The sequence below is a fragment of the Salvia splendens genome, chromosome 8 (assembly GCF_004379255.2).
Source record: "Salvia splendens isolate huo1 chromosome 8, SspV2, whole genome shotgun sequence".
Lineage (NCBI taxonomy): Eukaryota > Viridiplantae > Streptophyta > Magnoliopsida > Lamiales > Lamiaceae > Salvia > Salvia splendens.
In genome coordinates, this window is record NC_056039.1 from 26629588 (window position 1) to 26698400 (window position 68813).

Here is a 68813-nt window from a genome sequence, read left to right on the forward strand (position 1 = left end):
GCGAATCGTTATGTGTTTGCTTTGGTGACCTAATTTTGATTTGACCGAGTCAAATTCGTTGATTTTATGACGTGGCTTAAATTAATTGATGTGGAATGGAATATATTGCGGTAACTTATTTTTTTTAAGGGGAGTGAGATTTAATTAGGATCATAAATAATTACCTTGCCCTTTTGTGGAGAAAATTTCGACCACTATTGGTTATTGGAGAGGAATTCTTTTCTTGGATTTAATTATTTGTGTTGGGATAATTGTCCAAATTAAATCCAAAGCCTAATTATCTTATTTCTTCAAGATAAAAATCGGCCCTATTATTTTTCCTAAGGGAGATTTCGAAATTTCCTAATTTATGGGAGAAGAAAATTATTCATTATTTATTTTGATCCCTTAATTATTTCTTTCCATGATTAAATTGGAATATCCTAACAAATCTTGCCTTGTCTTATTTTGTTACAGATTTGGAAATTATTCCTTGTGGAAGGAGTTAAATCACACGCCTACTACCTTTTAATTTGGGGAGAATTTTTATTAATTTTCCTGCTCCGTATTATTTTATTATGCTCCCTGAAAATACCAAATTAAATCAAAGGCTAATTAATTAGCCATGATTTTCGAAAATCTCACCTTAATTCCTCCCTCAAATTCACTCCAATTCCTCCCCCAAATCTCCTCCAAATATCTTTTAATTAATCCTCCACATCTTCATGCAATTAAATGGGAGATTTTATTCTAACCTTATAAATATAACCAACCCCAAACCCTAGCCCCAAATCACACGCCCCCTCTCTCATTTCACACGCCCCCTCCCCTTGCTCCACTTCTCTCCCACTTGTTCTTCCACTCTACTCAAAGATCCTTTCGAATTTCCAAGAGATTGTTGAAGAAGCAAGACTTTTATTCGTTCATACCGTGTGTTTCGTCCAAAGAAGGTAAAATCAAACCTCCATTCTTCATCCTCTCCATCCCAACTCTTCTTTTGTTTCCCTCATGCATCTAGTGAGTGTAGGGATTTAAAATCTAAGGGATTTAACCAGTGGGAATTTGTGTTTGTATGTGTGTATGCGTTTTGAATGAAATCGTATGATGATCTAATGAATCTATGGTGAATGATATATGATGTTATGAAAACATGAGTGTGAGGACTCTTTTAAGCATGTATGTTTGTTAAAACCATGAAATGGTTGTGTTTGAATGAATGGGGATAAAACCAGGCCTGTCCCTTGGCCCGTGCGGCCTGTGCGACAGCACAGGGCCCCCAATTTTCAGGGGCCTCTGAAATATTTCAGCCCATATACATGTATTCCTATTTTTTCAGCCCAACAAATCTATTTCTCTTGTATAGCAACGCCCAGGCCTTTTTCTAGCACCGTGACTCCAATTCTGATTGGTTTCTTTTCCCGATCGTAGACCTGGGAGCCGCCTGTTCGTGTTCGGTGTTCCTCATCGACAAACGCCGCAACAGGGACCAGCTCACCAGAGCCATCGTTGATCGCTTCTGCAGCGCCTGCCATCGTCGGCCATTGCGATTGGGAGCAGCGCAAACGCATCAATTTGTCTTTTTTTCTATAGTATATTTCTTTAAAATGCATTGTCTTTTTTTCTTTAATTATCATATAGCTTTAAAATGCATTGTCTTTTTTCTATAGTGGTAGGCCTCATTTTAGATTTTTGCACAGGGCCTCTGATTTTGTCGGGACAGCCCTGGATAAAACCCTAATTCGAAATTTTGAAGCATTTAAAACTGTGAATTCGGACAGTAGGTTCCGATACGTATTTGACCGACCAAATGAACTCCAATTTGATCGATTCTTTTTTCTGAGTAAACTTCATGATGTCTTATGTGTTGTGTGTGAATTTAAACTCATTTGGATAAAAGATGGATTTTTGGTGAATATTTAAAGTTGACTGCGCATTTCTGGCAGAAAATGTTTTCTCGACCAGTAGGTTACGTTTTCTATTTGACCGACCTAAAAAGGTTATTTTGGCGTGATTTTTAAACTGGAAGTTATTTGATGAGTCTACTGATTTGTGGTAAAGTTTTAGCCCCAACCGAAGTCGGGTGAAGTTTTAATAATTTTTACAAAATGGTTGCGCAGTGCTGCCAGATTTCTATCTTGACAAAAACACTATGTTATTATAAGTGAATTACTTGATTGATATATGTGATGACATGATGCGCTGTTCAAAGGGGGGGGGGGGAAAGGGAAAACGATAGAGGCATGCATAATATTAAGTCGATGGTGGTGACTGATAAGATATATATATTATCTAAAGGTAATAACTCGTGCGCGAAGTGTGATAACAAAGGGAAAGCAGTAGTCGAAATCTGAACGGTCGAGGTGGGCTTCTTTTCTACCCTACATTTTTGTGGGTTTTCTTTTACTAAAATCTTTTATGTATGACTGTGGAGCTAGAAGGGTGGTTTAAAGCGATTATCATGTCGTGATTTGTTTTAACGTGCCTATCTGATGTGGCTGTTGCCACTGTTATATAAATCGAATTCGGGTCCTCGTAGGGCCGCAAACCCTACTTGGATTAGTGTACACCTATGGTAGACTGTGTGCTAGCGTACGGGCTGGCCGGTCTAGTGACCTGGTTTGCGGCCGCATTCCTTGTCATGTATTGGCAGATATGGTTGATGACGATGGGGAAAAATGACTGCGCAGTCGCTATTTTGAACAATGGAAAATATTTTGGTGCCTCGGGCCTTTTTAAAGCTCAAACCCCGATGGTTACCTACGTATGGCATGATAATATGTACTCTTATTTAAAATGTTTTCGGCATGAGCCACTGAGTATTTTCAAAAGTACTCAGCCCTGCATATGTTTTCTCTATGTGCAGGTTGAGCAGCAACGAGCGGTTGGTGGTGTTGAGCAGTAATTAATTATAAACTATGGTCGTTTTGAAACTCCGAGTGTCGTCGTTTCTTCACACATGACGTCACTCTTCTCTTGGATGCTTCCGCTGTGATATTTTCTTTACTTATATTTTTATTTAACTATGAAACTGTTTGGTTGAAAGTTGAAAACTCGCTACCTTTTAATAATGTCAAATCTTTGGCCTTTGCATTTATTTTCACATAAATATCTTTGGTCGTTTAATTATTAAACTTAAATTTTTGGTCAAACCTTTATTGAAACCCTAGTCTTCTATGCCCGTTCATTAAGCCCCTTTAAGTCGCGATCGCCCGCTTTTATTAACCCTAGGGGGCGGTCGTGACAACGGTAGCCGAAAGTCACCCCATATCCAAGTGCGCAACAAACTGAAATGTGATTATGAAGTGTGGAGCTAAGTGAGTGAGCAAGGAGCCTCCCTAAAAGTGATCTCAAGAGTGTCTCCCTTTCTTCCTCAATGTTGAGCTCTTTATATAGGTAAGACTTTGATCCCTAGGGCATCTTTTCTGTGAATTAACGCTTGTGCCCCTGAATAAGATCTTTTAAAGTATGGTCTTGCTCCATTATGCTCCTGTCGCCAACTTCCTGATTCTCCTAGGTTCGAGCGACGACTTATGATGTTTCACTCCAAAATTCATCATCTTTTGCATCTGCCCGGTCAATTAGCACAAACTCCTGGGTCCGGCAGATTTCTTAGGCACCTGAACTTAGAAACATACATTAGTGTTCTGAAAACACAAAATTTAACCCAAAACCAATGCATGAAACGAGCCTTATCATTGTTCGATGAGGAGGGGCGGGGGTAGCGGCGGCATACGCTTCATAGGCGGCACGATATTGTTCATAGTATTCTTGTTCTTCGCGCTCTGCTTCTGCAATGATATCGCTGAAATCCATTTTTGAAATTAGAGAGGGTATGAGTGAGAGAGGAAGATGTAGATGAGTTGTATGAAAAAATATGAATGAGAGATAATTTGATGTGAAAAATGGATGATGAATGTGTGTATTTATAGATGATTTGAGATTAAAAAAATTTAATTTTTTTAAAAAAATTTAAGAAAACGGTAATAAAACGACTATATTTTTGGGAATTCGAAAATATTTTTTTAAATTTTTTATATTATTTTCGATTTAAAAAAATAGAAATTGCAACGGCTAAGTCGTTGGCGAATGAGAACGCGCCACGTCGCCCTGCTCAGCGGCACAGACGCGCTCGATACATCGAGCAACGCCGTGCCGTCGGAGAGAGTGCAGCTGCGGACAGCAGCGTGCTGCACCTTCGGCACAGATGGCGTCCTTCCCCAAGAGCACTGTTGGAGATGCTTTTAGTTCGAAGCCTAGGCTAAGATATTTCTTCGCACAACTCAGAATTAGGTTAAATTTATAATTAGGCTTTTATTTAAGATTTAATATTTATATTTGTAATGTATTAATCGTCAGTTAAGTTTTTTTTTAAAATCCAACTATAATTAAATGATTAAGATTAAGATTTAATAAACTACAAATGATAATAATTTAATGTAAGTAGATTGAATTTTACAATGATGTTTCATAAAATTGTTATTTCTAAATAAATCCACCCCATTAGAATTATTCCAAAGATGCCCTAAAAAAGAATTAATATACAGAGATGCTGCAAATTAATTGAATTCCAGCCTTTGTCTGACTAAGAGTCACAGAATATCTGCAAAAATAAAAAAGGAAGTGGACGAGTAATTTATCGTATCGGAGGAAAAAAACAAAGGTAATCCAACAACCTAAGCTTGTACTAATATTCACATATTTGGATTATCATATTATTGTAAAAGATGCCTAAATCTTGATGGGGACGATTTTCAGTTAGGAAATGAATATAAAAAGGAAGGCCATTTGATCGATTGCCTAACCTTGGAATCTCCGTCGTTTATTTAATTCATAAGTAAGATTTATATATTTAATTCGCATAATTAATGATTATAATGAATGTTAAAATTCGGTAGTTCAGATATAAGTTGGGGATGATTGGTCAAAAATTGGTATTCCCATTCGCAATAGTACTGCTATAGTGCTAACTAACTTCCAATCAATTTAAAGTTGTAGCATAAAATAGTCCTTCAAATGGGAAAAATAGTTCGTTTTTCACATTGTGAATTAATTGTTTTGCCAATATGTAGACATCCAAAGCTGACTGCATTCGGTTAGTGAGTTGCAATAATTAATTAGATAAAATGTCTAATTGAAAACACTTGTCCATTATTACATAGTGAATACTACAAAAGATACAATTAAACGGTTAAACATGTGTTTCTCCTTTAAAGCGCAATTAGCAGTAGCAAGGTTGTCTATTGCACCAGATTAAAAGTTTGGTACTACTATTTAGTTTTATAGTAGTACTACTATTTATTAAATCCAATTAAAGTAAACTTTTAGTTATGTTTATTTTATCTTATAAAATCATTATAATTACAATACAATACCACTCTATAATATTACTATAGCTGAATGATATTTCAATAAGAGTTAATTCAACTTGTGCGGAAAATTATACTACTTCCTTCGTCCATAAAAAATAATCTCATTTTGCTATTTTTGAGTGTCCACGAAAAATAGTCTCATTTCAAAAATAGAAAATTTCTTTTATAATTTACCCACTTTTGAATATAGATTCGACGGTACTTAAAAACAAAACCGAATTTTCGAACTATTGCCCAAAAATAAGAAAATTTCAACTTTGTATGATTAATAAATATTGAACTTCCCCATCCTCGCAATGACGTGGTATGTGCAAAATAACAATATTTGAGTTTGAACGAGTTTAAGCATTGAGGTTTAAATAATAGTACCAAAATAAACTTGGGTGTGGGATTTCTGATTTAAACTACCATTGGGCCGATTATTTCCCAAAACGGCTCATCAGTCATTCGTATAGAGAATAGAGATTTATTATGAGTTGCAATAAAAATTGAAAAGTTTATTACTTCCTGAAAATTTATCATTTATCTTCATTTCTATCCGTTTCTAAAAAATTTCATTTTTTTTTATTATTTTTAGCAGTGGATCTTACGTTCCATTAACTCATTCTCACTCACATTTTGTTATAAAACTAATATATAAACGTAGGATCCACGTGCCACTAACTTAATCCGTGCTGAATCAAATGATGACAAATTATTCAGAATGGAGGGAGTACTTGAAAATTTGATATGCTTTGGCATTGAAGAGCGATTAATTTTCTTTTAAACTACTTTGGACTATGGAGTGTGGAGTGTCAAGTTTTCAAGGCCAAGGTATCGTCCACTATATAATGTAAAGAAAAGAATAAATTTGGGGATAGGAAATGCGGAATTGTGGAATTCAAACAAAACTAGTTCATAGAGTGGATGCTATAACAAGGACTTTTTTAGAAGCACTATGAAAGATAGTCATAACTCATAGTCAAGGGACTAAACAATGGTTATGGCCCTATTGGTTTGGCCTTATCAAGGCAAGAAGATTAGATTGCTCAACTTCTTTATCTCAATACAACTTATTACATCTCTGTTAATCTCTCCCATTTTCACAATAGAAAAAAAACTGTGATTCAACATCACCATTTTGGTGATATTAATTTAGTGTGTTTCTCCCTCCTTGCCTTGACTTCTTTTAAAAAAAACTAATAAAATAAAATTAACATTCAAAAATAGACTAATGCATATCATTTCCATCATCGTGGAAACAACCTTGTCCTCAAGGTAAGTAACAAAGTATTGCATGAATATGTCTAATGGTGATTTGTAGATAGTTTGTCGTTCATCGAGCTTTGCCTTGCCTCGATTGCTGCTAGGCGATTGACTTGTTCCTTCATCACTTTCTCTAACGCTTCTAGATGTGCATCACACCAATTCCTTAGATAAACACTGACATAACTAAAAATCTAATATTGGAAGACGAAGGGATCAATCTTGAGCTTTGGTGCATAGGTGTCACTGAGGTTTTTTTAGATTTATTGGGATGCATATAGTAGTTTTCATTAGATTGGATTTCTATTTGGATAATATTGTTTTGCCGAGTCTTGATTTTAAGTTGTGTTTCGGTTGATTTTGAGCCTTCGTTTGAATAAAAATCAGTATTACATCTAGTCCAATTAAATCTCTATTTTAATTATGTACGCAAATAAACCTAGTCATTTGTATTTACTTAAAGTATTAGTATTAGTATTAGTATTAGTATTAATTTCCATGTGTTAGGCCCTTTTTGTTGTGTTAAATGTATTGGGCATTTTTTCTTCAAGGGCTTCGTAGGTAATTGATACTTGACCCTGTGCATATATATCAATAATTCAATATGCATGGTTTATAAATATTATTCCGTCCATTTTATTCAAGATGACCATGCCCATATTTTACTTTTAAATTTTCTCAATGGGGATTTCACCTTTCTCTCTTCTTATACAAAATATTGAAAATTTACTATCTTTTTATATATAATTTAATTCAATATCTCCATCGAATATTTTGTGTTATTCACAAAGTGAGCATTTTAAATGAGTCGAATGGAGCATAAATTACTACATATGTTCATAATAAATAATTCGGGTGGTTAAAATGTTATTAGTGGAAAATAAGACTGGCCTTTTAGAAAAATAAACTTATCATAAATAGGTAGAGACTAATTTTAGTGGACAGACAAAACTAAAAAAATATGAATATTTTTTATGGACGGAGATATATAGAATTAGTTTATTAATTTTCCGTTACTACTTTGAGTATCTCGACTAAGTTCAGAGAAAATATTCAGTGATAAAAACATACCACTTGACAATATGATGTGGTATGTCTACTCAATAAATTTATGACAAGTGGAGAGCCATATATGGAAATTAACAAATGTAAATTTAAATCAACTCATAATTCTTAAATATTCTCTTAATATTGAAAATTTTCCAAAAATTTGTTAGCGTATAATTAGCGTATAATATTCTAAAGTATTCTATAATATCCTATTTGTAAATCTATGAATACGTAGAAGAAAGAAAAAATTAAATATGAAACTCTGTTTTTGTGATTCCCCCCTTTCCACTCTATTTGAGGGAACTCAGGTCTTCTTATTGAACAATGATTGTGTTGATGAGTAGTAGTAGTTGGTTTTTGGGACTAGAAAACTCTCTTCCTCGTTTTCATCATTGATGATTTAATCATCTTTCATCTTCATTGAGAGTAGTCGGAGTTGATATCTTAGGCCCGTCTGAATCAGGTATCGGAATGCTCCAAAGAAATACATATAAACAACATTCTCATCATCACTTGAATACTTCCACTCTCCTCCCATTGTTCAATATCCTCCATTATCTCTCAATTAATCCGGAGTATTAACTCTTTAATCCTTATCTTGAAATCTCTTGTAATATAATTGTATGGTTTGCCTGAGTATTAACTCTTTAATCCCTTATCTTGAAATCTCTTGAAATCTCTCCTAATGTAAATCTCTCCTAATGTAATTGTATTGTTTGCGAAGACAGGATTATGTGTTTATATAGAAACATAACATAACAATTTAGATGGGATTTGGATTCCTTATTCGTCTCGTATCACACAAACTCAAATTCAATTAAATCTCTAATTTACTACTTTTAATTATGTACACAAATAATACTAGTATTTTGATTTGCTCAAAGTATTAGTAGGAGTATTAATTTCCATGTTAATGTTGCATGAAAAGTCATGAACTTTACCGGACTGTACAAATTTCTCATCCGACCTGACCAATGACCTCGAACTTATCACAAACATACAAGTAGCACAAATGAAAACATACAAATCGAATTCCACAAGTCGAATTTAGCATACAAATCGACATAAACATACAAATTGAATTCCACAAATCGAATTGAGCATAAAAGTAGGATTAATTCTATAATTCGAATTGAACCCTAAATTTTTCATCCGGCATGTCACGCCTGCGGCGCAGACAATTGCCCATTAATAAATAAAAAAGTCCGGTCTATCATTCGTTTCTATCACTGTCATCCTTACAAAAGAAAATAGTATTTCATTTCAATTGGGCTTGCAATGAATAGGAACAAAAAAAAAATGGAGTAAGAATTATCGACATGAAAATAGTTGTTAAACCTCAACAGTCGTCTGATTAAGCGCAGAGTAACGCCACTTCTCCACGAAATCAGCATCCAAAAACCTCGCAACAAATGCCCACAATCTGTACACATCCTCGAAATTGGTCAACATCACCAGCGAAGCCGGCACCACTCCCAAACTCCCCTCAAAACACACGTTTTTCAACGTCCCAATGCCGACACATATGTTGTTTCGACAAGCCAACTTCTGCACCAAGAGCGGCTCCACTCTCTCCCCCTTCCAATCCCACACGATCTGATTCCACTATCTCTGAAAATAATTTGCGCTCTTCTGAGCTGGAAGAAGACGATTCGTTGGGTGGCACGAGGTTGATGATTCCCACGTTGGTCGAGGACTGAGTGAGAAGGGGGAGACTTTGGATTTCTTGACGAAGAGATGAGGAAATCGGGGTGGAAGAGGGAGAGGCCTAATGTCTCCATTTCCTTTGGTGCTAGAGCAGCACGTGCCAGGGTTGCCCTCGGCCGCGGCAGGAAGGGGATTGGCGCAGCAGGTGCGGAGGCATGCCTTTGAGGCCTCTTTAATGCAATTTGGATTGCCTTGTTTTCATCCTATCTCTCTCTTCACTCTAATCTCAATTTGCTGATAATGAATGGCCAGGTTGTCTCTTGATCATGAGAGCTATCTATGCTTGACCAACTCTTTCATCAATCACAATGTTTAGTTTCTAATATGTCAAATGGCACACATTTACTAGTATTCATAGCAACAACATGAAAGTTGTTACAAAGTAGTCTTTGACCAAAAAATTTCTTCATAGCCTTTTTTGAATTTGTCATAAAATAAAAATAAAACATTAATATGACCGATGACTTCGTATAGTCCACTAACAAATGGTGTTAAGCAAAAAGTTGATTGGCATTTAATGCTTTTGTGGGATGAAAAAAAGAGCTAAGAAACAAATAAACAGAAGACGAAATGGAAATTGTGATGTGGCCGGCGTTTATCTGTGGTGTGGTGTGGTGGCCAAGAAAGAGACCTTTTCCTTTTAAATTTTGTAGGTTAGCCGAATTTTAGATAGGGGACCTAGAAATTTCATAATGAAGATGCATAAGTCAATTATTTTTCAGTTTGTATCGTTTGTAATAAAGTCCCCACAAGATACACAGTTTCCTGGGTTGATATCTATAATTTTCACATACAGTTTAAAGTTCTCATTGATTGCATAAACCAAAGTAGGGGTTGGGCTTAGTTTCATTCTATTCTTACTTTCATTCTAAGGGGGCTTAACCGGTTTTCTGGTTCTCGGTTAACAGAAATCGGAACCGGTATCGACCGTTTAATTGAGGAATCGGTTCCAATTTTTTTGATAAAACCAGTTCTGGTTCCTAACCAGGGAAGCGGATTAAATTTTAATTTATATTTTATAATTTCATATTAATGTAACTTAATATACTAATACTATTATTCAAGTTTCTTACCCTATTTTATAATTTAGGTATTGACTTATCGAATATTTTTAGGTGTTGGACTTGTAGGTATTTAATTGTTTAAATATTTTGGTATTGGATGATGAATATTGTTGCTTTGTTAGTTTTTACTATTTGACTTATGTTTATTCGTACTTTTAGGTATTAAATTCATGAATTGTTATATTTTTAGATGTTGGATTATTAATTTTTTTGGGTATTAAATTATACTCTCTCCATCCCATAAATATATGGGCGGATGAAATGGCACGGGAATTAAGACAAACTTGGTAAAGTAAGAGAGAGATGAGGAGAATGGTATGATAAAGTAAGAGAGATGAGGAAATGGTAGTTAAAGTAGAGTTAGTGGATAGTGAGATCTACATTATTAAATTGATATAACTTTTCAAAAATGGAATGCACATATTTTTGTGAGACAGGTGAAAATGGAAAGTGCACATATTTTTATGAGACGGAGGGAGTATCAATTTTTATTCGAGTAAAAATTGATTAAAATTAGATGACAACCGGTTCTTCGGTTCCAAACCGGAACCGTTCCGATTCCGGTTCATTAGAAAATTTTGTAACCGGTTAACCGGTCAACTGATCCGATTCTAACCGGAACCGGCCGAATAAACACCCCTAGTTCATTCTATTCTATACACATTCCATTCTTCCATATAAAAAGGACCTAACATGTGTGTGTTAGTTGGCCGGGAGTGGTAATGCATGAGGCAAATATCTCAGGTTTGAATCGCAACCGTAAAATGAAACAAAAAAATCCTTTAAATTGAGAAATCCCTTAAATTAAGAAAATTGTAGTAGTATATAATACGGTAACTACCATGATTAAGAAGATCTAATTCCTTAATTAAAAATAAATAAAATGGTTTATATTTACAATTACTTAAATAACCTTTTAATAAAAAAATACTAGTATAAACATTTGTCACATGTCAACTAACTGCTACATAAAGAAATCAAAAGATGAATATTACTTCATTCTTATCTAAAATTTTTGTGTACGTTCATAGAGGCTCAACGCAAAGCAAAATCAACAAAAACAAAGCCTTCACCTGAATCAACTACAGTATAGCATTTAGATGAGATAAGATACTCACATTTGAAGGGAAATGAAGAATTTCCTCATAATTTACAACATCCATTCAAGCAATCAAAGATCCAAAAATTTGGATATACACACCATAACCAATAAAAAATGAATGAACTATAACTCAACTCGAAGGCATGGTCACGATACCCAAAATGAGTTTAGTAAAGAGAATTGTAGGTACAGCATGTAGCTACAATGGAACCTATGCAAATCACCAGAGAGGGAAAGAGAGTGAGATTTAAGAGGTTACTCTCCCCGAAATAACCACCTATGGTGATTGTTGCATCTGCAATCACACGAGCAAGCGTCCCAGCTTCTGTCGACAGAAGTCCACCATTGTATGTTCCACGAGAAAGCCTGGACGACATTACTCTGGAGAGCAGGGACAGATTGACGCCTGTAATGATCCCACAACATATCATCAACAACATTCTTGGATATATTTCGGTTATGCTATTTGTCATGTTTAATGAGATATTACCTTCAAGTACTTCAGCAGCTACAAACATGATGAGCCCTGAACAGACATATTGTGGCACAGAATATGGGACAATAAACTGGAAACTAAAAAGTATACCCAGAAAGACCACAATTTCAGATGCCAGTAATATTTGCCTGCCAAGAGATTGATCGGAATAAACATTAGCACGTTAGGATCAAGATCAAAAGTATTCGTTGATAAAAATGAGATTGTGCTGTCAAACAGGTATGTATTACGTAGTGCACACTTGCTTTAGATGTTTCGTTGATATTAGAGATTAGAAAATACCTGTCCTCATACATATTGCTTATGTAACTTCCAACAACAATGTTTATAGGAAGAACCGTAAGACCAAGGCTGGCAAGGAAGATAGACACTTTGCTAGTTGTCCAACCAAAATAGTATGATGAGATTACACTTGATTCTGAAAGGAGGATCTCCATTGCGTATTTGAGCATGAAGTATATCAGCAACTGAACCTGCAAATAGCATAGGGAATATAAACTTTTATCAGGTATATAAACAAGAGTTTACTATTCTAACATGGACAGCAAATAAAAGAGCTTTTGAAACATTAGAAGGACCAAAAATTGGTTATTGCATAAATGCATAAAGTTCCGAGTTATAGGATCACGAATCACTGAAATAATCTGAAACTTACAAATAATACTTTGGTAGTGTTTCAAAAATCGTAATATGTCCAGCTCACTAGTTTGCTCCATTTCTAGTACAACAATCATTGGGAACTATCAGAAGTCCTCATTGGACATATAAGGTCACACCAAAATTAATTGAGAAAAGCATCTTAGTCAAAGTTAGATTTCAATAGAGTAGTTTAATGTGGAATTTGAGCCAGAACTGGGGTGCAGCATTGGAGATGAAGAGGCATAAATTTTACCCTATAACTGCATCCTAATCAAATGAATTTGAATGGTATCAATGCAGTTTAATACAGTATTCCAGCAGCATTTTTTCATACATTACCTCAACAAAAAAAAATGACAAGAACTATTATGATGCCTATGAGATTGATTGATACCCCAATTAATCAACTTTGATGGTGTTTTGTGATGTGATTCATATATGATTGATGCACTAGTTAATATGACATAGATGCACTAGTTAAAAACAAAAGGGAACAACTTGCAGGTCTTTTTTCTGAGAATATATATGCAGAAATAGGTAAGTCTAACAGCTCAGACAAACATAAGTCCACGAGTGTTTGTCTAATTATTATTACCTTTACAGATGGTGTGAGTAGCCTATAGGCTGCTCCTAGAGAGTTGGCTGGTTGACGCGATTCCTCTGGAGCCTCTTCACTAGCATCACATTCTTGATCCCCATCATCATCTTGCTCATTTTCTGTTGACATAAGTAATGGTTGTGCAAGTCCCTTCTCTAGCTTATCATTTTGTGCTGTCACAAACAAATGAATTATCATGTTTTAAGTGTCTTTCCATATTTGCAGTGTGGGCTGCTTGTGAGCAGGCCTACACATGAAGCCAGGATAAACAACTAAATTAAGAATCACAAATGCTAGATGAAAATCTAAGGGCAGATCTTCAACTTAACAGAATTGCTTAGATCAGCCAAGATTTTGTTCTACAGGAGTCTACCTTTCCAAGTCTATTTCAATTAGGAGTCTTGTAAGTTGTATAAATACCCCCTTATGCATGCATAGGAGAGGCATGAATGGGATTAGTTTGTGGGGGAAGTCTTACAGAGGCCTCACAAGAGGAAGGCTTTCTTCTGTTTCTTTCATTGTTCTTTCAGTTATTTTATCAAGTAGGTTCACATTCATTAATGGTCTCTTCGTTATTTCATTAAACGTGCCATGTGTGAATCGACGCTTTTCTCCCCATATCAAAAGCACTAAATTGCAATGTACATACCAGCACTAGATTTCTCTGGGGCATCGTCGCCTTCAATCTCACGAGCAGGTTCTATAAATGAGAACGACAACAGTACTAAATAGCATGCCCACGCGATAGTCATTACCCAGCCAGGTAGAGTGACTTGATTAAATGTGATATTGAAGATCTTGAAATTAGTTTGAAGTAGCCCAGCAAATGCAGGGCCGCATGCCATTCCCAAAGCACTTGCACTAACAAAACCAGCGGAAGCCTGCATCCGGATTTTAAGTGGCACACAGTCGCTAATATAACGCCGATTAACTGCCCTTGCAGAACCCAGACTGCAATTATGCGAAAAACAAGGGGAACCATAAAATCATTAATCCCATCAAAGTCAATTACTTGGAGATCAAGTACACAGCATTCAGGATGCAAATGTAAGTTCCAGCTTTAAGACAGAAAATCTCATGTGTATTATCATTCAATGTTTATCAGATCTGCTGACCAAGTAGTAGGACAAACATTAGATTTTAAGCTAGGGAACACATCAATCAGTTTCCCACAAATTGTCCTTAGGTTGTTTCAGGTTGAAGGAGTTGATGATCCATTTCAAATCGACAGGTTATTTAATTCTTGATTTGAATGATCTATTGCCTATTGGGGGGGGGGGGGGGGGGGGTGGATTCCTTAGTTTTTCACACAGCAATATTGTCCCTCATCTGGAAAATCTATTCCTTAATCTACATGATTTTGGACTTTGACTAGGAATCAGTAGCATTTATATTATCAAGACATAGCAAAAGCACCTAAGGTGTAGACAATAAACATTCAGCAATTAACTCATTACAAAAATAAAAGGAAACAGATATTAAACAAACCACACAGGCATGCTAGCATGCAAATGCTATACACATAAACCATACAAGTATGCAAGGAGACCGATCAGTAAATAGTAAAATAGAATAGACACAGATATATAGGTATACCAATCAGTTACCTACCCGCAAAATACACGACCAAGCAAAAGTAGCGTTAATGACTTGGAGTCATAAGCCAAGGCATACATAGCATTTCCAATAAGGAGAACTATGCTGCTAAAGACCAAGGGTCTGAAGTATGACTTGTTAGACCAAGCACTGAAGTACACAGAAGAAAATATCTGTGCAACTGCCATTGCCCCAATTACGATACCACAGACTGTTGGAGCTGCACCAAGGCTCGTAGAGTAGTCATCTGCGGTGGGAACAATAATATATGTGTTGACCATATAAAGAAAGGTGTTTGCCAAGTTCAGAATTAGTGACATGAAATGGTATCTCTGATTGTCAATATGCTCTTCTACAACAGAAGGCAACTCGTCATGCATGATAAGTGCATGTTGGCCCAAAAATTCAAGGAAATTTGTTGAATGGGTTAATCTGTCAACAGCTGATTGTAGTGAGTCAACAACAGGCTCCTGCAGAACCATAAAAATCATAAAGAAAAAAATTCTGAAGCAGTAATTTATAAAAAAAACAAAGAATATAAGATAAGAACACATGTATACCTGGAGTGGGAGTGCGGGCTCATCATAAATCGATAAGTAGCTTCCCTGGCGGTCCTGAAGATCAGCAAGATTGCGAGATATAGCTCCAACCACAGCACCCAAACCCTACAGTCACCAGCAATGCTGATCATGCTATGTTTAAATTACATTTTTCTTAGTTTTGGCATCATTAGTAGGTCTCATTACTGATGATGTGATAGCTTCGGTAAAGCTGAGGAAAAAAATATTCTCAGATTATCTCTAGGTAAATTAGAAAAGGGCAAGAAAACAGAAGCAATGAGATCCATTTCCATTTAATCTTACCACATGCTTGAATACTTGCTGAAGCTGGGAATAAGGGTGGTTAGCACGAGTTTTGACGTAGTAATCTGTGAATTTGTACCCAAATCGCTTATCAAACTTCTTAAGGATCTTCCTCAGACCAATGGCATTCATTTCAACAAAAAGAAGGAGCTTTAGGAGATCCTTCCCAACTTCCCTGTAAGCTTCTCGTAGCTCAGATATTTTCGATATGTCAGGTTGTTCCAGAAGAGCCTCTTGTTGTTCATTCAGCTGGGCAATCCTGCTAGCGAGTAGGCCTTGTTGTTCCAGCATAAAGAGAACAATTTTTTCTATCTGCAGTGACAGAAAGGCAATATATAAACTACATTGCAAAAGAAGTTGTGCAAACAAATCTCTTAAGCTTACTGTGTTAAGCATGAAAATAACCATTCATAAGAATACAAATGTCTACAAACAAAATGTCAGAAGTCCTCTACTCCAGCATATCGGTTAAAAATTCTTTACTTGTTAGATATGAAGTTATTAGAGATCACAATAAACCTACAGCACAAACAAAGATGGCATTTGAGTGAGATAGATTACTCGTATTCAATATTTCAGAAAACACAAAAACTGTAGATTTTTATTTTGACCTTATCAGAAAAATTTGTATTTGCATTATGATCCAATACTTCTGTCTACAAATTGATATCATTTCAATTAACATAATCTAGCGCATACCAGTTAAAAATGTAAAGAGTTTCATGAACCTCAAATATTTACAATTTACCTGATGATCCAGCATTCTGGAGAAATCCTTGAGAACATGGCGCTGTTCCAGTGCCCCAGCTTCAATTTGATTTGAGTACTGCTTTACTTTTTTCTTCATTAATTTGTAGTTGATGTAATATCTAAATTCCACAAAAAGTAAATCCTTTAGTAGAAAAAAGTGAAGGCAGTGATAGGAATAATTATTAACTTTTGAGAGAACACTGAATCTGAATTGAATCATACACATACCCTCTCCATTCTTGAATTTGCCTTTCCTTCAGCTTCTTCCCAAATTCAACCATTTCCCTATGCAACATCGCAAAATTCATATATGCATTTGCAATACATTTATGCTAATTCTGGTTGGTAACTTTTTTAACATGAAAACATCATTAATTTCACATGATCTAAGCAATAAACATTAGAACTCACTTCAGAGAATGTCACAACGCAACTACGCCTTCTTCAATTTGTTCTCCTGAAATTGACACATGACAAATAGAGATGAACATTGAGCACCATCAAATTAAGGAAATCAAATTTTCATGTCACCACTACAAATGGAAAATGAACACTCACAAACGGAATCTGAGTTTGAAGCAGAACGAAACTACTTTTTCTCAGTTTCACTGCCGACTATGTGAATTATTATGCCCAACTAAATTACATGTATTTATATAAATATATATATGAATTCTGTTGACCTATTTAATTGGGAAAAGAATATTTACTGCAACTCCGCATTGGATTGCCACCGATTCACAGAGATGAAGAGGCAGCAAATATTGGATAAGAATAAAAAATGAAGACGAACTCCATAGTCCACGGCTGTGAGCTCTATATAAAAAGTTACATAACTAATTTCATTTTATTTTTTACTTAATTCAATCAATTCAGTGAAATTTTAAATTCAATAAATTTCTTAAAATTGTTATCTTTCTTAAAATTGTTATCTTCACGTTAAATTTATGTGAAATTTTAAATTCAATAAATTTTTTAAAATTGTTATCTTCACGTTAAATTTATATGCTGCTAGAGAATGAGAAGTTTTTAAAAAATGAAAAAAAAAGGCAAAATGATATTAATGGGCAGATTGATTTGTCATCTTAGAGTATCCATGATAGGGAGTCAAGCCGCGGCGCCCTATTGCAGCGGCCGAGAGCCGCGGCTCTACCCAACTTTTTTTTTAATTTTCTTATTTATTTCTTGTAAATATACTCATTCCTCTCATTTTTTTCACTTCATTCCAATCTCCACTCTTTTAAATTTATCTTTATTCTAATTAAATTAAAATATACCAACAATTGAAAAAATAATTAGATTGTGGCCATGTGCGCGCCACCTAGTAGGCGCGGACACGGCCCTTGGGCGCAGGCCGCGACGCCCTATTGCAGCGGCCGAGAGCCGTGGCCCTGCCCAACTTTTTTTTTCTTATTTATTTCCTATAAATATACTCATTCCTTTCATTTTTTTCACCCCATTCAAACTCCACTCTTTTAAATTTATCTTTATTCTAATTATATTAAAATATACCAACAATTGAAAAAATAATTAGATTTGTGATTATAGCTTGTCCACTATTAGTTTGGACAAGTTTTTTTGTGACTCTAGACAAGTTTTTGTGGCTTGAGCTTGGACATGGGCTAATTATTTTGGGCACTCTTAGGTCTAAGACTAAAAATTCCTCCGCCTACAATAGAATATATAGTTGTATGCATTAAATTCCTCTACCTACAATAGAATATATAGTTGTCCAGAGTCTTTGTCCTAGCGGCAAAGAGCTTAGACAGTATTGCATGAGGTGCTGAGTTCGAGCCCTCTTGAATTGTAATTTCCTCTCTTACATAGGAGTTAATTTTTTTTTTTAAAAGTCCTATCCGGTCCCAAAAATTTCCATATATGTCGCACATTTGAAATGTCCCAGTTTTAAAAATTATTTGATTTTGAAGAAAAATTACTAGAAAAAGTTAGTAGAGCATCGACTCTATTTTAATATACTACTTTTATACTAGGTCATGTTTGGTGTGGACATAGGTTCTAAAAATGTAAAGAATAGTGAGTTGGAAAAGTTAGTGAAATATGTGGTCCATTTTTTTATATTGATTTTTAATAGAATGTGAGTGAAATAAGTTAGTTGATGTGTGACTTACTTATCATATATGATAAAAGTGAAATATGATTCTTATTATGGGAGATATCAAAATGATAAAATATGACTTTATGGTAGAATGAAGATGAATAATTATTAATAAAATAAATTAATAGATTGTAGGATCCACCTGTTAAAGATAATAATAGTAATACAGCACGTTAATAGAGAACGTTAATAGAGAATGTGAGATCTATTTATTTTCGCAGTCGGTGGTATTTTACATCAATCATGAGTACATATTACTACCATTATTTGATTTTAGTTCTGCATTGTAATGTGATTCTCATTTTGATCACATTTATATAAAGACAGATATGGTGTTATAAATTAATACAGTTACAAGCAATTGACTTTTTTATAGAAATTACAAGCAATTGACTTTAATCATAAATAATTTTACAGATCGTGTGTCGGTCTTCTAATTTTGTTTTTCAAGAATTTGTAAAACGTGTTTAACTATTTATTTTTCATGTATAGTGCGTCCTTCATTTCTTTTTCTTCGAAGACTTATACATTTTAATTAGTTTTTTTTTAGTATATAATATATTTTTATATTACTAGTACTCAATCTTATGTCGTGTGATGTACCTTACAAGAGATTCGAATTCACTCAAATGCCTAATCAATTGGTCGCCAATGTAAGGTCGTTTATATTGCAACAGCAGTCAATTAATAATCGCTCTTCAAAAGAACTTTTTGTAGTTTTAATACATATTTTTTTTAGTATCCATATAAACAAGATATTAGAACTTTTTAACATCTTTCAAAAAAAAAATTGGCAATACTACAACTAAGTTGTATTTCGTTGTCAAATAATGATATGCAGTTTCAGTCTATATACAATGTAGTACTATAATTTAGAAGAAAACAAATTTTCGGGCATTCAAATAAGTAAAATATATTATGAAAATAAAGAAATTTAAAGATTACACTACTTTCGATCTTCTACTTTTGAAGATACAAAGAGTTAAGAGTAAAAACCTGCAATTTATCATGAAAATGAGTCGTGGGTCCAACAAATGTCTTACAATGTGGTATATAATTATAGCGACTATGTGGAAGTGACCTCCTTGATGTTTGAGATGATCAAAACTTAATAACGACCACAACTTTTTATCATAAATCTTCTTTTATAGTATTTGAAAAGGAATTGCAACCACATTTTTATAAGATAAGTAAAACTCTGACTTCCCAACAGACTAATTCAACTCAATTCATGAAAGTGTTTAATATCACTGTCTGGTATGACTAAAGGTCAATTTTGGTCCATAACATATTGTGATTTTTTTATTTTAGTCAAAAACATTATCTTTTAAATTATTCGGTCCCTCACAAATAAAAACGGGTCACATTTGGTTCATTTTGGACGGTTCCGTCAAAATTTGACGGAAACCCTAAACCCAAACCTCCCTCACCACCTCTGCCACGGCGTCCACCTTCCATCATCCCTCAGCCTCACCCACCGTCGTCACCGTCTCATCCCTCAGCCTCACCCCTCCTTACATCATCTCCCTCACCACCTCCGCCACGGCGTCCACCTTCCTCACCTCGCTCAACTCAACAGTCAATCCTCCGTAGACGCCTTCCGGTATTGCCGCAGCCACGATTTGAGAGGAGGAGGTGGAACTGCGGCGGGGGGAGGCAGCCGTAGCGGAGGATGCCTGGACGACGGCGAGGGCGAGGGGGAGGTGGTCGATGGAGGGGTCGAGGGTGAGGGAGAGGGAGAGGAGGCGAGACGACGAATTGACCGATTTTCGAAAGAGTCGGAAATAGGTAATTGCAAGTTCCGCAATCGGGGGTGTATCCGATCAATTTCATCTCCTGTAAAATTAGCGACGACGATGCCTTCCAATATTGCCGCATCCACGATTTGAGAGGAGGAGGTGGAACTGCGGCGGGGGAGGGCAGCCGTAGCGGAGGGTGCCTGGACGACGGCGAGGGCGAGGGGGAGGTGGTCGATGGAAGGGTCGAGGGTGAGGGAGAGGGAGAGGAGGCGAGACAATGACTAGACGGTGAGCAGCAGCGGCAGAACACCGGGAGTCGGAAGCCGGCATGTTTCCGTCAAATTTTTAAATTTCCATCCAAATTTGGAATTTCCGTCAAATTTTTGACAGAACCGTCCAAAATGAACCAAATGTGACCCGTGTTTATTTGTGAGGGACTAAATAATTTAAAAGATAATATTTTTGATCAAAATAAAAAAATCGCAATATGTTAATGACCAAAATGGGTCTTTAGTCATCTCCCATTCATCTATTCATTTCTAGAATTTGATGTAACCAATCGTAATTTACTAGAATTAAAGTATTATTTCTTTTCATTTTATATTTGAATCTTGCCGGAGCAAATTCAAATCGTGACATGCCTCTGACAAGACTTTAAATAATGACATTAAATTTGACATTTCATTAGACTCACTCCCAACCATCTTCATGTCACCATGTTGACATTTGCTGAACATATTTGTTTTAATTTATTGCAAATGATAGTATAAACTGTTTTAATCTTCCCATGTAGACCTTTATTTTTTTCCAAATATTTAAGGTGCAATCACAAATAAAATAATTTCACTTGTTTATTTAATTTTGCTTTGTTGCACATGCTATAGTAATTAAGCTCGTTAATTTAATGTTTACTTGTTCAATAGTGCATATAAATTAAAGTGCGCAGTAGTAGTTCAATCGCACGTCCATAGCAATATCTTCTTGCATATTGTACATATCAACAAATTAACAAGTAAATTTATAAATTAAACGTGATGTTCGATTGATGATGCATATTTATAATTATTATCTAGATTTAATTATGCTATTTATTAAAACAAGATACATGTCCAGCAATGCACCCATTTTGTTGGATCTCATATAAATATTATCTGGACTGGACACATCTCATTTCATGTTACCCAAATCAGCACTTCTTAAAATGGAAAAAAAGAAATAGATTATTTATGATCGTATCATTATTTTATTTTGCTGCACCTATTGGTATCATCATTGTATTTTCTCACGTTAAAATGCATGATTACTTGCCTGTATTAAATAATGGGCGTGTATCTATGTAATGTAACAGTCCAGATATTTTAAAGATTGACAAACACAGAAAACATGATGCTGGTTTCTAAGATTGACAATCATTATGTGGGCATTTCAAAATCGAATCATGTTAAGTTGAAACAATGCTGTTCATTTTCCAAATATGTAGGAGTAGTATTCAAATGACATTTTCTAAACCCTTGACGAATTTTATTGTTAATAAAAATATCTCAACGAATTTAATTGTTACTACTCTTTGTACAACTAAAAATATTTAAACTTCACTAACATCAAGTCGTTGTAGTATAGTGGTAAGTATTCCCCGGGTTCGATCCCGGCAACGGCGTTCCTTATTTTCCTTTTCCTTTTTCTCTTCAGTATCTCCTCATACCTCCTCACCAGATTGTATTCAATGTCGATATAATTTTAAATACCGAACTAGAGACCGAATCTTTGCCACCCATTTTTCTAATCTAGTGGATAAAATAAATCAAGCAAATGATATACGGAGTACTTCATTTTTAGATAATTTTACTTCGTTTATACAAACTACATTTTCCAATTGTTTTATTCTCATAAAAATCGTCCAAGCAACAACAGCGGCATTGTTATCACCATCAGCCTTCAGGAAAAAACGTGAAATCAATCAACTTATTCTTTTTTAGAGATACAGCAGCAAAAGGTTTATAGTGTGTTAAATGGATGGTGAATAAAGAAAGATAGATGAAGATAAAATAAAGTAAAAGAGAAAGTTACTTTTTGCTAAAAATAGAAATGAATCAAATATTTGGTACTTACTAAAATAGAAATATGACTCAATTAACATGAAATGGAGAGAATATATGACTAAGCTTTCTGCTTTTCCTCGAATGACGAGAGGTTCATTTATAATAACACAATAATTTGGATCAAAGACCACACTAACAATATAATAATTGCAGAAGTTTTTTACTGATCAAGATATGTCAATAACATATATTTGCCCAAAACTTTTTGCCAAGATATTTATTCACCGTAACCGCGAAATACGCTCAAGATTCAGTTCCGTTCGACATATTCCAGAACCGGAGCTGGCGGTTCCTGAACCTTGGGATGTCTACATTTTACGTGTGCGCGCGCATGTGAGAGAGAGGGGGATGAATCCTTTGGTAGTTGTATCATAAAATGAAGCACTTATTGAACTAAGTTAACAACAAAAAAAACACTAAAAAATCAGAAGGCCAAAGATGAGGAGCGATACAAGTAATTTAAATCGATACTGAATACTAAAGAAATAAACGTGTAATTAACTTACTAAATTTCCTGTCAACAAGAGGTTGAAAAACTAGTCATTATAGTCATGGCCTGAGAAAAAAAATATGGAGAAAGTATTACTTCTCCCTAGTTCTCTCTCTCCAAACATCAAACAAAAATTCTCAAACCCACTATGTTTTCCTCCTACAAAGGAACATGAGAAAGAAGCCACATAATTTCATTTCTAGCTTAGGTTTATCTGATTTCTAATTTATGATGTCTAACAACACCTCGTTCAATAGGGCATCATATAACTCAATTTCCAACTCAGAAACCACCTCCCCATTTTCTTGATCCTGTCTTTTCCATTCTCCAACATTTTCCATATTTTCAAGATAAGCTGGTCTGTTCTTCTCCACCTCCCATTCCATGAACAACCCGAGGGGGTCGTGCCCGTTCATCCAATCTCGAGCTATCTCTACTAACGCATCATGAAGTAAGGATTCACATCCAAGTTTTTCTCTAAAAAAATCTAGCATCAACTTATCTGCCTTGATTTTGAGGCCATAAGATGGCATGATGGCTTTCACTTGACCAAGCAATTCTATTGCCTTGTCCTCTTCTTCTATGTCTTCCTCTTCTTCTTCGTCCAAGGAGGTGGAGGAATGTCGGAGAGGGGAACTCGAGGATTCATTATCTGATTCTGTTTGTGACGCAAATCGTGTAGTTAGGTTCACTGGCTCGAGCTTTGCTAGGCACTCGAATCTCTGAATCTTCTTGAGAAGTTTCTTCCTAGTTCCTATACAATGCAAGTTCAAGAGGGGGAAAAAGAATAGGGTTTTCATCAATCTCTTAACAATACCTACAATGAGATCACACCTACTTGTAGTATTTGCAAGAACATTGTATACAAGGCCATGTCACATATTCCATCTATATCACAAATACTTATTTTGTCACAATCTTAAATTTGAAAATTATGTATCAAATATTTTCAACACCTAACATCAAAATCTTATAATTATATAATTAAGTAGACAATCAAATTCAGACATACCACATGAGATAGATCCATAGGTGCTAAACATATCACACGACCTTAACACGATAAATAAATTTTAAGTCGACGTATGAAAAAAAAAGGATAAATTACCTTCCATAAGAGCGAGTCTATGTTGGAAAGGCGAAGAGACTTCATCTTCTTCGTCAAATGGACAGTCCAGTACAGAAACTGGACTAAACTGGTCCTTCTCTTGATCACTTGTCCATTGCTTCTATAGTTCATTCACATATCACATCTAGTTAACACTAAATACCGAAGAAAATAAACCAAAAACAACCTCCACTTAAAGATTCATTTATTCCAATAGTTCATTAATTACATAAGTCAAGATTGCATTTTTAATCAAGATATTTTTGGAGGTAACATAATTATTGAATCCATCATTATGATTGACACTGCTCAAACTTGATTCCCTACATAAAACGCAATGTTGGAACTTGATGTTGATGAGACAAAATGTATGTCCAATCCAACAAAGACCCACCCCCTCAGAGGGCAAGTTTGTGAAATGGGAAGTTTCATTTCAGAGCAATAATGTTGCATAGTCAGCCAAGTTATTCAAAGGGAAACTTTTACATCCAACTTTTCTTATTTCGTTTTCAAGTTAGCTCTACTCTTGTAGGGGCCTCCCCTAGTTCTATAAATATGATACTATACCTTTCTCGAATTAAAAAACTATTGGAACAAAAACAATTTACACTGGTTAAATTTCAAGCCTTTTGGTTACTTTACTCCCAAAATTCATTATATTGTATATACACCTAATGAAATTATATTAATAAATGTAAACTGAAGCTTCTCCAAAAGTATTTTATTAATACCTGACGGCAGTTGAGAAGTATTAGTAGATTATCATTCATAAGTCATAACATTAAATCTTCACACCCCATTTAAAGATGATTTTAAAAGCATGTTGGGCATAAATATAGTCTACTATAATATGTTCCATAAAAATAAATAATTTTGGGATGATACAAGGTTTAATACACAATTGATAAAGTAGGAAAGAAATCAAAATATTTTTTTTGGAAGTTTTGTCAGTGGAGAATTAGACTCGCCTCATTAGAGAAAAAAGAAGTTACTAAAAATAGAAGTGAATAATTTTTTTGGGACATACTAAAATAGAAAGATGATCAAGAGAGGGAATATTATTCAGAAAACATAAAATTTAATGGCTATTGGTTTACTACCATATAAAGAAGGGAAAGTATAATCTTACAATTATAGGGTGTCAGATAAAATTTCAATTTCATTTACTGTTTTGGATTTCGAAAAACCAAATTAATCTATGACGTTTATGTACTCGACGAAAACGAAACTGCATTAGTCTTTCTCACTAAAGAGACAAGCTAATTAATGTGAAGAAATTTAGATCAAAACGATTAGGGATGTCAATCGGGTTTCGGGCTGGTCCTATTTGGGTTACAGGTCAATCGGGTTGTGATTTCTTTCGGGTTATGAAAGTTCAACCCTAACCCTGAAAGCTCGGGTTTCGGGCCAGCCCATCGGGTTGCAGCCGATAAGATTAACAATCGATCAATCCAATAAATAATGACGAAAATTAGTTATATTCATAAAATGTAAAATATCTAGTTATGATAATTTGAGATATATGCTTAAACTCAATCATAAACATGATCAAATACTGATATTTGAGTTATTTCGTGAAATTTTAATGCATATTTTAGAAATTTGAATATTTTTAAGTGAAATTGAAGTTTTAAATTTATTTATCAATTATTATATTAGTAAAAATTCAATATATAATTTGAGTATTTAATATAAAATTGAATTTTTTTTAGTTATCTATATTATAAAATTAATCAATGAAATTTCGAATTAGAAGTAAAAAATAGAATAATAGAAATTTTATCGGGTTTTCGGGTCTGGCCCTAACATATTGCGGGTTAATCGGGTACGGGCTAATCGAGTTTTAATTTTATCGGGCTAGAAATTTCCAGCCCTAACCCTATAAATTTGGCCGGCTATACTGACATCCCTAAAAATGATAGTAGTGAGCAATGACGAGAAATGACGAGGGAAGAGTTATCAACCCTACCAAACATGCACTTAAGTATATAAGCTTTATTAGGCATGTTTAATTTTTTTTGAAAGTAAAAATCGGTTGTTGAGCACAAGTTTGATGTACGTAAACAGCTAAAATTAAGTCTATAATTAATTAGCCAAATAAGTAAGTATTATGCTTGTTGAAATCATATTCACTTCAAGGATTTTGCAATAGGTCTATGACCCTTTAATTTAATCTCTATGAAGCAACTAAAAATGTAAAAAAACTGACAGACAAACAAAAAAACAAAAGCAAATTTAAATAATGTCTGTTAGTTTAATAGTCACAAAAACAAAATAAGTCACCCCAAGTCCAAATTGAGTAAATATTTTATTGTTTTGTCATTTTCTTGTTAGTATTAATTATTTTTAAAATGGACAGACAAGTAAATTTTTTAAAAGGCCAAGTAGCCAAGTTTTTAAATTTATTTTTTATATTAGTACATATCATAAATATATATAAAGAAAAATATAGTATCCACACGTGCTCGTCCAGCTGTAATAAGTCGATCTTCACCATGTTACCGAAAGTTCTAATCTACCATTTCAAATATGCAATTATTTTTATATTCTTTTCTTAAATTCAAATTTTTAGGGCAAGTCACCGTTCGAATTTAACTGTCAAAGATAGGTAAATTACTATTCAAAAACGACTCAATTAAATATAAAATTAAGCAAATTAAAGAAAAATTCTAACCTTTGTTTGTGTGGAAGAATTGGTATCTGAGCTTTCACCGCTGCAGGTAGTTGACTCTGCTCCCACCACGACGCCGTTTTGGTGCTTAGGTGGTAAATTTAAAGTTACTTCTGAAGAAGAGTTACCGTCTTCTGTCACAGTGAAATCGCTACTATCACCCGTCGTCGTGATCGAGCTGTTGGAGCGATCCGACGGCGGCTGGACGTCGTCCTCCTTCATCAGCTCATCGAACGATTTCCACCGCTGGATCTCCTTCGGCTCGGCCTGCCTCCTCCAGAAACTGCCTCTTCTGAAAAGCCTCTTGGAGAAACTCCGAGGCAAAAAATAGTCGAGATTCGATTTCACCTTCTTCTTCTTCTTCTTCTTCTTCTCCTTCGCGGCGCCGAATTGGAGGCGTTTCACTGCGGCGATCACGCTCTGGAGAGCCGAGAGAGAGGGCGGTTTGCGCGTGTTGTTTCTGGCATCGAGTAATCGGACGGCGGTGCAGCATTGGCGGCGGGGGAACGATTTGAAGCCGTTGGATGAGCACGAGCTCATGTCATCGAGCAGATGATCCTTCAGCAGCAACGGCGCCCTAATCGGCTTGATCAATCGCCTATCCATTGCGAAAAAAGGCTGAAATTGAGAGAAATTGGGAGGCGGAAATTGATTAATGAGTGCGATCAGAGCGCATTGATTAAAAGCTGCAGGCGTTTAAATTGAATGCAGTCGGTGGAGCCACCCAGCTTGATTATATTATAGACTAGTGTAAAAGTGAGAAAGTGAGAGGCACCTTCTCATAAAATGGTGAAGATCTCAAGGTAAATACAAAACGACACTAGAGATTGCAGAGAGGAGAGAGAAGAAGAAGCATGGATGCTTCTTCGCTGAGTTTTGAATGTCAAGTATGATTAAAAAACTAGATTTGAATTTGTGTGGATTTGCGGGTTTTTGTTTGTATCTGATTAACCGTAAGATACGGTTTGGTGTGTGTGATTTACACACAAATCTCAGCTGTTACTCTGTCTAATGACCAGAAATTGACCTCCTTGCCATTTTTTATTCATCTTTGCTGCAGATTTCATAATTTTCACACACCATCCCACGTGGAAATCCTATTTCTTTTTTTCTTTTTTTTTTAATTCCTTGTTATTGGATACTACTTACTAGCATTCGAATCCACAGTGCCAATCCATGTTGTGCTCAGGAACGACGCCGTTCTTTTATTTTCTTTGATGTTAATTTTTGGTTTTACAAGGAATTCGAGTATTAGGAATTGCGCACCTAAAATGTAATCAACATCTTATAAACTACAGTACAAACTTTGTCGCATCATTATAGTATATCTCACTATCTATTTGATACCTACCAAAGCGATATCATAGTACGTACAAATAATACAAAATGTACAACTAAATAAAGTTGATGTCTATATTCAGTATATTCGAATATTATAATGAACAATATTATATCGTAATTTGAAATATTGGTTTCTAATAATTAATAACATCCATTCGAAATTAACAAAACCTGTCTAATATAGCAACACCATATTGAGTGGGGATGTCAATCAGGTCAGCCCAGTGAATTTCCGATCAGCTCCTATCGGGTTGTAAACTAATTGAGTTGGAATTTTATCAAGTTGAAAATTTTCAATCCTAACCTGAAACATTCGAGTTTCGGGCTAGCCCAATGGACTAATTGAATTTACAAATTGAAGATAAAATTTCCAAATTTGCATAATATAGAAAATTAATGATAAATTGTTCAACCATGAGTTAAGTCAACATTTCAAAAATATACTCTTATATACAATTAAATAATTGAATATACTCCACTAATATGGTAACTAATTTTAAACTGCTAATGTACATCCAATCAAGTGCTGCCACGTGGCACGAAAAATGCAATATTGTAAACACAAAAATCCAATACACATTTGTAGAATTGATAGATGAAATTTGGCAGATTGCATTTTAGTTATAGGCAGGTTGCATTTTTTATTGTTGAGGTTTGCATTTTAGTTATTGTTTGTTTAATTTATATTTTATATGTAGACTGATTGCATTTATATATAGTTTATTTTACATTTTAGAAAATTTATATTAAAATGCAAAACTTAACAATATAAAATGCAATTTACCTATAACTAAAATGCAATTTGCCTATAACTAAAATGCAATATGCGAAAATACATTTACAACTTCACAAATGTGTATTGCATTTTTGTATTTACAATATTGCATTTTTCATGTCACGTGGCAGCAAGTGATTAGATGTACGTTAGCAATCTAATTAAGGATGCACCCTAGTGCTCCCCTACTCCTATATTTTTTACATCAATAGTATTTGAAGTTGTAACATGATCATTTGCTCCTACCTCATCATCTTTAGACTCATCATATCCTATTAGGAGGATTATTTGCTAGGTGTTGATTTAATGAATTTTTTAATTTGTTAAATTCATTAAAAATCTGAAAAAAATTCATTATTTTCCCGTTTCCCAAAATAGAACCGTTTATGACCTTTTTTTCCTTCCAAATTTCGTATTTTAAAATTTTTTTAATCCAAATTCATCCAAATTAATTATCCATCAATGCCCTCATTCATCATCCAATTTTTTACATCAAACCAAACTACCTCTCAAAACATTTTTCTCTATTCAAGTATGTCTAGAGGAAGGGGACACGATGGGCCAAACCAAACGACCTCTGATTCTTCCACAACTACTTTATTTGAAATGTTGCACGTCGCTACAATGGCCGATACTCCCGCATTTCGCTATCAGAACGAGCGATACATCAACAAACAAGCACTCCTCATGTCTCGCTTGCAATTATGTTATTTTTAATTTTTATGATTTAAATTATGCATTCTTAAAATTTGATGATATAAATTATGTAAGTTTTAACTTTCTAGGAATTGTAATGCCATTTTCCAGTTTTTAAATGAACTTTTGTTATTAATTAAATATTTTTGGTAATTGTAGTTTTTAAATTGAATAATAAAATAGTGAGATCTATGAATAGTAAAAAGCATGCTCTTGGGGAAGAGTTTGTTCCTTAGCTAAATTTAGAACAAAATATGAATAAAAGTGGGGCAGAGTCCATAAATAGTAAACAGTTATGCAAACTACTCCTTTAATTTATTTATAGGTGCATGCACGTATGCATGAACTCTGTGATGATGTGTGGTTGATTTTGTGGTGGAAAAGGAATAGGACAGTGGGTCCCGCGGGCTGGCCTACATGTAACAACAGGCGAGGGAAATCTTGACGTGGCAGTCCACTTTCAACCTTTTTCAGTGTGTTCGGCAACTTCTTGTTTTCATTTTTAATTTTCTTTTCAGTTGCATTTTCAAAGTCATGTATGAACACTCGCATTAGTATATTGCTGTGCTCTATAGTCTATATTTACGTAGTTTCACGAATTATATTCATTCCATCCCATTAATCAAGTCTTAAACGACTCTAGTGACAGAGATTAGTCAATGCAGTTTGAGATACTGTTAATAAGACAACTCAAAAGTAATTTTGAGACATTGTTAGTCTAGCATATAAACAATTGAATTTAATATCTTAATGGCATAATTTAGAAATTACCATAAGTCATAAACATATTTTAAAAACAAATACAAAAGCATATTAACTCGTTTTCGGGTTAATTTTCCAGTTAAAATATAAACTTGAAGATGAGTTTTAGGGCCATGAAAATAACACAAACTATTCACTAAGGCAAATATGAGCACCAAATGCATGAATAAAGCTAGCTAAAAGCTTATAACTTACTCTAACATAACTACCAAAAAGGCAAATTAGAGTATGCGTTTGTTGAGACTCGGGGCCCGGATTCATATCCATCATAACACGATATTTAAATTTGTTTTCATTTAATAATAAAAAACACAGAAATGTACATTTATAATCAGTTACTCCCAAAACTGAAAGTCATATACTCAGTATTTAATAACTCCACAACTCCAAGTCCACCTGAGCATCTCTCTCCACCTCATCCCAGCTGAATCGCCACCCCAACAACGGCGGCGGCGACATAAGAACCGCCTCCGCCAGCTCCGCCACGCTCGAAAGCTCACATATTTCCAAGAACTCCGCCGCGCCCTTCTCGACAAAATCCTCCCGCGGCCGGAACGCCTCGGCGGCGGCGGCCGCCGCCTTCCTGAGGTCCTTGGCGTCCTTAGACAAGGGGACAGGAAGGCGCGAGACGGAGTCGGCGAAGTTGAGGCAGGCGGCGGAGCCCCGGAGCGCCAGTGCGGCGAGGTCGTGGGCCCTGGCGGCCATCTCCGGCGTGGGGTAGGTCCCGAGCCAGACGCGCTTCTGGTGGCGAGGCTCCCGCAGCTCGCACACCCACTTGTTGGAGTTCCGGAGGCGGACGCCGCGGTACACCGGGTGGCGCGTCTCCTTGAATATCCTCCTGCCGGCGCGTCGCTTGGGGCGGGTGGCGGCGAGGGTGAACGCCTTCTCGTCTGGCATTGTTGTGCGTATGTGATTAATTAATTAATTAAGGATTAAATTTGGATGATTTGCGATTGCATTTGCGGCGGTTCTTAGTTGTTGCATTATATAGATGGATGCATGCATGTATGTATGTGAAGTGTGAACCGTGAGAGTGTAGTTGCAGATGATGGGAACACGTGCGTGAATACGCAATGGACGCGATGCTAACATAACAAGTGGAATTCTTCGTGGATAAGGCATAATGAATGGGCCCCGCACTTTCGTCGACTTGGCACTCATTTTTAATTCATCCAATTATACTATACATATTGAGAAAATCGGGTTTCTAGGCCAATTGGCCTTTAAAGTTACGCAAATGTACCCACTATGTTATCTATTCCAGTTATAGGAAACACGCCAACCTCATTGGCGTTTTGTTTTAGTGAAAACGCCAACTAAGATGGCTTTTTATAATGTCTCGTATTTTGCCCGTATTGTCTCCCATTACAGTTACGTTAAAACACGCCAATTGTGTTGGCGTTTACTACCTAAAAACGCCAATTGCGAAGGCGTGTTTATGAAATAAAAAACACCGACGGAAATTGCGTATTTTCTAAAAGACGCCTTCGAAGTTGGCGTCTTTAAGTACAGAAACGCCAACTACATTGGCGGGTTTACATAAAAAACGCCAACCCCAATGGCGGGTTTTTACAGACTGTTATAGCAGCCCCTCATCTTCCAAATCGCGAAAAACACACACCACACACCATTCGCGATTTTCCATAGTAGCAGCGCCTCTCGTCGGGAATTCCTCCTACTCTCCGTGATTTCGCCCTCCATTTATCAATCGGTACTAGTTTTCCCCAAAATCTTCCAATTTATTTGGTTAGTATACTTATCTTTTACATTATTAGAGTAATTGTTGGATACTTAGCTAGGGTTTGTAATGGGTTGCAATTTGAGTTGAAATATTGTGCATATGGATTATTTGTATGACGTTAGTGTTGATTATTATGTTGGGTTGTTTGGATTTAAGTGAATTTGTGTATAAATTTGATTATAAACCAAAATCGTAGGGTTTTAAAACTTGAAAATTGGGCAAATTGATTTGGTTTATGTGGGTGTTGGTTAGTGTCTTTGTTTGTAGTTTGAATTGTTAATATTGTGTATATTGTTAGGTTGAAATTGAAATTGAAATTGTTAGGTTGGTCAAACTAAAATTGGGTAAGTTGAATTTGTGGAGAATTGATGTATATTGTGCATTTGAACGGTTACTTTTGTGTAGGTGAATTGTGTTATGATGTTGAAGTTGTGTATTGTGAATTATTTGATATAGGTGTTCCATTTTGTGATATTGTATAAAATTGTTTGTAATTATTGAATTTGTTTAGGTTTGTTTATTGTTTAATTTGGAATATGAATGTGTGTAGGTAATTTATGGCATCTTCTTCAACTTCTCGTCGTCGGCTCTTATGTGGTCCTGAGGACCCCTCCGTATTATATCTGCAGAGACAACACGTCTCTAATAACATATGGGCAGGAGTGCCATCGGAAGACGTACGGTGTAGAAGATACGAAGGAATCATATGGGATGTTCCCATAAATCCTCGTGTTTTGGCGGTTATAGATGAGATGGGGTTCGGCGGGATGTTGAGGTGTGGTCAACCGAAAGACATTGACCACCATCTTATCACCGCTTTGATCGAACGTTGGAGGCCTGAGACTCATACGTTTCATTTTCCAGTCGGTGAAGCGACTGTGAGCTTAGAAGACGTGGAGGTCTTATGGGGCCTCAAAACTGACGGTGAGCCTCTGACGGGTTACATCCCCACTAAGGATGTCGGATATTGGAAGGATGTTTGTTTGGATTTTCTTGGCTTTATTCCAGATGCAGTTGATCTAAAAGAAATGAACTGGAAGCAGACAAGCTTATCAAACCAACTGCGGATTGAGCTGAGTGATGACCACGAGCAATACATATACAATCAACGTGCTCGTGTGTATTGTCTGCTGTTACTGGGTGGTCTACTGATCCCGAACGCCACCGGTAATAAAATTCCCTTCTTCTACCTTCAGTTTTTCATGGATATAGAACAATGTGGTAGCTATAGCTGGGGAGGTGCGACTCTTGCCTGCTTGTACCACAATCTATGTGAAGCTGCACTTGGTAAGAGGACCGATGTCGGGGGAGCTCTTACATTGTTACAGCTGTGGGCTTGGGAGAGAATCCCAATTATTAGACCGCAGATGCTGAACCCCACGCCCGTAGACTACTTACCATGTGCAGTCGCGTAAGTTGTCCACTAATTACTTTTTTAAGCATAATTGTTATTGATTTTTGTGTTGTTCGCTCATAATTTAATTTTTGTAGGTGGACTGGTCGGGCCTCTTATGTAAAAGCACCCGGACATTGCATTGAAACTTTCAGAGATCAGTTCTCAACAATGCATGCCAATCAGGTAATTTACATAACCTAAATTATTGCTAGATTGCTGTTTTTGATTGAACTTGTTTTGACTAAATAAGTTTCATATTTAGTTTATTTGGAGGCCGTACGTCAATCGAAATCTGGCGGATATTTGTGTTGCCGGTCGTCCTATATGGACGTCGATGACAACACTAATCTGCTGGAATATGGTTGAGCCACACATGCCACAGCGAGTGCTGCGACAGTTTGGGATTGTCCAACCGTATATCCCGCTTGTCGACCGGTTCCACGGAACTGATTTTACGAAACAGGATCGCCGTGGCAAAGCAGGTCGGAACTGGGTTGAGTGGCACGCCAAGCATATACAAGATTGGCATAATAGGCACGACACGGTGTATGTTGATTTGGAGTACTCATTCGAGCCTGTTGCTACTGATGAGTACATGGATTGGTTTCGCCGGATAACCGTGGTGTACCTAACAAAACCCGGCGTGCATGCTCCTGAGGGCTTCCATGAAACGGCGGCCTCTCATCACTACGCGGTAAATTTCAACAACTATTCTTTATTTATATTCATATGATGAAATGTAATTAACACTGAAAATTGTAGGTGGATACCCTTCACAAAATACGCCACTTTCTTAGGGAGCAAGACATGTCAGGACGGCCGGATTTATTCACCATTTCGAGGATGGTTGAACATGGCCTCCAGATATGTGGGGAAGCTGAGACGATGGACTACCGTCATTCCCAGCGCTCTGAGATGGACATCGAGGTGCCCGTGCGGCAAAAAGCGAAGCGGCGTGGAAAGAAGAAAGTTGGTGGACAGTCGTCATCATCAAGGATGGATACTCAATTGGTTGATGATTCTGATGACGATTTTGAGGCTCCTCCTCCACCAAGATCTGCCGTGCGGGGTCGTCACTCTGTCAGCCACACGGGTGGTACAGGAGAAGATATCGGTCTCAGCGATCAACAATCTCCACCTCGGTCTTCTGTGAGAGACGACTTTTTTGATGTTGATTTAGAGAATGCTGTCGTTGAAGATACTCCTCCGTCCAGAATCCCTAAGACCAGTATCGGGAAGGGAATCCGTAGTCTGTTTATGCGGAAAAGGCGAGACGAGTGATTTTTATTGGTGTTGGTTGTAATTTGATACATTCTATATAAATTGGTGTTTTTTTATTGATTTGACCGCTTCATATTAGTAATTTGATATATTCTATTGATATTGGTGGTTTTCATTGATTTCCCGTATTTATATTGTAAGTTGATAAATGCGCGGTTTTTATATTAGATAATTGGGCTATTTGCAAACACGCCATTCAAGATGGCGTTTTTAAGTTGGTAAATAAATTGTGCAAATTTTGCACACGCCGTGGCTGAGCTACTGAACAAACACGCCAACCTGATAGGCGTTTTTTTGATAACACGCCACTTATGATGGCGTTTTTAAATAACGCCACTCACAATGGCGTTTTTATAACTAAAACACGCCAACTCCATATGCGTTTTTTAATCACGCCACTCACAACGGCGTTTTTAAGATGGGCAAATTTTTGATGGCGTTTTTCCAACGCGGAGGTTGAGCTACTGAACAAACACGCCAATACCAGTTGGCGTTTTATCACAAACACGCCAACCGCATAGGCGTTTTTTACTAAAACACGCCAATCGCATAGGCGTTTTTACCAAACCACGCCAACTTCAATGGCGTGTTTTAGTTAAAAAAACAGCCCAAGCCAAAATATAAGTATAACATTTCGTGTGTTTCGATTCAAGCCAAAATGTAAGTATAACATTACAATGTTCAATTCAATAAATATCTACGATTATAAACAGAACAATGTTCAATTCAACTAAATAGTTGTTACACGTTCAATTGTCTCGCCTTCTCCGGGTAAAGAAGCTACGGATACCCTTTCCGATTCTGGCGGTGGAGAGTCTAGACGGAGGAGTATCTTGCACAACGACATTCTCTAGATCAACCCCGAAAAAATCGTCTCGCACATAAGACCTAGGTGGAGAATGTGGGATATCACCGAGCCCGATGTCTTCGCCTGTATAACCAGTGTGGCTGACAGAATGACGACCTCGAACTGCAGATGTTGGTGGAGGTGGAGGCATAAAATCGTGAGAGGCATCATCAGTGTGGCTGATAGAATGACGACCTCGAACTGCAGATCTTGATGGAGGTGGAGGCATAAAATCGTGAGCGGCATCATCTACCAACTGAGTATCCATCCTCGAACGAGCATTCGGGCAGTTGCGTCTGTCGTGCCCTGGTTGACGGCAATGTTTACATCGGCGTTGGGTTCGTGGCTGGTCCGTTTCACGGACATCCATCTGATTACGAATCCTAGTAGTACGGTATCGACCGCGACTTTTAGGCATTAACTGAGCTCGTGAACATTGCAAAGTCCATTCAGGCACGGCCCAATAATCTTGGTGTCTGATTGGATTGAACACAGTAGAATATTGGTGTACCCAAACACTTGTGCGGTATACGTTATCAACAAGCGACAGCATGGGCTCGTTTCTAAACCGCGCAACTGCCGCTGCATGTGAACATGGAAGTCTCCACATCTGCCACTTTTGACATTTGCAGTTCGACTCCAAGTACTTTACCTTCCACTTATTACCACCCTTTCCACCAATTCGACTCTTTGTTCGAACCACATAAAGCCCTGCAATTGTGTTTGGGACTCTCACATTATATAATTGACCTTTTACATCAGATTTACACACCTTTGCATGGGCCCACGGGGTAAGTGGTGTGGCACACTGTGTTGTTGCAAGTGACCGCTCATTAAACCATTCTATTGTCCTTCAAAATATCAGATCAATGCAAGCTTTAATTGGGAGTTGTCTTGCGCCTCTCAACACATTGTTGTAAGATTCCACCATATTAGTGGTCATCTCACCCCATCGTTTGTGTTTGTCATACGCCAAACTCCATTTTTCTAACTCCACGGCATCAAGGTACTGCACGGCCTCGTCGTTGATGGTTCGAAGTAAACGACGTCTGTTCTTAAACTTGCGTTTCTTGGTAGCAATACCAATTTTCCAAACAAGTCTTTTTACCATGATGCCTTTATGATTCTGCAAAACATTCTTTCTAACATGTACCAAGCAAAATCGGTGATGCCCCACATTGGGTTCTTCTTTCCATATGGGAGAATTCATTGCATCTATGATTCCCACATGCCTATCTGATATTACACATATTTCATGCTTTGCCACGTGAAGTCTAATACGTTCCATAAACCAATTCCAACTTTGTATGGTTTCCTCATCAACAATGGCATATGCAATAGGCAAACATTTCTTATTAGCATCAAATCCAACGGCAATAAGAATTTTACCTCGAAATCGTCCACGTAGATGAGTTCCATCAACGGTTAAAACTGGTTTGCATAGTTGAAAAGCCTCCACAGCTGGACCAAAAGCCCAAAATACGTACTTGAAAACCTTGTTCATACCGTTGCTTGATCTGTCATCATGCAACCATTCGACAATTGTGCCAGGATTTTGTCTTTGCACCTCATTCAAATAAGCTGGTAAAACTTTGAAATTCCACTCCCACGAACCGTACACAAGCTCAATAGCTGTCCTCCGAGCATACCATGCTTTCTTGTAACTAACTTTCACATGAAATCTATTTTCAATATCCGCCACAATTGCTTTTACCTTGTAGCAAGGATCGTTTTCTATTTGATGGCGAACACTCAACGCTATCATACCCGACGTAAGATTAGCGTGCCCATTATAATTACGATCCCCCATGCAAGTATGAGCAGTGCTAAACACTCTAATTTGCCAGTGTTCATCATGCTTCCTCAGTGTTGCTCGGCACTCCCACAAACATTTAGGTAAGGACTTATCTTTCGGATTTCCTTGTGGCCACTTACAAACTGCATGCCATCTCTTTCCTTTACTTTCAACGACTGTATATTGGCGGATTTTTTTCAAATGCCAATGAGTGACAGCTGACTTCAATTCCAATTTGGTTTTAAATTTAGTATGCAACCCGACATTGCTCGGATCTTTTTCACTCCAATAATGCACATTGAGATCATCAGACTCAAAGTTTTTTGGATCAAAACTATCATACGGACCTGGTAAGGTGCGAAAATAGTTCATACCAGGCTGTGGGAACTGTGGAACTACTCTTTCTCGTACTGCTCTTCCTCCAGTTGATGTTTCTCCAACCACTGTTTCTCCAACCGGAATGGATGTGCTTGGAGCAACAAATTGGTCCTCATCCGACGAAGCACCATCTGAATCTGTACTATCCGGGTCGACATCTTCAGAATCATAAGGTGATTGTGGATCAAGAAAGTCGGCTTTATCAGGACCAATTATGGCCTCAATCACATCACAGTTGTCACTGTCCCCTAAATGCACGACTCCAACATCAAAATCTTGTGTTGTATCGAAGCATGGTTCTTGGCCTCTCGTAGACGTACCAACATCAAAATCTTGTGTTGCAGCGAAATATGGTTCTCGGCCTCTCGTAGACGTACCAACATCATTACTCATGAGAAGATGACTATGTTGTTGAGTAATTGACGAATACTCAACATACAATTCAATTTGACCTCCTGTAGTCATACTCTCACTAAACATTATTGGCATGTATACTTCTTCTAGTAAAATACCTATATACGTAATTGAAGATCCATGCCATATATGACGTTTCCATACTATTTGAAGTTTGTTTTCAAATATGTTTATCCCCATCCTTTCACAAATTGTTTCCACAAGCTTATCGTAGGAAATACTTTCATCCAACATAATCAATCCTTTTGCAAAAGGAGGATCATATGAAATAACTGTTCCGGGAATTATCTTTCCACCCCAATATAAATAGACACACCACGTCATACTATCTGCATTAATGTCAAACACAAATATTGGTCAAAAATATTTCTTTACAGTACACTACAATATATACTATCATAACAACCTATCAAATATGGGTAAAAAATTAGATATACTACAACATATAATACCATAACAATTGGTCAAAATATTTCTATTAATTACAATACAATTTATAATACTATAACAAACCAGCAAATAATTATATAAATTACACTACAATATATACTATCATAATAATCCAACACAAATATTAGTACACTAATGTTTGGAAGAATAATGAGTACAAAATTCGATATACTAACCGATTACGAGGACTAATATTTGGAAGAATGAGCCACAATAGAAATCTACACCCTTCAATCCGACCAAGGCAAGATTTTTCGCGTTTTTCAGTTTTGGGAGGTTTTTTCGCCGTTTTGGAGAGGGAATGTGACGAGGGTTTTGCGATTTTGGGGCAGATCTGGGAGATAAGGTTCAACAGAAAAACGCCTACGCAATTGGCGTTTTTTTCTAAACACGCCAACGAAATTGGCGTTTTTTAGTTAAACACGCCATCGAAATTGGCGTTTTATAACATAAAAACGCCATCATCATAGGCGTGTTCAATTAAACACGGTAACAAAGTTGGCGTGTTTAAATTTAAGTATATTGGTTGAAAATACACCCAAAATACGGTCAACATATAACACGCCAACATAGTTGGCGTTTTTGCGTAATGACGCGCCAATGTCACTGGCGTTTTTATTTATAAACACGCCAATGAGGTTGGCGTGTTTCCTATAACTGGAATAGATAACAAAGTGGGTACATTTCCTATAGGAACAAACCACATATTTTTCGTCTGGACTTTTCGGTTTTCTTTTTTTATTTATTCTGCAAAAGTCCAGACGAAAAATATGTGGTCTGTTTGTCCATTCAAAATAAAAATACAATAAATAAGTATTCAATCTATCCCAATTAATATTATACATTTTTCTTTTTAGTTGGTTTGCAATAAGATGATATATATTTTTATTTTTAGAAACATTTTTATCTATTAATATATATTTAACCATTTTTTTCTTTTTAATTTAACATGCTTTAAAATTTTTCAAAATATGTTTATATTTTATTTGGCACTAATCTTAAATACTATTACATTAGCATGTTTATGTTTCATTTAAACATATATCTCAAAGTTATCATAATTAAATGTTTTACATTTTATAAATATAACTAATTTTCAGTAAGAAATAGCATTCTTATTGAGACTAGAACTCATAGGGAAGAAAATAGATTTATGGATGGAATCAAATATGCAGTATTTACAGACAAAAGTATTCGGTTATTGGGGAAAAATCATCATTATTTATTGAATTGATGGCATGTTAATTTTATTTGCAGCAACCCAATTTACCTACTGGGTTAGCCCAAAATCAGAGCTTTTAGGGTTAAGGTTGAATTTTTATAATCTGAAAAAATACAACTAGATTAGCCTGCACTTAATTGACTCGTAATCCGAGTATAATTGGCACGAAACCAGATGGGCTGACCCTACTGACATCCCTAGGAGTAATGAATTAAAATTCAATAATTATATACATTAAAGTAGGAGTAGTCAGTTAATTCATATGACTACAACGCATGTATGCATGAATAGAAACAAAATCTAACATATGATTTCCAGGAGAGGATATGTAACTAAATCAAAATTAACCTTAGTCCAAATATCGGGAGATGATTTACACATTTCACTTATAGAATACAGTATTAACTTCTGTTAGGTAGCCTTGAATCATTACTGTTTGCCGCTAGTCAAATGGGGGTCTCGCTGCCTGGTCAGCGAGTCGGGGGGTCAAACGGGGGTCTCGTTGCCCGACGCTAATATATGTTTCTGTTTTGGGCCTTAATCGTTGTATTAGGCCCAGTTCATCTCTTACACTTATTTATATAGGAGTAGGGCACAATAACTATGTATCTGTAACCGCAGTCACAATACAACTTGTTCTATGTTCTTTCCCGTGGACATAGCCAACACAACGTTGGTGAACCACGTAAATTTTGTGTCTCTTTACGTTCTTTCGTTTGTCGATTACACAATTGTCCTATTTGTCATAACAAACTGGTATCAGAGCCTGGTTTTCGAACTAGGGTTTTGAATTCCGCTGCTAGGGTTTTCTGGTAAATCGATCAAAGATGTATGCTCTGAGCGTGAAGGTTGACAAATTCACAGGGAGGAATAGTTTTGGCTTATGGCAGATCAAGATGCGTTCCCTTCTGAAGCAGCAGGGTTTGTGGGCGCCGCTCAAAACAAAGAAGGCAATGGAGGATGATGAGGAGTGGACAACCCTAGACGAAAAGGCCCACTCGACCATCATGTTGTGCCTGTCTGACGATGTTATCATCGAAGTTGCTGATCAGGAGACTGCTGCTGCCCTTTGGATGAAGTTGGAGAGTCTATACATGACGAAGTCTCTAACCAACAAGTTGCTCCTGAAGCACGTTTGTTTCGATTACGCATGCAGGAAGGTATGCCCCTTCGGGATCATCTGGAAAATTTGATCAAAATTTTACTGGAATTGCGTAATGTTGATGTTAAAGTAGAAGACGAGGATACTGCTTTAATTCTGCTAGTTTCTTTGCCTGAGTCGAACGAGAATTTCGTTGAGTCTTTTATGACTGGGAAAGAAACTCTGTCTTTGATGGATGTTCGATCTGCTCTTCACATCAGAGAGGATCGTCAACAGGCAACGAGTTCAGCCACAAAAAATCTAGCATTTGGATTATCTGTTACGGGTAAGGGACAGAAGAAATTCAGACAGAAGAAGCAGAACTCCAAAGGTTCAAAAGGTCCTAAAGCCCCTAAGTCAGATGACATTTGCAGATATTATAAAGAACCGGGGCATTGGAAGGTTGATTGTCCAAAGAAAATGAAGAAATTAGGCAAGAAAGAGGATGCTAACGATTCTGCGACTGTGGCAGAAGCTGATGACGCAAACTCGAAAGAAGAACTGGCCTTGATTGCGGATGAACAACCACACTGTAATGATGTGTGGATTTTGGATTCTGGAGCATCGTATCATCTCTGTCCTCACAAAGGGAGTCTTTCACCACTTATGAGCAGATAGATGGAGGTAATGTTACCATGGCCAACAGTGTTGTCTGTAAGGTGGTTGGCATCGGCTCAATCAGGATTAGGACGCATGATGGGGTCTTCTGTACCTTGAACGATGTTAGGCATGTTCCACAGATGATGAAGAATCTGATATCCCTGAGTACTTTTTATAGTAAAGGTTTCAGTTTCAAAGGTGAAGGTGGAGTAATGCGTATTCTGAAAGGTTCGGAGGTGGTTCTGACAGGTTTGAAACGAGGTACCTTGTATGTTCTTAGAGGTTCCATCGTGGCAAATTCTACTGATATTGCATCATCCTAGGTTGCAACCAAGGATATGACCAAGCTGTGGCATATGAGGCTCGGTCATATAGGAGAACGTGGCATGAGAATCATGTCAATCGTGATTTTCTTTCTGAGCATAAAGTGCAGAAAATTGATTTATGCGAACACTGTGTATTTTGGAAGCTTCATCGCAGAAAGTTTCCAAAGAAGGGTGCTCATCGAACGAAGGGGACACTTGACTACATTCATATGGATTTTTGGGGTCCCTCACGTGTTGAATCTGTTGGAGGACACAAGTATTTTGTGTCGATGATAGATGACTACTAGAGGATGACTTGGGTGATTATGATGAAACATAAAGGTGAAGCATTCAAGAAGTTCAAAGAGTGGAAGACTCTGATTGAAAACCAGGCAGGGAAGAACATCAAGCGATTGAGAACAGATAACGGTCTGAAATTTTGTTCGTCTGAGTTCAATGAGTTATGCAGGAGTGAAGGGATCGCTCGACATCACACCGTTAGACATACGCCACAACAGAATGGTATGTGGCGAGCAGGTTTCGAACGACAAGCGAATTCGGACCAAGTTATATTGAAGATAACCGAACCGATTAGATCAGTTAGCAAATGTCGTTGCCACTTAATCGATGCAAACTCGCTCTCACTCGTTTACCCACCAAAGTAATTTATAACTCCAAATTTTGCACTACTTTAACAGTAAAGCGACAAGTTCGGGGTCGATCCCACAGAAAAGTTGGTGTATAAAGTGTGTGAATAGTGAACAGGGGGTTGGCTGCTGCCACGCTTTAACTTGGGAGTTTTTAACTGCTGATTTTACTCTAGGCAGAATTAAACTTGCTAGCTTGATCAAGGTAACTTTAACTACTGGGTCAAGTGCTCGAAGATGAAATTAAAGTAGTAAATGCGAGGATGAAAACGGAAGTAACTTTGATTAAAACTAAACTCATTACAACGCGAAATTTAAACTAAGCTAATACTTGGGCAACTACGAAAGCAATTAAAACCGAGAAGAGCCTCGGCGGGAAACTTAAGACTACGCCGACAGATAACAAGTATTCTGCAGCGCTTCTTCAATCCCAATTTGTAACTAAGCATTACTTTATCTAAGCTAAACTAAGCTATTCTAGGGAACCGAACTAAACACTAGAACTAAGCTAAACTAGAAGGAAAGTAAAGGATCGGTTCCCTTTTGTGTGGTGACACATCCTCTATTTATAGGCTCGGCATGACCTCCGGCTGGATAACGATCTTGGCAGGGAATATTCGCTCATGCTGAGAGTGAGCGACTCATTGATTACTACATGCTCTTCTTCTAGAATGACGACGCTTTTCAGCAACATAATCGTGACTCAGCTCCGTCCTTGCGTCTCATATTCCAGCACGTGTCCCCTTCTAGAACGTCGTCCTTGATAACAGAATGCTGCGCACCATCCAGCTCATAGCCTCGCGTGTCCTTCTTCTGACATCCAGTGGTCCCCTCCTTAACTGCTTGATTACTCGCCTTGATCAACTTCCCCCGAAATTTGGCCTTTTTCGCCTATTGTACTTGTTTGATTAGTCTGACCTAGTTGCCTTGGTCAAGTAGCATTTCTGCACATTTAACACTTGTTTTGCGCGATAAAACTGATCAAGTAGCGTACATTTCACCCCTAAACCGATGCATGAAATGAGCCTTATCAGTATGGCAGAACGCATGAATCAGACATTGTTGGAGAGAGCAAGATGCATGCTCTTTCATGCTGGTTTGACTAGGAAGTTTTGGGCAGAGGCAGTAAACACGACGTGTTACCTGTGTTGGGGCTAACGCAGCGGAAGACACGGAAAACAAACAGGTCCTTACGGATCTATTTAGGTGATTATGCATTCGATTTCAATTTCATGCAATTATTCTAGATCTATAGATTAATACATCAAATAAACACGTAGACATGCAATTTGACGTATATATATGTATATGTATATATATATATATATACATATAATTGTTACCTCTTGATCCATCATGGGATCGACGTTGCTTACTGCACCACCCGGAGATCCTTGATTTATCGACCATGAATCTTCCATACTATTCTCATGTCCTTGATTATTCATCCGTGTGGGCGGATCTCGAACAATCAAATAAAAGTGATACGAGATCTAGGGAAAACCAACACAAACACGAGATTGTCTTGATCTAATCCTATGAATTAGGATAGAACAAGAACAAAAACCAAAACCCTAATTCTCCCACGTGCTAAGGCATGAAAACCGAGGCAAGTGGAGAGGGAGGCGCCGACGACGGCGGCTAGGGTTAGGAGAGAGTGAGTTGTGTGGTGTTGTGCTGTGGTGTGGTATACTAGGGTTTCCCATCTCTTCACTATTTATAAGCTTGGACTTATTGGGCTAGGATGGGGATCCATGGAATGAAATAGATGTTGGGCTCACCCATTAGATAAATATCTAATTAAATCAAATGACACATTGATAAGGCTCATTTCATGCATTGGTTTTGGGTTAAATTCTGTGTTTTCGGAACACTAATGTATGTTTCTAAGTTCAGGTGCGTAAGAAATCTGTCAGACCCAGGAGTTTGTGCTAATTGACCGGGCAGATGCAAAAGATGATGAATTTTGGAGTGAAACATCAGAAGTCGTCGCTTGGACCTAGGAGAATCAAGAAGTTGGCGATAAGAGCAGAATGGAGCAAGAGCAGACTTTAAAAGATCTTATTCAGGGGCGCAAGCATCAATTCACCGAGAAGATGCCCTAGGGATCAGTGCCTTACCTATATAAAGAGCTCAACATTGAGGAAGAAGATATACACTCTTTAGATCACTTTTAGGGAGGCTCCGAGCTCACTCACTAAGCTCCACACTTCAGAAACACATTTCAGTTTGCTGCGCACTTGGATATGGGGTGAATTCCGGCTACTGTGGTGGTTTTAAGTTCGTTTGCTACTGTGTAACACCGCCCTGCTGGGCGAAGAAACAATATTTTACCTTGCTTTGTTTAGTTCTCATTTTCTTATGTACTTGTTGGTTTTTAGCTTCGTAATTTCTGTTTCTGACTTGGATCAGCTGGAGTCAAGCTTAGTTTTATATATTATGGAAGTTTCTGTTGATTTTTGTTGGATCTCGTGAAGTTGATGTTTGTTTACTGCTTTTCTATTTCGTATTTGTTGTTTGTTGGATGTTTGGAGTTGGGATCTATTGGTTTGTTTTTGGAATTGTTGGATCTGACTATGGAGACGTTGGGATTTTGGAGAATCGTGGTGGATCTGGAGTTTACTGTTTGAATTTTGCATGATTATGGCTGGTTACTGTTTGTTCTCGCATCAGCTAGGCCAAGTAGTTTAGATCTGTCGAGTTTGACCTTAAATTTCTTGTTTAAATTCAAATCTGGAACTTGCTCTGTTTTCATGGTGATTTATGCTATGTTTTACTATGTTATTCCCATTGATTCATGAAGAAGATGAAGTTTGTTGGTAGTTAGGATCAGATCTGCTCATGTTTGTGCTTTTTGTTTATTTTTTTGTGCTTTCTGCAGCTTTTCCAGAACCTGGTCACTTAGGGAAATTTGGTCCCTATTTTCCGTGCTAATTTGTTGGGCCATTTTAGGAAAGTCAGTTTAGTCTCCAATTGTTGATTTTGCTCCCCAAGTTAATTTTTATGTTCGGAGTCATGCATGTGTCGTACGTGTCCGTTTCCTAGCCCCACTAGATAAAGTAATCTAGTTTTAATTTCCCAAGTCGAGTAGTTTAAATTCTCAACCCACTTGTTGCGTGGCAGCAGCCAACCCCTCCCAAAACATTTTAAATGCAATTTTGTAGCACATCCGTCCTCGTGGGATCGATCCTTTACTTCCCTATACTAGCCAATAGTATAGTGGGTTGAGGTTTTGAAGCGGAAAAAGCGTATCCAGCAACCATTTCTGATAGATTCATGATCTCCTAGACCATGTGATCTAGTGAATCCTCTGGACCTACTTGATTGAGAAACATCAATTGCACACGCTCTTTTCTAGCTACTTCACCCATGATTTAATATATTATCAATGGAATATTATTTTGTTCCACTAAAGAATAATATTGCACTCCCATCTAAATCACCAAATTACAAATAACTTGGGTCCATTTTATTTTATAATATTTCTCGCGTTTAAGATTATCTTAATCCATCAATTTAATTCTTTTCTCTGCTACGTGACTTGAATTAAATTAATTCTCCAAAGAGTTTTTCTAGTTTGAAACTTTATTTATTATTCATGGAATAAAATTCCAACTGCGCAGATCTCTGAATAATAAATTCATTTTTCAAACACTTCTTGGGGATTTAATCATACCACACTGGGCACACGAATTCTATGAAATAATATTTCAATACCTTCATGTTATTCTACTACTACCACCCAAGATATTATGTTTGAGTTACGTACAAACTCTCCCATATTGATAAGTCAAAGTGGCGTTTGATTAAATAAACAATATTGATATTAATTTCATAGACTAGAAAATACTAAAATTTCTGAAATATATTCTTTCCGTAGACAGCAATAAAGAATACATTTCGTATTAGATCCTTTCAATGCTTTACCACACTGGTGTTACCAATCTGTTCTTAGGTAAGAGAGAATTATCACAAACATCGCAACTATACTAATAGGTAGCAAAAGCCTATCTAGATTGTGAATACGTTTTTCTTCTTACAAGATCTGGCCAAATCCCCTACTGGAAAACTCATGAGGATTCATCGGATTTCCCTACTTTGACCTTCTTAGTAAGAAGCCTTAGACTTGTTTATTATATTTCAATAAATAAACTATTATATTATATTATTTATTCTCATAATTAGGTAAACAAGTGGATGTGGCGTATCTCAAATACATGCATAAGTTGACTGTACAAAGGCATGTACGCTCAAAACATCTTTTAGTATACAAACCCCGACAACCTGATCAACTGTGGTCCTCACACTGGCATTGGTTGTACTGTTTATTATCATGTCAGTGAGGGTAAACTAGAACCGAGAGCTAAGAAGGGTATATTTGTTGGTTATGGAAGTGGAGTTAAGGGATACAGAATCTGGTCGCCTTCATAGGTTAGAATTATTCTTAGTCAGAATGTGGTGTTTGATGAAAATTCTATGCTTAACTCTACTGTGAAGTCTATTGCTGGAGAGGTTTTGGAAGGTGTTGATAAACATGTGGAGCTTCAAGTCACTTACGATGAGAGTGAATCACAACTCCAAGGTGGAGAAGATCAACACACTACTGCTGAAGCTACTACTGATGCTACTAGTTCTGATGTTCATCTAGAAGCTCGTCAGAGAAGCATTGCTATTGACAGAGCTAGGAGGATAGGTGTGAAGCCTCCCCTGAAGTACGGTTTTGAGGACATGATGGAATATGCACTACAAGTTGCTAGTGAAGTGGAAGATGAACCATCTACTAAAGAACCATCCACCTATAAGGAAGTTGTTTCGGGCAGTGAGCGTGCTAAATGGCTCTTTGCAATGGGAGAAGAGAAGGAATCACTATGGAAGAATCTGACATGAGAGCTAGTCAAACGGCCTAAGGGGAGAAAGATTGTTACTTGCAAATGGATCTTCAAGAAGAAGGAAGGGACCACAGTAGATTAGGGCGTTAGATACAAAGCTCGGCTAGTTGCAAGAGGATTCACGCAGAAGGAGAGGGTTGACTATAATGAGATATTCTCACCAGTGGTCAGACACACTTCCATCAGAGTGTTACTTGCGATAGTTGCACATTATGATTTGGAGCTTGAACAACTAGATGTGAAGACGGCTTTCCTACACAGATTGCTTTAGGAAGATATCTACATGACTCAGCCATAGGGATTTGTGGTTCCGGGCAAAGAGGATTATGTGTGCAAGTTGAAGAAGTCGTTATATGGACTAAAGCAGTCTCCGAGGCAATGGTATAAGAGATTTGATAGCTACATAATCCAGCTGGGATACAACAGGAATCCGTATGATTGTTGTGTGTATCACAACAAAGCTGATGATGGTTCCACGATCTATCTTGTTCTGTACGTGGATGATATGCTTATAGCTGCGAAATCGATGTCTGAGATTCAAAAGTTGAAGGCTCATCTCAGTGCTGAGTTTGATATGAAGGATTTGGGTGCTGCGAAGAAAATCCTAGGCGTGGAGATTTCTAGGGAAAGAGAAAAGAAGAAGCTTTCCTTGACACAGAAGAGGTACATTGAGAAGATCTTGTCAAGATTTGACATGTCTACATCAAATCCTATTGATACTCCAAGTGCCACAAACATTCATCTGTCATATGATCATGCACCGAAATTTAAAGCTGGAAGAGTACATGTCTCGAGTTTCGTACTCAAATGCAGTTGGGAGTCTGATGTATGCTATGGTCTGCACTAGATCAGACATAACACATGCTGTCAGTGTTGTTAGCAAGTTCATGGTACAGCCTGGAAATGAGCATTGGCAGGCTGTGAAGAGGATCTTTCGTTACTTGAGAGGTACGTCTGATGTTGGTCTCATTTATGGAGGTGATACTCATTGTTCAGTGATTGGTTATTCAGATTTTGATTATGCTGGAGATGTCGATAGTAGAAGATCTATGACCGGTTATGTTTTCACTCTTGTGGTTCTGTTGTTAGATGGAAAGCAACTTTGTAGGCTGCTGTTACTTTGTCTACAAATGAAGCAGAGTATATGGCGTTGACAGAAGCTGCTAAAGAAAGAATATGGCTGAAAGGGCTAGTTGGTGATCTTGGTTTAAATCAAGATCATGCTATTGTGTTCTGTGACAGTCAGAGCGCTATTTGTTTAGCCAAAGATCAAGTCCACCATGAGCGGACTAAACATATTGATGTGAGGTATCATTTTATGAAGAATGAGAAAAGAATTGAGGTGAAGAAAGTTGGCACTGCTGATGAACGGAGGAAATTGAAACCAACCACACGAGTTTTGTTGTGGTGAGCTAGTATACCCAAGAACATTGCTACATGTTCTTCAACGATGACGAACTTCTTATCCACAAGACCACTGAAATCCTTCAATAAACAACATAGTCGACCGAATGTGGTAATAACAGACCCCTAATTGCAAAATCGATTTGTGAAAATCGACCAAAAATGGTAACAGAGGGAACTCTCTCCCTTCGACGCAATAACAGAACCGTAAATGCAAAATCGATTTGTGAATTCGACAAAAAATGGTAATAGAGGGGAGCCCGAAGACCCTTTGACAAAATATCAGAACCAAAAATGCAAAATCGGTTTCTGAATTCGACAAAAAATGGTAACAGAGGGAACCTAACCCTTCGACGTCATATCAGAAAGATATCAGCAAAATTGATTTGTGAATTCAACAAAAAAGGATAACAGAGGGAACCCAATTGAGGGAAAATAGACACACCTTAGTCTGAGTTGGGTCGTTTGTCATGGCCATGAAATACCTTCCTTGAATTTAAATCGATCTTCCTCTTGTGGCTGCAGCTGGAGAATTGGAGCTCTGACTTCAATTTGGGGTGAGAACACAACGAAGAAGAAGGGGAATTGAAGGGCAAAATGGTCTGCAAAGTGCCCTATATTCTATTGGGATTTTTGGGTTTCACACTATCAGAGGGGTGGAGGTGGTATTAGAGGAATGTATATAAGAAACAATGTTTCAGCGGGTCAAGAAAACAAACCCGGGTCTTCTAGGTGGACTAACATTCCAATCAAACAGCTAGATAAGCCTATATAACTATCTCTATCGTACGTATTACCACCACCAATCAATCGAGCCCTCAATGTACTATGATTGCGTGTAGTGGCCCTACTCTTCATTCTATCATTTTAATATTCATCAATATGATAGGCCAGGTTTGAATTCAGCTTTCCATTCGAACTTCTTCAATTAAATTAAATCCCCTAATTGAAATTAATTTGGAAAATTATGAAAATTAATATTGCTCTATCGTTCAAAAATGAATCACAACTATTTATCTATAATTAATTATTTTCCATATTTAAGAATAAGAATAATCATTCATTAATTAGAATTTGGTGGTCATGTTGATTTACATAATTAATGATATGTTTTACCATTAGTCCAAATCCAAACACTTTAATGACGTATTTAATAAGTTAATAATACCAAGATAGAAAATTATATATGGACATTTCTAATTATTTGATATCATAGTTAAGCTTAACTCAAAACCTAATATAAGACAATGGCCCTTCTCAATCTTACCAAAATTATAACTTTAACCATGTTTATGTAACCCACCAATTTGTCAAGTTAAGTCATGTTATTTAATATACTATACAAATTTAGATAATTTATTTTCTATCAAACAACAACGAAAAAAAATCATATCTTTGCATATCTTGACATGAAGCTCGTATTTCTTATCTTGTTTTACATATCTTCTCGTATCCCATCTTTTTTATCAAACGAGTAAATTACAATCGTGGAAGATTGCATAGTTATCTAAATATTTTATAATAGCAATCTATGTCTCGTCTATGTCGGCTTGGGCTTTCGCACTTGATCGGCAGGTTTTCAGATACTATTGTGGATATCCTTACCTACCCACCACATTAAACATTTATTTCTTAAATTTTGTGTCTTAAAGTGCCTTAACTATGGAAGAACAAAGGGAGTGCTATATTTTATTTAAGTGGCTAAATTTTGCTTAATTAACAGTTGAACTAAAGGTGGGGACAATTAAAAGTTTGTACTCTTTCCATTTCATGAAAGATGACATATTCCTTAGGCGGTACGAAAATTTATGCAGTTTTATTGTAATGTATTAGGTGGTGCAAATAAAGTAAAAGAGAATAAACAAATTAGAGATAAAAGGGTTTCTATTTTTAGTAATGAGTCATCTTTGATGTGACAAACTAAAAAGAAAAGTGAGTCATGAGACAAACCAAAAAATGACAGTGGTCATCTTTAGTGGGACATAGGGAGTGGTCTTATAGTATTCCAGCCGCCTATCTGTGGGATAATTTGAGATTTTAGGAGGTTTATTTTTGTTTGCTGAGTAAATAGAGAAAATTTAGTAAATTTTATATTAGTTTGATCCAGAATTTTTTACAATAATAGAAATATATTGTATTTATTAGGATAAATTAAAAAGAAAGTGAGATTTTTTTTTGAGATGGAGGGAGTGTGTAAGAGTATTTAGTAATTATTTTAAGAATTATCCCTTCTTATGCTCGGGGGTCAAGCCGCTATCCTTGCAATCTTTAATCTTTTCAATATTTAATTACATACATTAACAAATGAGGTTGTAGCTAAGCTAGGTCTTACGTAATATTTAAAATGCGGATAACACGTTTTTTAGTTGGAATTGTACATTATTAATTCTTAGATTCTAGGCATGATACATTAAAATTACATAATATATATGGGCAACGTTACTTTGGGATATGCATATACTATATTAGTTCCATAAAAATATGAGTATTTGAGATGACGTGAGAATTAATAAACAATTGGTTAAGTGAGAGTGTAAGTAGATAATAGGACCCATATTGTTATTGGTGTTTAATGATGTGTCATAATTATATAAGTTGTAAATAAATTGATGTATATAAATAATAAGATGAACACAACTTTTTATAAATGAAAATACTCATATTTTTATTGGACGAATGAAATATACTACAGTTTACAGAAACTATTATTTGAAGTTACTTAAATCTAAATATTAGTAGTAGCAAATTTCTGCTAATTCTATCAAACCATCAATCCCATTTAGGGGCAGATCCATTTATGAGAACTTGAGAAGGTGCAAATATAAAGAAATTTCAAAAATAAAAATTGCAAAATGAACAAAATAGCATATGTTAAAAATATTTGAGGAGGGGGCATTTGTCCCCACCTTATGTCAAGGTGGATCCATCAAGCCTAGATAGGGCAAGTGGGAAATTGGTCCATGTGTGTCATATGTAGGTTGACGGGATACAATATCAAGTGACTAGGTAGTGGCCATGTGAATCGAATATAGACAACTTGATAACTAAAAGTCTATCAACAATGGGTAGAGATGGAAAACGTCTTTAATTGTGTGTATCATTTCCTTCCTTTTTTTAACAAAATCAACTATTCAAACCAAAAGTTTTGCAACCGCTATTAGTTAGATGGAAAAAGTGAAATTTAAATTATAATTTTGGTCAATCCCATAAATCATAATAGTCTCACAGATTATGATAATTGCAAATTGCAGTAAAATTATTCTTTAATTCGCACGTTGAAAAGTTTTGATATTTAACAAGAAGTCAACTAAAAATTGGTAGTATGATTTAGATAATAAAATTTTTTAGTTTAATTTATGTTTAAAGATAATCTAATAACTGAAATAAATAAGTAATTAAAAATTAAATTTTGAAGTGGAATTTAATTCATTCCCGCAAGGGCAAAGTTTGAATAGTATGTATAAAACTATAATACAAGGTTGACAATTTTTGACACAACACAACAGTTCGACAGAAATCCACATGAAATTAATAGATTTGGTTGAGCCTTATTGGTTTGTGTCCTTATTGGATTGACCCGTTAAAAATCCTATAATTTAAATAATAACTAGAAGCCCCTCAGAAATTGATGGAAATTAATTTGACACATCATTAGTCGCTTGTATGGTGCTTACATATGATATAGTCCCTCAGCATATCATCTCTATTCTATTATATATGCATAACATGTAAATTTACAGGAGTTTTTTAGCTTAACTTAAGAATGCTCGTTTTATTTCACGTAACTTTTCGTCTTTGGTTAATTTAGACTATTTTGCTTATAATTTCGAGATAGAAATTGTTTAAAACATTTTCTCAACAACGACGATATTGTAAGTAAAATATACTCTTTCATTTTTAGTTTTTCCCACAAAAGATTTAATTTTTTTTTGGAAAACGTTCTCTCACATCAATACATAAAAATATACGTATTTTTTTTTCTTCCAACTTAACACACAAAATAATATCTCCTAAAATCATATATAGTCTTTTAAGTATGACATCTATTATGAGACGGAGAGATTATAAAAAAAGATTAAAATAGAGAAGTGAAGAGAAAATAAGAAAGTTAGAAATTTAGGTATTTCAATACAGAAATGTTGATAAAAATATTGTGAGGCGATAGAGTGTTGGGCCGCCCTTATCTTTCGACCAAATAAGCAGAGTTCGTGTATTGAAATAAGATGAGGCCCATGTCTATGTTTCAGTAAATTTGGTAAAGGCGATCAATAAATGAAGGTATAGTTTTGCATTTTAAAAGTGTTGATATAAAAAACGGACTAAAAGTTATAAAATGATTCTATAAACCCAAACTAAGTTACTTTATAAGTGCTCTTGTGTGACTCATATTATTTTCCCTATTTTGAGACAGTGATCTTTTGACTCTCAATTTGGTTGCTAAGTTGCTTGTTTTTATAAAACCCAAAACACCTGACAATTTTGTCATTAAATGTTAATTCAATACGATTATCTAGAGGGTTTTTTTTTTATATATATACGTGTATTTTTAGTTGTATAAAAAGATCTATTGAATATTATAATACTATGAATTATGGTGTTGCTCCTGTTAGTATAGTCTGGCTAATTTATTGATCCATGTTAGACCTAGCTAGCTAGATCCAGTTAGTTAAATATTGAAGCTCGTCCAATGATAAAATTATTATCTACTCAATGATAATAATTAATACTCCTAGTGAAAACCAAATAAAAATAATTTCGTTGACATAGGTAGGCACACGTGAGGTGGTAGACATACTATTCGTTCATGATTCATACCCCAATTCATAAAACAACTAATTATCTTACTGTTTTCTCGTATTATTTCATAGTAGATACTCCCTCCGTCCCGAACTACTTGCACTTATTTCCTTTCTGGGCGTCTCAAGTTATTTGCACTCTTTCTATTTTTAGTAAAAATTATCACCTACAGCCGCAATTGTTGACTTTGCTATACACTCATTCCTTAATCTCCGTGCCGAAAAGGAAATGCGCGAGTAGTCCGGGACGAAGGGAGTACTATTTATGTTCTCCACATCAGCAACACCGTTGATGTTTAATTTTCTTGGAACACTCGAACTCAACACCCTTATTATATTATTATTATTGTTTATTTTATAGAAAAGTAATATCACCATATATTACATCCTCCCTCCGTCCCTAAAGAATATGCACTTTGGGATCGTCACGAGTTTTAATGAAAAATATGTAAAGTAAGAGAGATGTACAGAGAAAAAGTAAATAAAGTATTGTTAGTGGAAAATGGGTCTCACCTCATTATAGAGAAGATTTTTCAAAATTAAAAAGTGCATATTCTTGTGGGACGGACTAAAAAGGAAAAATTGCATATTCTTAAGGGATGGAGGGAGTATTATAGTTGCTGGACAACTTAATTCTAATATTATCGATATCTGAATAAAACAAATACTCTCCCTGTCCTATTAAAACTAATACTCTCTATGTCCTATTAAAAATGGAACTTTTCCTTTTTAGATTGTCCCATTAAAAATAAAATGTTTCTTAAAATGGAAACATCTCTATCTCTTCTTTTTCATTTCTCTTACTTTACTTTCTCTTTATAACTCACAAAACAACACTACATAAAAACTCGTGTCAATTCCCAAATGTTTCATATTTAATGGGACGGAGTGAGTGTATAAAAGTATGATCCACCTTCCACTAATATTTTCCACTCACTTTCTACTATATTTCTTAAAATACGTGCCGATCAAAATTGGCCTTGTATTGGTAGACAGAGAGAGTATTTCCATTTTGGCATGTCTCTTAAAAATAGAAATTTTTTGAACTTTATATTTTATGAAGTGAAACCCATAATTCATTAATATTATTTTCACTACTTTATTATTTTTCTCTTAATTTTTATTATTTTATTATTGTATATTAAAACTTGTGTTATTTCAAAACTTTCTATTTTTAAAGACCGATGTATAATAATGTATGCAGTGATTAGTCCTTGAAGATTATGATCATCTACATGTATCTTTATGTATGAGGTGGTTCAAATTAAAATCCCCTCAAATCTATATAGTTAATTTATAGTAGTAATATATTTATTGTTAGTTATATTTAAGGGGCAATCCTCGTTTTACTCTTGTGTATTCTCTAGCTTTCCGAATGACATAATCTAAAAAATATCATCACGAGAATCCGGATAATCACTCGATTAAAGTATTCGACTCAAATGCTATAAAATATTGTTCATCTTCATCCTATGACTTTTGAAATTAAGTTCTTATAATAGGCTAATCTAAAAAATAAATTACGATTTGTTTAATTTCGTAACCAAAATAATGTTTATAGATGGTCATGGTCAACAAATATGTTAACTGTCCAATTAGGGATGCAGACCAGATGCTGACAACAAAACTTTGTCCTATTAAAGTTTCTTTAACAATATAATTTGCCGACTCCGCAAAAGACCCAAAATTTAGATCATATTTTACTCTTGTTCACCTAAATCCTTTAGAGAAACTTGTTAAATCAAATTATAATACGCTACAATTTTTAGGTACTCTAGTTTAATCTGCAAGGAGGGCTCAACGTTTTGTAGGATTCCAACACAAAAATAATTGAATCATTTAAGGGAAAATGCTAAACACCAAATTAAATCTAAACCGTTTCCCTTGATTAATTATATTGTATTACCAAAAATGCTAGTACTCTCAGTTTAGGCATGTTCTCACCAAAGATGAAACAACTTTGTCTTCTTTGTTGCAACATCACTGACATAACGTGCTCCAGCGAAGCATACTGGAAGCTATGAATTATCGGAATACATAGAGTGACTACCCTATTTACATGCCAAGTGTACAATGGTGAGTTACATATGTCTCTCATTATCTCCCTCTCTTATAACTTATTATTGAAAACACTATAGGTGCACTATTTGAAGTTACAGTAAGTGAATTTTCTTTTATGCTATTGTTTATTTAAATGTAATTTTAACCTGACAAAAGTATTAATATGATTCAACTTTCAGATATACAATCACAAAACATGCACTCCACCAATGTATCTTCTTGAAGGGAAGATTTTAGCCAGTTTCAAATAAAAAATATATCTACTTAACACACACACACACACACACACAGAGGGAGAAAACATAATGTTTGTGTGAGTGGTTATCCATTTGTTAGCTTACTGTCGACACGTAATAATGAAGATTAAATATATTCAACAATGCAGTTTCCATTCCTCACTATGGCATTCAACTCTCGAATTAAATTAAGCCACACAAACATTCTTTATTCGAAATCAGCCTATTTACGCCGTCTACCATCCTCAATCGTTATCCTTGTCACTAACATATACCCAAATTAATTAATATAGTAGTTATTTTTATGATTATTCAGAAAAGGAAAAAATAATATGCTAAAGAAAAGCCCGACCCATTTGGCAATGGTGGAAAAGTTTGTTGCACTTAGAATGTCAAAATCAATTCATCATTAATGGAACCGTCAATACCACTTTTTTCTTCTAAAAAAACAATCGAGATCGACATAAAAATCATATCTTCTGCATACACCATGAATTATTTATTTTAGGTTATCCCACTATCATTCATATTAAATTAATTACTTATGTGGATCAAGTAATTTTCACAACTTTAGAATATCCCGGGATATAAAAAGACCTAGGATAGCTGCATGTCCCGGGGTATAAAAAGACCTCAGTCACCTGACTACTTTGGTAAGGGTGTATGGTGGCTGGAGGCACTAAGTCCTATAGACTAATGGGTGTCAGCCCCTCTGGAGTCTAGTAGGCAAACCTGGTTGTTTCCCTATGCAAGTGAACTTGGTGTTTTGGTGCTGTGGGAACTGCCTTGTAGGCTATGATGATTTAAAACCTTAGCTAATAGTGCAATTGGTTTCCCAAAATAATGTCCAAGGTGGGGTATGTTGATTATATGGGCTGATTTATTGGTGGACTATTATTTGGGCCCGAGAATTATTTAGGCCCAAGTAATGTGTTGGATTCAACGTTGCTCCATTGGATCGTGGTTTTGGTGAATAGATCTGTACTATTAGCGGGTGGCTGAGCCATAGCTACTAGATCTATGCGATTCCTTTGATTTCTCTCTTATTACTTCATTATTTGTTTAGATCCGAGAGGATCTTTCCATGTCTACTAACTAGGGTTTTCAAGTGTGCAGGGATCTCGGTAGTCCAGAGGCGCATCCAGTCATGGATTGCGTGGTCCGAGATAGTTAGATATATCTGTTGTAATAGCTAGGCTTTACTTGTATAAAATCAGTCGCGTGGGTGATAGTTTGACTGAGCTATCTTGTACAAGACCAAAGAGGTCTCGGTAATTAGTGAATCCGGATAGTCTGATCCCTACAGGGGCGAATATTAACCTCGGGTGTTTTTACTTGGTGGGGATGCCGGTGGCGATGCTGCTTAGCTTCTGCCTTGGGTTCGACTTCAAGGGGCTGTGGATGGGCCTGCTCGCGGCGCAGGAAGACCTTCCCGTCCGTGGGAGTTGACCGCCAAAACGAACACGTTGGAATATACCAAAATGGAGGAGAATTAATTAATTAATTAAGTCATATTAATTACATTTACTTTATCAATTCATTCTTTATTTTGGGTTAGTTTAAATCAAAGGATAGGGATAGAAGAATTGTTTGTTTGTTTGTTTGTGTTTTAAATGTACAAGGGAAGGGAGAAACAAAGATTTTGTTGTTGGAATAGTGAGAGTGGGAGCTTTCAAATCGAAATACTTTTCCCCCATTCCATGCCTTTACTCACACTTTTGAGTTTAATTAAGTATTCAACTGCATTGATCATGCAATGTAAGGGTGTCGTAAATGCTACGTTTGGTAAACTATACAAGATACTCAATTTATTATCTATGTGCATTTATAATGGCGGCCCACTGCATGTGTGTGATTCTGTATTTATGGTATACAATACATGACAGATACGCATCCACTGTATATGCATTCTTTATTTTATTTTATTTTATTTTATTTTATTTTTAAGGGATATATATGGCTTATAAATGATGTGGATTGAGTTGTTATTGGATGTATTCGATATCAACCCAATCCAATAAGACTTAACCCAAACTCAACACGAAATCAATTGGATTTTTTATCGAGTTGATCTTACAAGGATTCAAAAGTTGAACCCAAATCCATCAACTTTGTCCATGTTTGGCTTAGTGTCTAAAATTGTCACCCCTTACTATAAACAGTATTTCATCCGTCCATAGTAGATGTCACACTTGGGAGATAGCACGAGATTTTAGGAAATGTTATTTTTTTGTGTTAAGTGGTGAGAGAAAATATAATTTTATAATTGATGTGAGAAGGAACTTTTTTTAAAAGAGGAAATGTGACATCTTTTGTGGTACAAACTAAAAAGGAAAGTGTGACATCTACTATGAGACGGATGGAGTATATCATTGTCCGCATTTAAATCGGCAAATGTTTTATGAATGTGAAGAAAAGTGAGTAAAAAAGTTAGTGAAATGTGAGTTCCATATTTATATACTCTTATTAGTTTTATAATAGAATGTGAGTGTAATGAGTTAGTAGAAAGTGAGCTTCATTCTCCAAAAATGGAAAGAAAAAAAAAAGCAAAGTAGTCAACATTTTGCGGACGGGCCGAAATGACAAAAGTGGACAACATTTAACGGATGGAGAAAATAATACTCCCTTCATCTCATATTACTTGCACTATTCCATTTCGCTCGTCTCAAACTACTTACATTATTTCTAGTTTAAGTTAGAATTAATGTATTTAATTAATATATTAGATTAAGTTAAGAGCCTCTTTATTAAGTTATAACTCATTACAGTTAAAATTCTAATTTAATTATACTAAAAAATCAATTTTAAATTACTGTCTAAAATGAAAAGTGCGAGTAACATGAGATGGGGGAGTATATAATTATAGAAAGTCAAAAGTTCATCCATATCAAACTAATATATAGTGATTAAGGGCATCAGCAGTGGGGCGCCCTAAAGCCCGCCCAATGCACCGCCACATCAGCATTTAATCCTCCTACCCTTTCACCTGCAATGGGCCGCCCTAAAGAGCGCCCTATAGGTTTTACTATTGTTTTGTTAATTAGTTTAAATGTTTTCAAATATATAAATGCAAACTAATTAAAAAACACAACGATTAACTAAAAAACGGCAAATACTACATTGATTAAAAAAAATTACACGAGTTAGAAATAAAAAAAAGTTGACTACTCTACAAAAGCCACAACTTCCGGCGCAGCTCATCGATCAACCCCTGGAGGTATTCGGCTCTGGCCGGGTCCGTACACTTCATGAGGGCGTTATGCGTGTCCAACAACGTCCGCGCCATCGAGGCAGCTGCCAACTCTGCGTAGGCAAGTGCCGACGGGGTCGGGGTCGGGGTCGGGATCGGCGATGGGGGCGGCCGCGGCTTGCGAGGAGGATGTCACCTTCGCCTTCCCCTTGTTCTTCGTAGCCTTGACGCCTACGGGACACCGGGAGGACATCGGTGTGCCGGAACTCTCATCCTCCGTGTACGGCCGGTTGAGGTCCACCAGATATGCGCCGCTTTCGCTGCTCGTGTAACCACCAGTGTCGATGGTCTTCGTCCTCTTTGTCGCACCGGTGTGCAGAATCCCGCCTTGGAACTTATGTTTTTCCTTCAAGAGTGCCCAGACATTGAAATGCATGAAGTCGCCGTACATGGACTGGTACGACAACAGCGCTCTATCGCGCACATCGCTCTGGCTCTCGTAGCTTCCCTGCTCCCTCGAGCACTTCTCGTACTCCGCCGCAAACAGGTTGACTTGCTTCTTAACCCGATCCCAGTGCTTGCGGAGCTGCTCCCTATGGCGCTTGTACGCGCTCGGCGGCTTCGCCTTATTGTAGCGCTCGGCGATGCGCTCCCAGTACGCAAGCTGCTTTTGGTTGTTCGTGAATACCGGGTCCTCCGAGATATCCACCCAACACCTCGCCAAGACGAGGGTTTCATCCGGTTGGTAGTTCGTCCTCCCGGGGGCGTACTCTTCATTCGTTGCCGGAGGTCGCAACTTGTACGCCCGGTACTTGATCCGCTTCTTTCTGGCGGGGGCGGCAGCGGCGGAGGGGGCGGCGGCCGAGTTGGAGACGGCTCCATGTCAGACAAACCGTACGAATCCGTACTGAATTCAGGATCGTACTGCGTGTCGGGGTCGAACGACTGATATTCGTCAGGTTGTGTACCCGGCCAACGTGCACCGCCTCCAAACATCGGACTATTCAGACTTGAGTAATCACCAGAATCCATTTTCTAGTGTAAATTGAGAGTGAAAATGCGAATGAAAATGTTATAAATGAATGTGGGGTAGGGGTAGACGTCACCACGGTTCGTGAACCGCCGGTTCACGGTTCGGAACCGGCGGTTCCGGTTCAAGATTTGTTGGAACCGGAACCGGCCCGTCGAAGACCGCACGGTTCCGGTTTATGAACCGTGAACCGCCGGTTCACTTGAACCGGCCTAACCGTCGGTTGTTACCCGGTTCCGGGCCGGTTCGGTGGTTCGGCGATTTATCCGATTTTTTTATTATTATTTTTTTTTTTGCATTTTGTAAATTGTAATTCAAGTTTAAAATGTAAAAAAACTTGCGTAAATAACATTAGAATGAAGCGATGTACAAATGTAATTTTATTGATACAAATTACAACTTCAAAATTACAAATTACAACTTTAAAATTACAAATTACAAGTTAAAATTTACAAATTACAACATAAAAATTAGAAATTACAACTTCAAAATTATAAATTACAAAAGACTTAAAGTCTTCATTACAATTTACAAAATTACATATTCGAAATAAAGGGGAGAAAAAAGAAATAAAGGAAAAGGACTTGAGCTCAACTTAAATTTAAACTTAAATTTAAAATTTAAGTTGAAATATAAGTTGAGATGCCTACGTATCCTCAATGCTCAATTGCATTTTGGAATCAAAGTCCACGTAGTTCTCTTACCTTGCTTACCTATTTGGCTTGATCGGAAGTATTGGCGCCTACTCTTCTTCGTCGGGGAAGTAGTCTTGGTCGGGTTGTACTACTAGTTTGTCCCAATCCGGTTCTTGGTCTCTAATTTCGGCGGAGCACCAATCATCAAGTAACATGGTGGCTTCCATGTTTTGTCCGGTGAGCCTACTTCTTCGGTCGTCCAAGACGTTGCCTCCAACACTAAAGGCGGACTCGACGGCGACAGTGGAAGCCGGAACCGAAAAGATCTCCTTGGCCATTGATGCAAGGATGGGAAAATCTTTCTCGTGTGAAGACCACCAATCTAGGACGTCGATTTGTTGGGGAACGGGACCTCCTTCTTCCTCATTGAATGAAAAGTGTGAGTCTAAATATAAATCTAACTCACTTACCGAATGTGCCGTCCTTCCTCCGCTGCTGAAGGCGTATAGGTCCGCCAATTGGGATTGGGTGTCGGGGTCATCAACTTGGAAGAAGCCAAAGTTCTGTGTTTGACGGGGGGGTCTAGGTCGAACTTGGTGGGTAGTGTTGTACTTGACTTCGTAATCGTGAAAGGGAGCCCGCAAGTCGAACTCAAAATTTCTTTGGAGGCTTGGGAGGTGGGGGAGGTTTATTTGGAATGTTTGGGCAAGGTTTATGTAGTTGTCGTCGTCGTCAGTTTGCAAAGCTCGGAGTGGTTCAAGATCAATAGTAGTGTTTATGTGAATATGACTATATGATAACGTGAACAAGAACAACGTGAGTAAATTATGAGCGCAAACAACGTACACAACTTGAGAGAATGAGGATGGAGAATAGAGAAATTGAGATTGAGAGAGAAATTCTTATTAACACAAGAATGGGGTGAGTAGAAATGGAAGAGGAGGGGGTATTTATAGGGGAAAATTGTGATTAAAAATTAAAAAAAAAAAATCAAATTTTGAAAAATAACGCCGAAACCGCCGGTTTTCGGTGGAACCGGCGGTTTACGGACCGTTTGAATTTTCAAATTTTGAAAATTGCGGTGGGAAACCGCCGGTTTAGGCCCGGAACCGCCGGTTTAACCCTGAAATTGTGAAAAGGCTAGGGAGTAGGCCTGAAATTGTGTCGGAAACCGCCGAACCGCCGGTTCGGCGAAACCGGCGGTTCCGACCCGCCGGTTACGGTTTGCATAAAATGAGGAACCGGAACCGGCCCGGCGGTTCCGGCGGTTCCGGTGCCGGTTCGAACCGCCGGTGACGGTTCCGGTTCCGGTTCGGAACCACCGGCGACGGTTCCGGGCCGGTTCATCCGGGCCGGTTCGGTTTGGAGACGTCTAGGTAGGGGGTATTTATATAAATGAATTTTTAGAATTTTAAAAATAAAAAATTAAATAAAAATGCGTTGCATCGTCCGCGCCGTCCGCAGTGGGCAGACGATGGCGCGGACGATGCCCTATCGTCCGTGCTTTCTCAGCGGACTATCTGTCGGGCGAAGACGACGCATCGTCCATCATCCGCGTACCCACAGTGGCGTACAATGGCGCCCAAGGCATCGGGCGGCCTATCATCCGCCCCACTGTGGGTGCCCTAATTGATCATAATGATCATCCATTTACATAACATGCCCTAATTGATCATAATGATCATCCATTTACATAACATGACTAACAGTATCTATCTAGAAATCATCCCATTGGCAAATAGTAGTACCATATTTGGAATGTCTTGAAGTGATGAATTAGTTCATTATCCGTCTGACAAAGAAGGTGGGATCGATGGAATGAGTCAAATTGTTAATTTGGTTGGGACAAACTACAGATTTTCAACTTTCCAAAGTATGGAATTGGAAAATTTTAAACAAAAAGTGATGGACCATTCAATCTTCTCAACCGCCGGCTTACGTAGACGAGTAAACAACCATAGCTTTTCACACACAACACATAGCTAAAGCATTGGTCTAAAACTTCGCACGTATTTTGAACTCTTTTTTGTTTTCATTTCTTTTTTATTTTTTTCTATTTGGGTATCTGAATTTTGACTTTCCCACCCACCAACTTGTCAATAGTTTCCAATTTCAAGTAACAATAAGTATCTAATCTTTGATCCTAACACCCTTCTTATACGTCACGTGTTTATAAGTAAGATAGTAACAACAGTGCTCTTGCCAGTGAGCACGATTGTGGGCGCGACTTCACTTTTTCTGCATGCTCTCTGGCAAGAGCACAACAGCCACAGCCGTGCTCTTCCGCAAGGACGAACACAATTCAATTTAAAATTCAATTAAACAAAAACATTTCCATAATATTAAAATTCATTAAAAAACCACAACAAATATTACAAATTACAAATAAAATAAAAAAAGACATAATTAAAATCCTAAAAATTAAAAATTACATAATTAAAATACTAAAAATTAAAAATTACATAATTAAACTCCTAAAAATTAAAAATTACATAATTAAAAGCTAAAAATACCCCCGTGAACGACTACTCATCCAGCGGCACTACCCCCAATTGTCTTTGGAGGCCCAATATCATGGCCTCGTGCGATCGAAGTTGCGAGGGGGTCATAGTGGACCTATCAGCCATATTGAGTTGGGCCAAACGCTGCCACAACGAGTTGGTGGGGGTGGAGGTGGCGCATATGGAACGGGAACGGGAGCAGGAACTGGAGCATCGGCCGTTGCAGCCGCGACTCGACGGCGGTTGGCCGCCGCCTTTTTCCTTCCTTGCGGTCGGCGTTTGGAACCGCTCGGGCCGGCGTCGAGGCTACCCAAGTTAGCTCCGGCGAGTTGGCTAGCCACTTCTTCAGAGCCGGCGTCGGATAGGGATACCGACCTTAACCGTTTGGAGGAGCCGCTAGAGGAGGATGTTACGCCTCCCATATACTTCGGGTGCGTCCTCGTCTCCTGCCAAACGTTGAGGTACTTGAACGGCTTGTAGTTCATGGATTGGTAGGTGCTCATCACGGCAGTGATGATGTCGACCTCGCTCCGGCCGCTCCCGGCATTCCGCTCTTCCTGGAGGAAATAGCCATTGAACTTGCCAATTTCATCGTTGGCTCGGAAGATGGCGTTGCGCACCATACTCTCGTTGTGCTCGACCGTTCCCGACGACCGATTTTTATTGTACCGGCGAGCGATGCGCCACCAAAAGTGATGGCCAGATTGGTTCGTGCCAACCACCGGATCTTGAAGATTTCCAAGTACGACGTGAACAATTTATCCATCTCCGCCGGAGTGTACGGTGTGCGGACACCGCGAGTAGGAGGAGTCGGAGTTTGGGAGGGGGCGGTCGGCCTAGGCTCCGGTGTCCACCCGTATCGCCCTTCGGGGGCACCTTGGTCGTCGATTGGGTATGGCCGGTAGCCACCCGGAACGCCCGAACTTTGGGTTTGAGGAGGGGCCGAATATTCCATTTCCAGACTAGGAAACGATTGTGAACCGAACCATTCGGGGTTCCAACCGTGGGAGGGCGGGGGGTCTTCGCCTTGGCCGGACATTGTTATTATGTAGGAGTGGAAGAAAGATTGAAAATGGATATGAGAGAATGAAGATGAGAATGGATATGGGAGAATGAAGATGAGAATGAATATGGGAGAATGAAGATGAGATTTGTATAGTTTGGTGTGAATTTTTGGGTGTGAAAGTGGGGTATTTATAGATGAAAATGTGTATTTTTGGGGGAAAAAAATAAAAAAAAATTTAAAAGTGGAAAAAAATGGTAACAAATGGATATATTTTTTTTTGGAGTGAAAAAATATTTTTTTATTTTTAATCAGTTTTTTTAATTAAAAACCAATTTTTAAAAAATAAAAAAATTTCAAAGGCAACGGCTATGTCGTTGCCCAATCGCTGCTCGCCACGTCGCCCACTCGCTGGCACGGACGTGCTCGATGCAGCGAGCAGCGCCGTGCCAGCGGCGCGAGCGCAGCGGCGGCAGACCTCGTTCTTGCTAGCGGCACGGACGGACTGACTCCGTCCGTCCGCCATTGTGCATGCTCTAACATCCGTCATCCGCATGTGTCCAAAGCGCATGTTCAAGACTTTGCACGTATCTTAATTAATTAAGCACTTAGTTCTACAATATTCTACATGTATTTAGAATTTTGCATATACTTAAAATAGTAATATCGTATATTTTTGGGCATTATTTTGTACCTGTAACGCGAAAATAGGCTTGTCATTTTTAGGCGGAGCCGGAATGCATGAAAATCCTTGCGAAAATTGGAATTGTTGGGTAAAATTAACCTTAGGTATAGTGTTAAAGACATGTGATATATTCATAACAAATGCCTTTCATATCAAAGCATAGGGCAGTTGATGCTGGAATCGTGCTTGGTGAATGAACTTTGACTTATAATTAATGTGACGAAACGTTTAATTTTGTGAAATTAAATGTTATAGCGCCGATCTACGTTCGGAGTAGATGACCGTATTATATTAATTTTCTCAAAGTCGATTCCCGATGAGTGAGAAATAATGGATTAAAGTTGGTCACAATAAAGAAGCTATGAGAAAAGCCAATGGAATAATTAATTATGTGTTAATTATCCTACATTGGAGATGATAATCTTATTAAAGAGGTACTCCGCGTGCCACATTTAATATGATGAATTATTACGTGTAATAATTATCTTGAATTAAGATGGGCGGCAGAGCCCCACACGAGCGCCGCAGCCCCGCCCCGCCCCACCCCACCGAGGTCGAAGCCGCGCGCAGTGTGCCTTAGACTTGGACTTATGGCACGATGACAGATATAGGAGTAGCTCTTTGTCCGTGCCTCTGCACCGACGTCACTCTATACTCTTGCCCCACACGTTACACTACGAAAGATCTTGCAACTAAAATGAGGGACGGGATCCTCTGCTATGTTAAAAAACACAGCATGCCCTGTAGTGCTCAAAACGCAGCAAAAATGTAACAAAACGCACCTTCAAATCTTTTTGCTCCTTTTCAATTGATAAGTGTATTTTATTGTTAAAACTATTTTTTTTATTTGAACACTCAGTGGAGTACAGAGTACTATAAAATTCGATTGACAATAACTTAAAATACGTATAACTCTTGCAATGATTTCATTTTCTGTTTTATATTGCATATTTTGAAACTCATTTTCTTTTTAAAATATTTTTATTCTGTTTTCTGAAACACTTTTTGTTCATGAAATAAAACTAATTGTTATTCCATTTTTTTAGGATTAATGACAAGCAAATCCCTTCAAAGGTCGGTGATGATTTTCAAATTTACCAACTAAATATATCATTCGAGTTATGCTGTGAAAGATTGTAATTGGCCTTGTTAAAAAAGTGAGTGATTAAATAACAATAAAATATACATATCAATTGAAAAGGAGCAAAAAGATTTTGATCTCTCATTCTTGGAATCTATTCAGAAAAAGAATTGGTCATCTATCTACAATAAAAATTAATCCAATAAATATGCAAGTTTTTTTTTCTTTAGGGGAGATACCAAGACAAGTAGCTTAGTAATTAATTTTACTTCTTTAGCACATATATATTGGACTGAATCGAGTGCCCCTTGTTTGTATGATTATGGACTTTGTCTTTGAATTATTTGGGCCTTAGATGAGGGACTTGTAAATTAGTTACAAACTAGTAAATCATATTTTCAAATGAAGGTCAGTAAATCAAAAGTAGATAACATAGACTATTATTCATACATGTTTAATAGCAATTCTTGATGAGGTCAATATATAAGAAAGCCCTTCAACCTCCACTTTACACCAATTATATATACAAATTGGAAGATTATATTCACTTCACACAACCACCAAAATCTGAGTTCAGAAAAGAATTTGAAAACAGTCAATTTCCCAAGACCATCCACCCATATATATAAATATTTTCAAGATCACACAAACAAGCATATGTGCATGATACCATTAAAAATCAAATAATATGGACTTTTTTTTTTCAGCACAGCAACTTTCTTGAACTGGAACCTGCTTTGGATCCATCAGAATGTCTCCCATTTTGTTGTAACTACCACTTCACCATGATTGAAATTCCCATTAATCTTCTTCATCTCTTGCTGTTTTTGGAATTTTTTTGACATCGATCCCTTATAAATCTGCTGGTGTTGCTGCAACTTTTCTAGGCTTGAATTCCTCACCTTCAGCATATCAAGAGTTTCTATGTACTTCTGCACCCTTTTCACCTTCAATAATTCATTCAGTTCATCAGAGTTAATTAAATTAATATTAGCACTACTTTTTATCAATACATTAATTTGTACCTGCATTCTTCTCTGGAGCTTTACATCCCCATCAGCATCAATTGCATCCAACTTTATGAGCTGTGTCATTAACAATTCAATCAAGCTCAAAAAAACTGTCTCCACAACTTTCTTGCCTCCATTAATTTCCAATTCAATTGCTCCCACCTACCAAATTAACAGCCAATCACAAATTATGAACATAAAAACTAGTATCCAAGCAAACAAAATAGCTATGGTGAATACCTTTTTTGAGAGGGTATCAACCTCAAATCTGATATCTGCAATCTCCTTTGATGCCTTGTCCAGTTTAGCATTCTTTCGAGATTCAAGGCGCCGTCTCTCTCGGCTAACTTCATCTTCAACCAACACAATCTTTGATCCATCTCTCACACCAGCACTATCAAGAAACAATATCGAATCCCTCTCTTTTTCCTTGAAAATCAGCTTCTGATCTTGTGTGTGCACCCCTGTTACACCGGCCACTAACTTTTTCAGCTCACCTGCATCAAAATAAACAAAATTAAATAAATATACAATCAAGAATCAATCAAAATCATCATAAAAATTCAGTCTTTACCAAAACTGGCTTGAGAGCTGATCACAACTTCATGGTAAACTGAGCCATGTTTCACTCTAACTTTAATGTTTGGAACAATGTGATTAGAGTCTGAGTTCCTCTTCTGCACAAGCATCCCTCCTGGCCTGACTTCCCACCCTCCAGCAACCTCGGTGCTGGCGGCGGTGGGAGAGGAGCCTTTGCTGGACTTCATTCTCAAAATGGAGTCTTTGTTCATGGTGGTGAATGTGTGACACCTTGATTTATATGGTACTCAAATGTGTGAAGAAAGATTGGGGAATAAAGGTATATTTGTTGTGTAACAATAAATTTGGAAGTGCTTGTCTGCTAAGCTAAGAACATACCTATGTAGGAAGAATGGAACCAAATTCTGACCCACAAAATGTCAGAGCAACAACAACATGGTGTCTTAAGTTATGTGTACATACAAATTCCCAAAGGCCTAATGAAAATCCCACCAAAAATATTTAATACTACATCTTTGTTTCTAGCTAGTATAGAGGGAGGTTTTCGTGGAAATTTCAGGAAGAATATGTTAATAATGATGCTTGGTAGGATTTATTTCATATATAAAAATATAAAGAAGGGGGTGGAGTGGTTAGGGAAAGGAGAATATGTCTTGGTTGGATTGTTGTTGGTTTTTTTTTTTTTGGTTATTGGTTATTGGCTTTTGATTTCTTTTCTTTTTTTTCTTTTGTTGTTTTGTGTTTCTGTTTGGTAGGATTTATTGTTAATTTGATTGAAATGATGCATGTCATTAGTGTATGCACATTATAAACGTTGCATTAACATTATATCAACAATTGGGATAACGAAAAGTGTAAAGGTAAAAAAGGTTCGAGCTTTCATATTTATTAAGGAGAATTTATGGCTTTTGTCACTATTGGATTCTTTGCTTGTACATGTTCTTTATCCTAATTAAGCATGACAATCAACTACATAAATGACACCTGATCTTTCACTTTCCCACATAAAATAGTACATGATCTTTATTTTATCCTATCATTTTTGGTACCCAGTTACAAAAATAACCTTAAGTACCAAACATGTGATTTTTTTTATACAGAATATTTTTAAAAATTTCAATTAAATACCCAACATGTGATTTTTTTCTTCTTCTTTCTTTTTTCTTCATTTTTTTCTTTCTTTTTAGTATTTTATTTTCCCTTCTTCTTTCTTTTTTTCTCCTTAATTTATGTTTCCTCTTTTTTTTCTTTTTCCTTCTTTTTCTTCTTTCTTTTTAGTA

General features: G+C 36.9%; 5 protein-coding genes across 9 annotated transcripts; 1 reads left to right on the forward strand and 4 right to left on the reverse strand.

Moving 5' to 3' along the window:
• Window positions 1-11509: 11509 nt before the first annotated feature.
• Window positions 11510-17232, reverse strand: LOC121744890 (SPX domain-containing membrane protein At4g22990-like). 3 transcript variants are annotated; one of them, XM_042138572.1, is made up of 12 exons: window positions 17017-17232; window positions 16870-16915; window positions 16687-16743; window positions 16457-16577; window positions 15709-16020; window positions 15406-15510; window positions 14861-15315; window positions 13899-14200; window positions 13247-13422; window positions 12295-12485; window positions 12007-12140; window positions 11510-11922 (listed from the first exon to the last, which is right to left on the reverse strand). In XM_042138572.1, exons 3-12 carry the CDS (start codon window positions 16737-16739, stop codon window positions 11684-11686), a joined length of 2088 nt encoding a protein of 695 aa, XP_041994506.1. In that variant the 5' UTR covers window positions 16740-16743; window positions 16870-16915; window positions 17017-17232; the 3' UTR covers window positions 11510-11683. The 3 variants fall into 3 exon arrangements, with proteins under 3 accessions (XP_041994506.1, XP_041994507.1, XP_041994508.1); XM_042138573.1 differs by having other exon boundaries at window positions 17142-17222; XM_042138574.1 differs by having other exon boundaries at window positions 17169-17221.
• A 5658-nt stretch (window positions 17233-22890) lies between these two features.
• Window positions 22891-27606, reverse strand: LOC121744915. Of its 2 annotated transcripts, XM_042138623.1 has the most exons (4): window positions 27457-27606; window positions 26685-27299; window positions 24011-24131; window positions 22891-23656 (listed from the first exon to the last, which is right to left on the reverse strand). In XM_042138623.1, the coding sequence occupies exons 2-4, from the start codon at window positions 27285-27287 to the stop codon at window positions 23124-23126; spliced, it is 1257 nt and encodes a 418-aa protein (XP_041994557.1). In that variant the 5' UTR covers window positions 27288-27299; window positions 27457-27606; the 3' UTR covers window positions 22891-23123. The 2 variants fall into 2 exon arrangements, with proteins under 2 accessions (XP_041994557.1, XP_041994556.1); XM_042138622.1 differs by having other exon boundaries at window positions 26685-27588.
• Window positions 27607-30511: 2905 nt separating this feature from the next.
• Window positions 30512-31241, reverse strand: LOC121744941 (dehydration-responsive element-binding protein 1E-like). Its single transcript, XM_042138654.1, has one exon. The coding sequence runs from the start codon at window positions 31150-31152 to the stop codon at window positions 30625-30627; it is 528 nt and encodes a 175-aa protein (XP_041994588.1). The 5' UTR covers window positions 31153-31241; the 3' UTR covers window positions 30512-30624.
• Window positions 31242-32482: 1241 nt separating this feature from the next.
• On the forward strand, window positions 32483-35082 carry LOC121744893 (serine/threonine-protein phosphatase 7 long form homolog). Its single transcript, XM_042138579.1, has 4 exons — window positions 32483-33407; window positions 33488-33575; window positions 33655-34086; window positions 34155-35082. Exons 1-4 carry the CDS (start codon window positions 32554-32556, stop codon window positions 34671-34673), a joined length of 1893 nt encoding a protein of 630 aa, XP_041994513.1. The 5' UTR covers window positions 32483-32553; the 3' UTR covers window positions 34674-35082.
• Window positions 35083-66436: 31354 nt separating this feature from the next.
• Window positions 66437-68186, reverse strand: LOC121744926 (BAG family molecular chaperone regulator 3-like). Of its 2 annotated transcripts, XM_042138638.1 has the most exons (5): window positions 67912-68186; window positions 67568-67803; window positions 67234-67490; window positions 67009-67155; window positions 66437-66930 (listed from the first exon to the last, which is right to left on the reverse strand). In XM_042138638.1, exons 2-5 carry the CDS (start codon window positions 67782-67784, stop codon window positions 66730-66732), a joined length of 822 nt encoding a protein of 273 aa, XP_041994572.1. In that variant the 5' UTR covers window positions 67785-67803; window positions 67912-68186; the 3' UTR covers window positions 66437-66729. The 2 variants fall into 2 exon arrangements, with proteins under 2 accessions (XP_041994572.1, XP_041994571.1); XM_042138637.1 differs by having other exon boundaries at window positions 67568-68186.
• Between the last annotated feature and the right edge of the window lie 627 nt (window positions 68187-68813).

What these genes read in the sequence shown, in the direction of transcription:
- LOC121744890 (XM_042138572.1), bottom strand. Translation starts at nt 16,739, where the DNA reads ATGGTTGAATTTGGGAAGAAGCTGAAGGAAAGGCAAATTCAAGAATGG. An exon ending in CTTGGTCGTGTATTTTGCGG is followed by an intron (nt 14,201 to 14,860) that starts GTAGGTAACTGA and finishes GCATAATTGCAG; the next exon opens with TCTGGGTTCTGCAAGGGCAG. An exon ending in AGCTGCTGAAGTACTTGAAG is followed by an intron (nt 11,923 to 12,006) that starts GTAATATCTCAT and finishes GGATCATTACAG; the next exon opens with GCGTCAATCTGTCCCTGCTC.
- LOC121744915 (XM_042138623.1), bottom strand. Translation starts at nt 27,287, where the DNA reads ATGGATAGGCGATTGATCAAGCCGATTAGGGCGCCGTTGCTGCTGAAG. An exon ending in ATTCTTCCACACAAACAAAG is followed by an intron (nt 24,132 to 26,684) that starts GTTAGAATTTTT and finishes AATGAACTATAG; the next exon opens with AAGCAATGGACAAGTGATCA. An exon ending in TAGACTCGCTCTTATGGAAG is followed by an intron (nt 23,657 to 24,010) that starts GTAATTTATCCT and finishes TGCATTGTATAG; the next exon opens with GAACTAGGAAGAAACTTCTC.
- LOC121744941 (XM_042138654.1), bottom strand. Translation starts at nt 31,152, where the DNA reads ATGCCAGACGAGAAGGCGTTCACCCTCGCCGCCACCCGCCCCAAGCGA.
- LOC121744893 (XM_042138579.1), top strand. Translation starts at nt 32,554, where the DNA reads ATGGCATCTTCTTCAACTTCTCGTCGTCGGCTCTTATGTGGTCCTGAG. An exon ending in CAACAATGCATGCCAATCAG is followed by an intron (nt 33,576 to 33,654) that starts GTAATTTACATA and finishes TTTCATATTTAG; the next exon opens with TTTATTTGGAGGCCGTACGT. An exon ending in CGGCCTCTCATCACTACGCG is followed by an intron (nt 34,087 to 34,154) that starts GTAAATTTCAAC and finishes TGAAAATTGTAG; the next exon opens with GTGGATACCCTTCACAAAAT.
- LOC121744926 (XM_042138638.1), bottom strand. Translation starts at nt 67,784, where the DNA reads ATGAACAAAGACTCCATTTTGAGAATGAAGTCCAGCAAAGGCTCCTCT. An exon ending in CAGCTCTCAAGCCAGTTTTG is followed by an intron (nt 67,491 to 67,567) that starts GTAAAGACTGAA and finishes ATTTTGATGCAG; the next exon opens with GTGAGCTGAAAAAGTTAGTG. An exon ending in AGCTCCAGAGAAGAATGCAG is followed by an intron (nt 66,931 to 67,008) that starts GTACAAATTAAT and finishes GAATTATTGAAG; the next exon opens with GTGAAAAGGGTGCAGAAGTA.